A 60,948-nucleotide genomic window follows, 5' to 3' on the forward strand; every position below is an offset into this window, starting at 1 on the left:
CAACGACTGACAATCATAAAGGATTTAAAAAAGGGTTTTTAGAGTTTTAAATTTGTTTACAAATATAATTTTAAATTATTTTATAATAAATTTTTTAAATATATATAAACATAACATGTGCTATATTTTGAACGGTTTATATTTATTTATTAACGATTATTATAATGTAGCACTAGAAAGAATAAAAAAATATTAAACATCTACCTTAAATGAAAAACTTTAAAATATAATACTATAAACTATGAAAATTGGCTTGCATGTGGTAAGAGGCAGCTCTTCGGTGCATGGTGTAAACACACTTTTTCCTCCCACTAGGATTTAAACTCCTAAAAATATTATAAAATTTTGTTAGGATTTAAACTCTTAAAAATAGGATAGAGTTCTACTATGATTTAAACTCCTAAAGATATGATCCACAAGCACTATAAATAGACATTGTAACTCACTATTGTAGGACACGATTTACAGACAAAAATACAGAGGAAAACACGGAAAATACAAAGACAAAGCTATTGTAAACGATTCGAAGTACTAAAGGTGAAAGCTTTTTTTATATTTCGTTTGTTTCTCTTTACTCTTCACTTGCATGCGTTGTTAATCGTGTTTTCTTTGGAGAACCCTAAAGACAAATGTTTTAGCCGATGACCCAGAGGGAGTTTTTTCGAAACTTTGATTTCATATCTACGCTCCCTAGAGGCTATTTCGCAAAAACAAATTACATTTTTGGAATAAGAGTACAAAAATATATCAAAAAATGAAAACTTTTTTTATTTTTGCCGGTTTTAATCTTCAATGTTCTTTGACATTTACCCACTTGATTTACATTCCTTTCATTTTAATCCCTTAATTAGTTTTATATATATATATATATATACATACTTGCTAATTTTATTTTTAATTTATCAGTTTTTTAATTTTTATCTATTTATATACGTTATTACTCATATATATATATTTATTTTCTTTGCATTTTTATTATTACTATTATATTTATTATTATTTTTAATATTATATTTTTCTTTTATTCTACTTATTTATATTATATATGTATATTTTTTATATTTTATTATTATTATTATATTTTTTTACTTTCTCTTTCTTTTTATTATTCTTGTATTATTACTTGTATTATTTTTATATTATTTATTTTGTTATATATATATATATGCGTATGTTCTTTTTAAATATTTTAGTTTTTATACCTATTATTAATATATATTTGGTTTTTTTATTTTAAGTGATATTTTTAATATTACATATATTTTTCTATTAATTTTCTATATTTTTATTATCATTATATTATATTTATTTTCTTTTTTATTGATATTATTGTTGTTATATATACATTTTACTATTATATATATATATATATATATATATATATATTCTACACAAGTTAATTATATCTACCTACTTTGTCCCCGCCCATCATCATTTTTTTCTTTCTGTCAATTATACTTCACCAAACCTTACTTTCTTTTTTTCCCTTTTCGGTGTGATTGTCTTTTTTAACTACTTATTATCATTATTAGTATTGTTACTATATATATATATATATATATATATATATATATATATTGTAATTATCTTTATTTGGTTTTTTTTACCATTATATGTGTATATGTTCTTTTCGTCATTTAATTTATTAATTTATATATATTTACTTTTTTATTTATTTTATATATATATATTATTCGTATTTTGTTATTATTATTTTATTTATTTGTTTTATTTATTTTCTTTTTCTTTTTCTTTTTTATATATATTTTATTATTTATTTTTTACTTACTATTTTATCTTTGTTTTCTTCATTTTATCATTTTACTTAATTTATTTTCTTTTCATTTTAATTTAATTAATTAATTTCTTACCATTTTATCTAACATGGCTTTTTTACTTTCTTAAGGGTACATTTTCAATCAATCAAATGTAAGTTTTGGATCGTTATTTTACGTTTAAATTTAAACTTTCAACTTTCTTAATTAAAGACAACTGGAAATTACATAGTACCGAAAGGGCGGTTCAAGGGTGCTAATCCTTCCTTGACCGTAACCAACTCCCGGATTCGGCATATCACTGGTAAGACACAGATCAGGTAAGAAATATGGTATCCGATCAACTCACTTTTCGTAAAGTATATGATCGGTGGCGACACCCAATCCATTTTTCACGTCGAATCCCAATTCCGGGGCACAACCGATAGACGGTTGCGACAGCTTGGCGACTCCGCTGGGGACACAGGTAAGTGAGTCAGGCTAAGGTAATTTCCAGTTGTCTTTTTAACGAAAAGGGTAAGTTTAAATTTTAAGGTAATATTTCGATCCTTTTTATTTACTTTTGATTATATTTTCGAGTAAATAGTTGGACTAATCGTATTCTCATGATTTCAGCCTTTAAAGTTTTTTTTTCATCTAAGGCTCTATACCCGAGCCCCAAACCCTATTTTAAGTGGGGGTGAAAGCGAAGCCTTCGTGTGAATTTATTCACCGTGCGGGCCTAGCAAGTAGCCTTCGGGATTCATATACCTTATGTCTTCTTGTGAATTTATTCACCATGCAGGCATAAGGGAATGTGTCCTCTCGAGTTTAACTTAGTCCACACAAGCCTGTGATGGGTTTAGGACTAAGGGTCTGGCAAGCCCAAGGGGGCACCAGCAAGGAGAACTCGAATACCTTTTTTTAGAACCTAAACCCGGAGACTACAAGGAATTAGGGCCTACCCCAAAACCACATTTTCGAAACCTAGGATATTTTTACCTTAACCATGTCTTTTTTCGTCACTTATTTATTTATTTATTTATTTTACTAACATTTTTACCTTTGTGTTTATTTTTTTAGCATTTGCATCATAACAAGAGGCTATTGATCTTTAAAAAGTGTTTGTTACACACAAAATAATCTAAATTAATGGACAAAAGTGTTGTAATACAAGAGATTAAGAACGTCGAGGCACGACTATGGTCCGAGATGACTCAGAAAGAGAAGGGAGACAGTCTTCAGGGGAACTACCTGTCAGAGCTGGTTAGCTATGCCTCTGTCAGCCTGAAACAGAATGATGTCCAAGAGTTGCGGAACATTTGGGACAGTTGGAAGAATGACAGAAAGCAGAAGTTCAGCCAACGATATGGTGATATTACCCTCTTACTTCATGTCAAGACTGATGAGCCCCTGCTCCGAGCACTGATTCAATTCTGGAACCCGGGATATAGTTGCTTCACCTTTAACCGGGAGGACATGGTGCCCACTATCGAAGAGTATACCACACTACTGCACTACGAAAGCATCAGACTAGAGAATGCATATATCAAATATATCAAGGGTCAACCTTTAAAGAACGGACTAGCCAAGATTACAGGGGTTGATGAAAAGTGGGTGACTGATCGACTCCGACACAAAGGTAACGGGGAAGGAATCGAGTGGATCCATATAAAGCAACTAATGAAGAACCACCCTGATGAATGGAAGACTATAGATCTTTTTTGCATTGGGTCTGTACGGTTTGATTATCTTTTCGAAGACTTTGGGGTGCATCGACGCAGCCGTAGTAGAACTATTTGAACAACTTCCAAGGCGAGTCAACCCAGCGCTGACTATCTTAGTCGAGACCTTTCGGTCTCTTAATCATTGCAGAAGAACTGGTGGAGGAAGGTTCATTGGATGTGTTCAACTCCTTCAAGTCTGGATTCACAGCCACTTCTGGAATACTAACGGGGTAGCCTACCGCCGATTCAGCACTACCTATTCACTGTTGGGAGAGTTCATCACTATAAAATGGCATGAGGGCGCTTCGAAGGAAAAATGGATGAAGGTCTTCACTCATCTTCAGGAGCGGGATATTACCTGGAGAGCCCCTTGGTTGTTCCTCAGTGACGTTCTTTTTCGATGTGGGGATTCCGAAACTATGACCGTACTTGGACTTTGGGGTACAGTTGGGTATATACCGTTATTGGCACTTAGACAGTATGGGGCACGTCAGTTTATCCCAGCAACATACGGATTATCTACATCAGAGTTTGTGTATCACGGTGATAATTATAAGAAGAATATCAAAGAGATAGCCGAGTCATGGAAGAAAGTATCTCGGATGGATGTTGTGGCTGCTAAAGACATGCTCACTCCAGACTATTTAGAGTGGCGAAGATTGTGAAAAAACGACAATACCCGGGTGCCAGACTGTGAGGACACACGGACCATGGAGGAACGTCTCAAACCTACCCCTTCTGAACTTGAGATAGCCAAGTCAGAGTTTGAAGCTGTGAATAATGAACTGAAGCAGAAGATAAAGGAACTTGAAGCTGAACGTTATCAATGGAAACTCGAGGCCGACTCACAGAAAGATAAAGCAGACAAACTAGAAAGAGAACATAAAAGAGTCCGTTTTGAGCTTGAAGACTTGAGAAAGGGGTATCAAGATACAGTCAATGATAACTCCAAGTTGAAGGTGTCTTATGAGTACTGGAAAGATGAAACTCACAGCTTGAAAAGAAAGTTCGAGGGGCCTGATGAGAGAGCCTGGAAAGAACAGATAAAAACTGCCCAGAGACGCTTAGTAGACAACCAACATCAAAACTAACGCTTGAAAATCCAGATGGTTGATCTGGAGAAACAACATGAGAGAGATGGCAAAACAATAGCTGAGTTAGAAACTATTGTAGATGGGTTCAAAAAGCAAGCGAGCGAGCTTCAGATAGTACCATTCGACGGGGGTTTGCAGTGGCGTTTTCGTTGGGAGCAAGCACAACAAAGGGTAAAGGCCAAAGACGCAGTTATCCGAGACTTCCTGGATAAAGTACAGAAGGCAGTTCGCCATCTACACGACCTGGCAAGGGAAGCTGGAGTAGTTCGACAAGGCATTCAACCAGTAACAGATGAAGACAGAAGACTTGTCAACCTACTAGAAGCTGTTCGGGGTTTAGAGGATTTAGTCCGAATATACCTTTGATTGTTTTTATGTCTCTTACAAGATAAAACATTTTTGTCTAAATAAAGATTATTTATAATAATGAACACTTTTCTGGATCAGTGCCTCTAAATCGCATACATCATGCATTGTATACTTTGCATTTTATATTTCATGTTTATTTTTATATTTCCATGTTTTTACATTCATATTAACTAACAGAACATGTCTCAGAAAGGGAAAGAGCAAACACCAAGCTTACCACCGCAAATATTAAATACGCATCACCCGCACAATACCCGAGCAAAGAAAAGACAAATCCTGATAATTATCTGGAGTCCATCAAGAAAAACCAGGAATCCTTGGTCGACCAAATAGTGGCCAAGTTATCAGGTTTACAGCAAGCTAGTGCGGTAGGGGGAATTCCCTCCGAAGGGGTAACCATATCACCAACCTCATAGGTGGTTATGTCACCCGAGATCTTACCCAGACCACAAGAAAATTCTTCTGTTGTCAAAGGAAAAGCACCATCTGCTGTAAAGGTGCAAACTTCCAAAACTAATCCTGATAATCATCCAGATGATTACAGTATCCCGGATTTCAATGAAGATGACAAAGCGAAAAAGATAGAAGAGAAGATCAGGATGTTAGAAGATCGAATGAAGATGGTCCAAGGGGACCATGATTATTATGGAGTGGACGCAAGGGAGCTGAGCATGGTTCCAGATTTGGTGCTTCCACCAAAGTTTAAAGTTCCTGAGTTTGAGAAGTTCGATAGGAATAGCTGCCCATCAGCCCATATCACTATGTTCTGTCGGAAGATGACAGGATATGGAGGGAATGATCAACTCCTGATCCACTGCTTTTAGGAGAGCCTATCTGGTTCAGTTATCCGTTGGTACAATCAGCTCAGCCAAACTCACATCAAGATATGGAAAGACTTAGCCAAGTCTTTCCTAGAACAATATAAACATATCAACGATATGATACCAGACCAGGTTATGTTGCAAAGCCTGAAAAAGAAGCACAATGAGAGTTTACGACAATATGCGCAGCGATGGAGGGATTTATCTGTGCAGGTTCATCCACCCTTGGATGAAAAAAAGACTAGAAAGTTGTTTATACAAACCCTGAAGGCACCTTACTTCAGACACCTGGTGGCAATTACATATGGAGGTTTCTCAGATTTAGTCATGGCCGGTGAAATGATTGAGTTGGCCATTAAACAAGAAAAAATCGAGGGAGGAGACTCCAGTAAGAAACCTCCCATGAAAAGTAAAGACCGAGAGATCAACAATGTCAACACTTATTGTAACATCCGCATTACCGGGTTAGTGACCAAATTGTAAAGTTTCAGAATTTGGTGACTAAAGTAGGATAATTGAATAGTTCAATGACTTATTGGAAATATGATGAAGGTTATTCAGTAATTATTAAAAGAAATAAAGGGTAAAATGGTCATTTGATCATTTAAGAAAAAAAAAGGGAATTATATACACGTGGAGAGGGAGAGAATTCTCCAGAATTCTCTTCTCCTTTCTTCTTCTTCACGTGGAAGCCAAGAGCAAAGGTAAGTTTGATTTAGCTTATGATTTCTTGAAAGTTTTAAGTTAGATTTGAGTCTTTGAGGGTTATATAAGCTTAAGGAAAGCTTATATAAGCTTAAAACACCAAAGAGATAGAATTAGAAAGGAATTTCTATTAAGGGTTTATAAATGAACTTTTGTTATAGAAAGGTTTTTGAAGTTCTAAAGTTGGATTTGACTTGTCATCAACTTAATTAAGAAGTATTAAGTGTTAGAATTGGATTTAGAACATATAGAAAATTTGGTATGATTCTTGAATCTCATAAAGAAGATAGGATTTTGAGGTTAAAGATGATTTACATGGATATAAGTTGGTTCAAGTTATAGTAGTTGAGTTTAATGTCAAAATAGGGGCTTAAAATAGAAGAATTAAGGGAAGAGTTGATGATTTACGTGCTAAAATGTCAGTTCTGGGCAATGTGCATCGATGCACATTCATTGTGCACCGATGCATCGATGATAAATACCAGAAATTGTTTAAGGTGCATCGATGCACATTCAGTGCATCGATGCATGAATTTAAATAGAAAACATCGAATAGGATTTATGCATCGATGCATAAGGAGTGCATCGATGCATCCCCATTAAATACAAACATCGAATAAGATTTATGCATCGATGCATGGTGTAGTGCATCGATGCATACCTTCATTAAAAGATGAAATTGGCTTTTCTTTGAGACTAAGGAGTGATAGTTTCGAATATATCAATCAGTATACTGATAAGTATTAATGTATTATTATGTAGATATAGAATGAAAGCTTGTTCCGGAACAAACTAAGGATTAGGATTGATTCAAACAACAAGGCCCAGGTGAGTGCATATTCAATAGTATATGACGTGCGATGGGAATAAGACTTGCGATGAGTCTATTTCCTGAAGTGTTACACATGAATGCATGATTAAAGGCATGAATTGAATATGTATGTATGCTTGATTATATGGATTGATCTGTTCTTTAATGTGTTAGGTGAGAAAGTATAAGTAATTACATAAGAAAGGTTATGAATTATATGAGATATAAACTATGTGATCATAGTAAAATATAATTATTATTATATGATAAGTGAAATAAGCTGGATAATATTGATCTATAGGATGAAGTGAGAATAGTACACTAACTAAGAGATTTGAACATAAATGATAAGATGAACATATAAGATAAGCTAGATGGGAAAGATTCATATGTTTAAATAAAACTATAACACATGGGTTGTATGATAGAAATTTATGAAGTTATATGAGAAGATTATAGGAGTTATATGAAATTGAATTAAGTAAACAGATTAGAATATATATATATATAAAGAAATAATAGAAGTGAGATGTGTTTATAAGTCTGCCCTAGATGAATATGAATATGAATATGAATTATAAGAGTGCTATATGATTTATATTAGGATAAATTTTGAGAATATATATTTATATAGATGGATATGAAATGAAATGAGTTATATGAATACATAATGATGTGATGAAATGGTGGACTACCTGAACATGTGAATATATATATATATGTCTAAGAGAAGGCATAAGATTAAGATATAAGCAATGTGACTATAAGTATATATGTGCTCTAAGTGATATGACTTATAGGTATTTCTATTATAATGTTACATAATATGTTATGTTGTTAAATGAATTATGTGAGGGTATAAGAAATGATATGAAATATATATGTGAAAACAAGTATATGTTATGAGATAAGACCTATGACTATAAGCTACGTGAAAGTGTTCTAGGTGTTTCGATATATTATATGAAGTATATGACCTTATGTGAACAAGATATGATAAGTATGTTTACATGAATAAAGGTGATTGGGTGAGAAATGATAGAAATTATATGAAAACATGACATATGTGACATGTGAATTATATGGAAATGATCTACGTGTAAGTGAACTACGTGACTATGTGATAATATGAAAAGAAGCTATGTGATACGTGATATGTGAAAGTGAATTACACGTTTATGTGAATATTGAAATGAAATAAATGATAACGCCCATGTTATGTGTCATGAGAGCTAGGGGTATAGTTGGCATGCCAAGAGTCGAGGGTCTACGCGGTCTTTCGGGATATATATATATTCTTTGGAACATGTGTGAAGTCTGGTGAGACACATATATGATCCCTAGCATATGTATATGATTCTTAAGGAATTCTATGTGGTCCTTATGGACATCATTATATGGCACTACGGTGCAATTCTACGCGGTCCTTCGGGATATATATATATTCTGTGGAACATGTGTGAAGTCTTGAAAGACACATACTTGATCCCTAGCATATGTATATGATTCTTAAGGAATTCTATGTAGTCCTTATGGACATCATTATATGGCACTACGGTGCAATTCTACGCGGTCCTTCGGGATATATATATATTCTGTGGAACATGTGTGAAGTCTTGAAAGACACATACTTGATCCCTAGCATATGTATATGATTCTTAAGGAATTCTATGTGGTCCTTATGGACATTATTATATGGCACTACGGTGCAATTCTACGCGGCACTTCGGTGCAATTATACGAGCTGTGGTGACAACATTAGTGCACAACCTCTATAGACTCACATATCGATAGTTCTCACATACGTACATGGGCTAATCCAGAGATATGAACAAATATAAGTCAGTAGTATGATAAATGCTATAGAAATGATATGATGTTGTGTGGGTATAGTGTTTGATTGAAAAAGTATGTGATTATATGATAAACTGTTAATGATGAATTATGTGTATGTATGTATTTATTGCAATTAATCTGATATGATTTTATACGATATGAAAAATGCATGGAATTGCTATAACATGATAGAACAGAACATGCATGTATCGATATATGTTTTAAAGTGCATTATAAGTTGTTATGCCTCACTAAGTCTTCGACTTAGCGTGTGATTGTTTCACACGTAGGTTTCGAGAAGAGTAAAGAGTGATGCGGAGCAAGACATGTCAGTTTTCCTTACCAAAAGATCAGATCAGAAATATTTGACAAAGTATGTATTTGGTTATGTATAAAGTGTTGGCATGTAATAAGTCATTAAGTACGAGCACTCTGATAAAGTCTGTATATGTTTTAAATAAAGTTTTAAATTTCCCGGGATTTTTCTTAAGAGTCAAGGTTTGAAAAGTCAATGTGACACTTCGGACTCGTATCCCGGTCGGATACGGGTTGGGGGTGTTACATTTAATGGTATCAGAGCTATGGTTTAGCCGATTCTCGGCATAAACCGAAGTCCAAAGTGTCATAAAAGGTGTACATGCCAACATAGATTGAAAAAAAAAATTCTGATCTGATAGTGTAAGGAATATGTTGTCTTGCTAATAGAATAAGAATAATTTAATACAGTAGAAATCTGATCGTGATAATTTTGAAGTAAGTGAAAGGTGATATTCCTGATTGTGATAGCTATTCACCTGCCCTGGCCAGGCAGGATGAAGAGCGGACACCTCAGGAAATGCCTAGTAAGATCAAAAGTTGATTTCAGAAAGCTGAAATTATATCTGAATAATGATAGAAAGTTTTCATCGTTTGGAATCGGAAAAAACGATATAGAGTAGTTTTGCTATTATGTGGATAAGATAGAATATGGTGAACAGGTGTCACCATACGAATGTTAAAAAGATCTAATGACGTGATGAGTACGTATAGAAGAACTCAAGGATAAGTGCATCAGTGACAAGTGTATAAGATGTATAAGTCAGAGCTTATGAGTTCGAATTGAAGGGATAACATTGTGTATAAGCCAGAGCGTTTATATGATAAGGGTTTGCAGTTAAGACGGAAAAGCTAGCATTGGCTAACTAGAGTATGTGATAAAAATGTACTGGAATTATAAGATTATAAGATATTGTCAGGATATGATAACCAGATCTGCAATGGATCTGGATATAGTTGCATATTTGGATCATAGTAATGTGGTATAGTAAAGGAAAAGGAAGTAAGAATTTGTATATTTAAGTAAAGCTGAGGATTGATAAGAAGAGTTTGAGAATGTGTATATCGATGATCAGATTATAAGACACATGAAGTCAGAATGTTGAGTTTGAGCAAAAGAAATTTCAGGATGTATGAGAATAGAGGTGAAATTGATAAGTTGAGTAAGCGAATTTTAAGATAATTTCGATTTGAAAGGATGTATGTGTTTGGTTAATTAGGGTTTGTACCCTAGATTGAACATATGTTATTGACTAGCTGTCAGAGTAAAGGTGCTAGAGTGATAAGATTGGAGGAAAGATAAAGTGGAATTAATTGATTAGGATGTGAATTTGAATATGGTTGTATATTCTGAGCAGATAGCTATGATGTAGAAATAGAGATAAGTATTTACATGGAATCTACAGGAAGGAAAATACAAGTATAAGAAATGATAAAGAAATGAAAATGATTGATTTAAAAGATCAGATACGATAAGTATGGAAGTACAGATGACAATTTTGATATAGAAATAAGACAAGTGTGCAAGGTGATGTGAAAAAGATTCTTTAAAGTGTAGGTTGAATCATATTTAAGAAGATTTAAGGTCGGATTCTTGGTTAAATGATGATGGAAAATGAATTTGGTTATTATAAAGTATTTAAAGATGAATTTATGATGTTAAGTGATGAAAATTGATGTTACCGTCTATGTGATTAGTAACCTTATATGAAATTTCAGAAATAGTCAAAGGAAAATGCATAAAGGAAGGAGAGAGAAGCCATAAATGGATTAAAGTTACTAGTTACTGTTTATATGATAAGTGTCAGTACATGAGTGTATAAAGGAAAAAGGCAACTGAAGAAATAAAGGAATGAGAGATTAAGTGAAAGAGGTAGTATGAGAACATTAGAAGATATGTTCTTTTTTATTTGTTCAGTGAAAATTTGAGGACGAATTTTTGTTAAAAAGGAGGGGAGATTTGTAACATCCGCATTACCGGGTTAGTGACCAAATTGTAAAGTTTCAGAATTTGGTGACTAAAGTAGGATAATTGAATAGTTCAATGACTTATTGGAAATATGATGAAGGTTATTCAGTAATTATTAAAAGAAATAAAGGGTAAAATGGTCATTTGATCATTTAAGAAAAAAAAGGGAATTATATACACGTGGAGAGGGAGAGAATTCTCCAGAATTCTCTTCTCCTTTCTTCTTCTTCTCGTGAAAGCCAAGAGCAAAGGTAAGTTTGATTTAGCTTATGATTTCTTGAAAGTTTTAAGTTAGATTTGAGTCTTTGAGGGTTATATAAGCTTAAGGAAAGCTTATATAAGCTTAAAACACCAAAGAGATAGAATTAGAAAGGAATTTCTATTAAGGGTTTATAAATGAACTTTTGTTATAGAAAGGTTTTTGAAGTTCTAAAGTTGGATTTGACTTGTCATCAGCTTAATTAAGAAGTATTAAGTGTTAGAATTGGATTTAGAACATATAGAAAATTTGGTATGATTCTTGAATCTCATAAAGAAGATAGGATTTTGAGGTTAAAGATGATTTACATGGATATAAGTTGGTTCAAGTTATAGTAGTTGAGTTTAATGTCAAAATAGGGGCTTAAAATAGAAGAATTAAGGGAAGAGTTGATGATTTACGTGCTAAAATGTCAGTTCTGGGCAATGTGCATCGATGCACATTCATTGGCACCGATGCATCGATGATAAATACCAGAAATTGTTTAAGGTGCATCGATGCACATTCAGTGCATCGATGCATGAATTTAAATAGAAAACATCGAATAGGATTTATGCATCGATGCATAAGGAGTGCATCGATGCATCCCCATTAAATACAAACATCGAATAGGATTTATGCATCGATGCATGGTGTAGTGCATCGATGCATACCTTCATTAAAAGATGAAATTGGCTTTTCTTTGAGACTAAGGAGTGATAGTTTCGAATATATCAATCAGTATACTGATAAGTATTAATGTATTATTATGTAGATATAGAATGAAAGCTTGTTCCGGAACAAACTAAGGATTAGGATTGATTCAAACAACAAGGCCCAGGTGAGTGCATATTCAATAGTATATGACGTGCGATGGGAATAAGACTTGCGATGAGTCTATTTCCTGAAGTGTTACACATGAATGCATGATTAAAGGCATGAATTGAATATGTATGTATGTATGCTTGATTATATGGATTGATCTGTTCTTTTATGTGTTAGGTGAGAAAATATAAGTAATTACATAAGAAAGGTTATGAATTATATGAGATATAAACTATGTGATCATAGTAAAATATAATTATTATTATATGATAAGTGAAATAAGCTGGATAATATTGATCTATAGGATGAAGTGAGAATAGTACACTAACTAGGAGATTTGAACATAAATGATAAGATGAACATATAAGATAAGCTAGATGGGAAAGATTCATATGTTTAAATAAAACTATAACACATGGGTTGTATGATAGAAATTTATGAAGTTATATGAGAAGATTATAGGAGTTATATGAAATTGAATTAAGTAAACAGATTAGAATATATATATATATAAAGAAATAATAGAAGTGAGATGTGTTTATAAGTCTGCCCTAGATGAATATGAATATGAATTATAAGAGTGCTATATGATTTATATTAGGATAAATTTTGAGAATATATTTATATAGATATGAAATGAAATGAGTTATATGAATACATAATGATGTGATGAAATGGTGGACTACCTGAACATGTGAATATATATATATATGTCTAAGAGAAGGCATAAGATTAAGATATAAGCAATGTGACTATAAGTATATATGTGCTCTAAGTGATATGACTTATAGGTATTTCTATTATAATGTTACATAATATGTTATGTATGTTAAATGAATTATGTGAGGGTATAAGAAATGATATAAAATATATATGTGAAAACAAGTATATGTTATGAGATAAGACTTATGACTATAAGCTACGTGAAAGTGTTCTAGGTGTTTCGATATATTATATGAAGTATATGACCTTATGTGAACAAGATATGATAAGTATGTTTACATGAATAAAGGTGATTGGGTGAGAAATGATAGAAATTATATGAAAACATGACATATGTGACATGTGAATTATATGGAAATGATCTACGTGTAAGTGAACTACGTGACTATGTGATAATATGAAAAGAAGCTATGTGATACGTGATATGTGAAAGTGAATTACACGTTTATGTGAATATTGAAATGAAATAAATGATAACGCCCATGTTATGTGTCATGAGAGCTAGGGGTATAGTTGGCATGCCAAGAGTCGAGGGTCTACGCAGTCCTTCGGGATATATATATATTCTTTGGAACATGTGTGAAGTCTGGTGAGACACATATATGATCCCTAGCATATGTATATGATTCTTAAGGAATTCTATGTGGTCCTTATGGACATCATATGGCACTACGGTGCAATTCTACGCGGTCCTTCGGGATATATATATTCTGTGGAACATGTGTGAAGTCTTGAAAGACACATACTTGATCCCTAGCATATGTATATGATTCTTAAGGAATTCTATGTGGTCCTTATGGACATCATTATATGGCACTACGGTGCAATTCTACGCGGTCCTTCGGGATATATATATATTATGTGGAACATGTGTGAAGTCTTGAAAGACACATACTTGATCCCTAGCATATGTATATGATTCTTAAGGAATTCTATGTGGTCCTTATGGACATTATTATATGGCACTACGGTGCAATTCTACGCGGCACTTCGGTGCAATTATACGAGCTGTGGTGACAGCATTAGTGCACAACCTCTATAGACTCACATATCGATAGTTCTCACATACGTACATGGGCTAATCCAGAGATATGAACAAATATAAGTCAGTAGTATGATAAATGCTATAGAAATGATATGATGTTGTGTGGGTATAGTGTTTGATTGAAAAAGTATGTGATTATATGATAAACTGTTAATGATGAATTATGTGTATGTATGTATTTATTGCAATTAATCTGATATGATTTTATACGATATGAAAAATGCATGGAATTGCTATAACATGATAGAACAGAACATGCATGTATCGATATATGTTTCAAAGTGCATTATAAGTTGTTATGCCTCACTAAGTCTTCGACTTAGCGTGTGATTGTTTCACACGTAGGTTTCGAGAAGAGTAAAGAGTGATGCGGAGCAAGACAGGTCAGTTTTCCTTACCAAAAGATCATATCAGAAATATTTGACAAAGTATGTATTTGGTTATGTATAAAGTGTTGGCATGTAATAAGTCATTAAGTACGAGCACTCTGATAAAGTCTGTATTTTGTTTTAAATAAATTTTTAAATTTCCTGGGATTTTTCTTAAGAGTCAAGGTTTGAAAAGTCAATGTGACACTTCGGACTCGTATCCGGGTCGGATACGGGTTGGGGGTGTTACACTTATAACGTCAACAAGGGTGTAACGGTCTCAAGCTCAAAAATCACTACAACTGTACCATTTAGTACTTCTACCCAAACTCAAAGGGAACCAAGGAGGGAAAGGGAAATGGAGCAGTTCGATCCTATTCCCATGACATATAAAGAGTTATATCAACAACTCCTCGACACTCACGCAGTTTAACCTTACCCAATGGATCCGATAAATCCCCCATATTCGAGATGGTATGACGAGAACGCGAACTGTGAATATCATAGTGGTGTGCAGGGGCATTCGATTGAAGGTTGTCTCGCATTCAAGAGGCTTGTACAACGAATGCGGAACAAAAATTGGATCACCTTCAACTCTGAAACACCAAACGTCGCCCAGAATCCCTTGCCTAATCATCCGGAGACCGAAATTAATGCAGTTATCACCAAAGACGACAGGAGAATCAAAACCAATGTTTCAGAAATCAAAGCTCCTTTGGCTTGGGTATGGAGCCAAATGGTAAAGGTAGGGCTTCTTGTATCCCAGTCATATGCAATAAAAAATGAAGGTGGTAGCTACTGTTGTTACCACAACGAAAAGGGGCATAAAGTGCAAGAATGCCCCGAATTCAAAGCATTAGTCCACCTCATGATGGACCAGAAAGAGTTGGAGTTTTATGAAGAAGTTCAGGATTCCCCAGATGCAGACATTTGCGCTACCGGAGAATCATCAGAAAAAAGACTCGGCAGGGGTAGTCCTTTAATCATCACCCCTAAGGCAAAGACGACAACGACAACTCCACAAGCAAAGGTGGTGATTACAACACCTCGACCTTTTCAGTACAAGGACAATCGGCAAGTGCCATGGAAGTACGGATGCCAGATGAGTACTTCCAAAGGATGTGACAACAATGTGGGGCAAAGACAACTAGAACCCTTCAAGGAAGATGTATTGGCTATCAATGAGCCTATAAAGGAGGAAGAAGCTAAAGAATTCCTCAAATTTCTGAAGCATAGTGAGTACAATGTTATAGAACAGCTCCACAACTTGCCAACACGCTCTTCAATGTTGGCACTCTTATTAAACTCAGAAGCACATCGGGAGGCACTGTTGAAGGTCCTGAATCAGACATTCGTGCCACAATACATACCAGTCAGCAAGATAGATCGACTGGTAAATAATATTCAAGCTGATAATCTCATCTCATTTTCAGATGATGAGATTCCATCCGAAGGAAGAGGCCGAACGAAGGCATTGCACATCACTACCTACTGCAAGGGGCATGCTCTGCCAAGTGTATTGATCGACAACAGATCAGCCTTAAACGTGATGCCTCTAGTAACATTGAAAAAGATGCCAATAGATACCTCGCATATGAAAGCCTGCCAAAACGTGGTCTGAGCATTTGATGGGACCAAAAGAGAGGTTATTGGTAAGATAGAGGTGACACTGACTATCGGACCTGTCACCTATGATGTCGAGTTTCTGGTAATGGATATCATGCCTTCCTACAACTGTCTTCTGGGAAGGCCATGGATTCATCAAGCTGGTGCAGTACCATCCACACTGCACCAGAAGGTTAAATTTGTTATTGACGGGGCCTTAGTAATTGTCGATGCTGAGGAAGATATTATGGCAAGTGTGACCACGGAGGCCCCATACATCGAGGTGGATGAGGAAGCGGTGGAGTGTTCATTCCACTCCTTGGATTTTGTGAATGCCACCTTTGTGGCAGAAGGAATAATGATTCCTAGACCCTGACTTTCCAAGTGTACCAAAATGGAGATCATACAAACATTGGGACGAGGTGCCAAGACTGGAAGAGGCTTTGGAAAGTTTCTGCAGGGGAGGATTGATCCAGTTCTTCTTATTTCAAAGCCAGACCGGTTTGGGCTCGGCTTTCAGCCCAGTTACCATGAGAAGAGAAAAGAAGTTCAGAAGAACTGAGAGAGAAGACTAGTCAGGTTGACTGAAAGTGAACTTTAATGGGAGCCCATGACATTCCCGCCTCTTTGCCACACATTCAATTCAAGTGGTTATGCGTTTGAGACCACATTGTAAGACTTAGAAGCGGATTTTGAAGATTTGAGCATCAATGTTTTATCCACTGGAAATGCTGATGACGTAGTTAGATCTGAGATATGCCCTCTGCCACTTGGGTTCGTGCCTAGCCATTGGTCAGTCGAAGAACTACCTGTGGTTTACAAGAATCTTTTAGAGTAATATTCGAACTATCCCTATTCACCTATACCCAGGGCAATAGGTGATCTTTTGTAAGGGTTAATAAACATTATGTTTGAGTTCAATAAAAGATGCATTTTTTTCTTTTCTCATGGCAAACAAATTTTCCTTTGTTCCTTTTTGAATTCATTGTCTATCTTCTTCATTTCGATACTTCATTTCCATTTTCCCTCAAATTTAATTCTTGATTATTTCGTGTGGGATATTTTCCTCTCACACATGCACATTTTCCCTTCTTTCAGATTCCCAGATAACAATAATGTAGACACTAATGATCCTGATCCGGAGGTGGATTTTGAATCGGCCATTTGCCTCGGGGAATTTGATGAGTGAGACACTGAAGAGGAGTACAACTTGCTACTGAATTGTTGAGAATGGTAGAAAGAGAAGATAAACAAATACTGCCCCATAAAGAGACAATCGAAATCTTGAATTTGGGTACTGAGGAAGATCGAAAGGAGGTTAAAATCGGCACGACTCTTTCGACAGATGTAAGACACAACCTGATAGTCTTACTTCCAGAGTACAGAGAGGTGTTCGCCTGGTCGTATCAAGACATGCCTGGATTAGACACGGATATGGTAGTCCACAAACTGCCAATTAAACCAGAATGCAAACCAGTGCAGCAGAAACTGAGAAGGATGCGACCAGAAATGCTCCTTAAGATCAAGGAAGAAGTCATGAAGCAATTTGATGCTGGTTTTCTTCAAGTGGCCAAATATCCGGAGTGGTGGCCAATATAGTGCCAGTGCCGAAAAAGGACGGGAAAGTAGGCATGTGTGTCGATTACCGGGACCTTAACAAGGCAAGTCTCAAGGACAACTTTCCCCTGCCACACATAGACACTCTGGTGGATAATACAACCGGGAACAACTACTTTTTATTCATGGATGGATTTTCGGGGTACAATCAGATCAAAATGCATCCCGAAGATATGGAGAATACCACTTTTGTCACGATGTGGGGAACTTTTTGTTACAAAGTGATGCCTTTCGGATTAAAGAATGCTGGGGCAACATATCAGAGAGCTATGGTGACTCTGTTCCACGATATGATGCACAAAGAAATCGAGGTTTATGTCGACGACATGATTGTCAAGGCACATACCGAAAATGAACACGTCGAGCATTTGAGAAAGCTCTTCCAAAGATTGAGGAAGTTCCAGCTTCGTCTGAACCCTAACAAGTGTACTTTTGGGGTAACATCCGGGAAACTATTAGGCTTCGTGATCAGCAAAAAAGGCATTGAGGTTGATCCTGACAAAGTTAAGGCCATCCAGAATCTACCTCTACCTCGAACATAAAAGGAGGTCCGAGGTTTTCTGGGCATATTAAATTACATAGCTCGGTTCATATCTCAGTTAACCGATAAGTGTGATCCAATCTTTCGACTTCTCCGAAAAAACAGCCCTGGGGCATGGGATGAAAACTGTCAGATTGCATTCGAAAAAGTGAAAGAGTACATGTCTCATACTCCTATCTTGATGTCCCCCATCCCAGGCAAACCTCTGTTCTTATACCTATCCATATTCGAGAACTCAATGAGGTGTGTCCTGGGTCAACATGACGAGTCTGGAAGAAAAGAAAGAGCCATCTACTATATGAGTAAGAAGTTCACCGATTGCGAGGTCAGATATCCTCCTCGAGAAAGTTTGTTGTGCTTTAGTCTGGGCTACAAAAAGACTCAGACAATACATGTTGTATTACACCACGTGGTTGATTTCCAAATTAGATCCTTTAAAATACATGATGGGTGTACCTGCTTTATCTGGAAGGTTAGCCCGATGGCAGATGTTATTGTCTGAATTCGACATGGAGTACGTGAGCCAGAAAGCCATAAAAGGAAGTGCCATATCGGATTTCTTAGCAAGCAGAACCAATGAGAATTATGAGCCATTAGACTTTGATTTCCCAGACGAAGACTTGATGGCTTTATCCTTAGAAGAAACATGTACTTCAACAGACAGTTCCTGGAGAATGTACTTCGATGGGGAATCCAATGCATTAGGACATGGCATCGGGGCCATCCTGATCTCTCCAGAAGGGATTCACTACCCATTTACCAGCAGACTAAACTTTGATTGTACCAATACATGGCAGAGTATGAGGCCTGTGTCTTGGGAATTCGAGATGCACTAGGGCAAAATGTAAAAACCTTACGAATATATGGAGATTCAACATTAGTAATCTATCAGCTCCGTGGAGAATGGGAAACCAAAGATAGAAAACTGGTAGGATACCGGAAGCTAATACTGGATCTGCTCGAAGATTTCGATGAAGTCACTTTCCACTATGTGCTAAGAGAAGAGAATCACATGGCTGATGCTTTGGCTTTCTTAGCAGCCGCATTCAAAGTTGGCAAGGAGTCTGAGATGATGCCAATTGACATGTAGTCGTATGAGTACCCGGCTCATTGCTACCAGATTGAAGAAGTAAAAGACACTAAGCCTTGGTACAACGATATTTTACAGTATATCAAGCATCGAAGCTATCCAGAGGAGGCCACTGAAACTGATAAAAGAACCATTAGAAGGATGGCAGCTGGATACGTCCTTGACGGAGAAATCTTGTAAACCATAATCAAGTTTTGTTAAGGTGCGTCGATACTGAAGATGCAAAAATGATAGTGGAAGAAGTACATGACGGAGTTTATGGATCACATGCAAATGAACATATGATGTCAAGACAGATAATGAGATGCGGATATTTCTGGTATATATTAGAAAGTGATTGCATCAACTATGCTAGAAAGTGTCATAAATGTCAGATTTACGGAGATAAAATAAATGTTCCACCACATCCGCTTCATGTAATGACGTCACTATGGCCTTTCTCTATGTGGGGCATGGATGTAATTGGGAAAATCCATCCAAAGGCTTCGAATGGTCATCGTTTCATCCTTGTAGCTATTGATTATTTCACTAAGTGGGTAGAGGCTGCTTCCTATGTCAGTGTCACTCAATTTGTTATCTGTAAGTTTTTGAAGAAAGAGATCATATGTCGGTATGGTTTACCTGAAAAGATCATTACCGATAATGCTACAAACTTGAACAATAAAATGATGAAAGCTGCTTGTGAGTAATTCAATATAAAACATCACAATTCTACTACCTACAGACCAAAGATGAATGGTGCAGTAGAAGCAGCAAACAAAAACATTAAAAAGATAGTGGAGAAAATGACCGAGACCTACAAGGACTGGCATGAGAAGTTACCTTTCGCTTTGTTCGCTTATCAAACCTCAGTACGAACCTCAACCGGGGTAACTCTAATTTCACTAGCTTATGGAATGGAAGCAGTACTGCCAATTGAAGTAGAAATTCCGTCACTACGGGTCTTAACAGAAATCAAACTAGATGACGCAGAATGGGTGCAATCCAGATATGATCAGCTTAATCTGATAGATGAAAAGAGACTGAAAGCCATTCACCATGGTCAAATCTATCAGAAACGAATGATTCGAGCACATGACAAGAAGGTACGCCCAAGAATATTCCATGAAGGAGATCTGGTGCTAAAGAGAATTTTGCCAGTTCAGAAAGATTTCCGAGGAAAATGGACGCCAAATTGGAAAGGACCCTATGTTGTGAAAAAAGGCTTTTTCCGGAGGGGCCATTGTCCTGGCTGAAATGGATGGACCTGACCTGCCACATCCCATCAACTCAGATGCAGTTAAGAAATACTACGTATAGGATAAAAACCCGAAAGGGCGTCCTAAGTAAAAAAAACGTTTAGGGTGAAAACCCGAAAGGGCACCCTAGATAGAAAAAAGAGAGAAAAAAAAAAGAAAAAGATCAAAAGGGTGGGTTCAAGGTGAAAATCCGCAAAGGGCGTATTGCAACCAAGGATGGATCCAAGTTGAAAACCCGAAAGGGCGATTTGGATAATTAAAGAAACCCATACATTTGAAATTCCCAGGCATTAGAATTTCCGCAGACTCAACGAGTCAGAGAAAGGTTGCACTCTCCTGAAGATTGTCGCATTTTTCAAAGATCCTTTGGTAAAGGCTGCATTCAAGGTCACCTAACGGCTTTTCAGCTCAGAAGTTCTCACATTATTGAAATCTAAGACATTCATTTATACCTCATCATATCTTCATCTTCCAAAATGTTTGTCATGTATTTCTTTTTCCCTCATGAATAAAAGACAATCCTTTTCTCTACACCAATTCTTTTTGAGCATCTTAGATTGAGCTTAAACTTAATCAGGGCTTCCGAGTACCTGCATTTTTGATCAGGGCTCATGCATATACTTGAGATGGTCGAGAGGCATTTCTCGGATCAAGGATATAAAAACAAACATCATACTTGAACATTTGAAGAATTCAAGACCAAGGGTCGAAATCTTTGAAATTCCATACAGACAATCGAAGATCGATATTTCTCTCCACATTCCCATAACTTTTTCAAGTTTTAACCAGAGTCAATTTCAACTTCACATCGAAGGATATTGGACTCCAGACAACGCAAATTCAACTTCACGACGAAGGGACCGGTGGTTGTCAATAAACAATTTCCCAATTTCAGATCCAATTTCAACTTCACAGCGAAGGATATTGGACTCCAGACAACACAAGTTCAACTTCACGACGAAGGGACCGCTGGTTGTCAATAAACAACTTTCCAATTTCAGAGCCAATTTCAACTTCACAGCGAAGGATATTGGACTCCAGACAACGCAAGTTCAACTTCACGATGAAGGGACCGCTGGTTGTCAACAAACAACTTCTCAATTTCAGAGCCAATTTCAACTTCACAACGAATGATATTGGACTCCAGACAACTCAAGTTCAACTTCACGACGAAGGGACCGCTGGTTGTTAATAAACAACTTCCCAATTTCAGAGCCAATTTCAACTTCACAGTGAAGGATATTGGACTCCAGACAACGCAAGTTCAACTTCACAACGAAGGGACCGCTGGTTGTCAACAAACAACTTCTCAATTTCAGAGCCAATTTCAACTTCACAACGAATGATATTGGACTCCAGACAACGCAAGTTCAACTCCACGACGAAGGGACCGCTGGTTGTCAACAAACAACTTCTCAATTTCAGAGCCAATTTCAACTTCACAACGAAGGATATTGGACTCCAGACAACGCAAGTTCAACTTCACGACGAAGGGACCGCTGGTTGTCAACAAACAATTTCCCAATTTCAGAGCCAATTTCAACTTCACAGCGAAGGATATTGGACTCAAGACAATGCAAGTTCAACTTCACGACGAAGGGACCGCTGGTTGTCAATAAACAACTTCCCAATTTCAGAGCCAATTTCAACTTCACAACGAAGGATATTGGACTCCAGACAACGCAAGTTTAACTTCACGACGAAGGGACCGCTGGTTGTCAACAAACAACTTCTCAATTTTAGAGCCAATTTCAACTTCACAACGAAGGATATTGGACTCCAGACAACGCAAGTTCAACTTCACGACGAAGGGATTGCTGGTTGTCAATAAACAATTTCTCAATTTCATATCTAATTTCAACTTCACAGCGTAGGATATTGGACTCAAGACAACGCAAGTTCAACTTCACGACGAAGGGACCGCTGGTTGTTAATAAACAACTTCCCAATTTCAGAGCCAATTTCAATTTCTCAGCGAAGGATCTTGAACCCAAGGTAACACAAGCTCAACTTCACGACGAAGAGGCGGCTGATTGTCAATAAAATTTCATTCAGAGTCAATTTCAACTTCACAGCGAAGGATATTGGACTCGAGACAACTCAATTTCAACTTCACAACGAAGGGACGTCTGGTTGTCAACAAATAATTTCCCAGTTCCAGAGCCAATTTCAATTTCACGACAGAGTATATTGGACTCAGAACAATGCTACTTACTTGGATTTCAACTTCACGACGAAAGATATCCAATTTCAGGCTCAACTTCATGACGAAGGGGCCACCCGCGGTTTCAACTTCACGACGAAGGGAATCGTGCACACAAGCATCATCCATCTTTAGATTGGATTTCAACTTCACGACGAAGGATATCCAACTCAAAGAATGAGTATCTGTCGACAAAGACCTTCGAGTTCGACTACGCTCAGCTCCAAGGCACATCATTTACAGCATAACTCAAGGCTAGAAGGGTTATCTGCCATCAAAATTGTCGAGTTCGATTCCATTCAGCTCGATGACACATCAATCGCACTACTTTCCGGTTGCAGTCGAGGTTTTCAAGTCGAGAAGAAGACCTGGGTTAACCGTGCTTTAGTGACAAGCAACCATTTTCAAGCAAAAGCTATCTGTCAATGAAGATTTCTGAGTTCGATTCTGATCCAAGGTCTTTAAACCGAAAAGAAGACCGAAGGGCAACGAGAAGCCACGTGCTGATTCAAATTCCGAACTACGGCTTCAATTTCATATCATTTTAAGATGAACTCGGCTTCACGACGGAGGAGTCATCCGAAACTCAATTCGACAATGAGTTATTGAAACATCAGAGTCAATTTTCAACTCCACCGAACGAAAAGTGTGTCTTTTAATATTTGCCCTATCCTCGTTACACGACTATGGGCAAAGAGGGGCAGCTGTCAACACACCTTTTCGTCCTACTAGGATTCAAACTCCTAAAAATATGATAGAATTTTGCTATGATTTAAACTCTTAAAAACAGGATAGAGTTCTACTATGATTTAAACTCCTAAAGATATGATCCACAAGCACTATAAATAGCCATTGTAACTCACTATTGTAGGACACGATTTACAGACAAAAATATAGAGGAAAACACGGAAAATACAAAGACAAAGCTATTGTAAACGATTCAAAGTAATAAAGGTGAAAGCTTTTTTTTATCTTTCGTTTGTTTCTCTTTACTCTTCACTTGCATGCGTTGTTAATCGTGTTTTCTTTGGAGAACCTGAAAGACAAATATTTTAGCCGATGACCCAGAGGGAGTTTTTTCGAAACTTTGATTTCAGATCTACGCTCCCTAGAGGCTATTTCGCAAAAACAAATTACATTTTTGGAATGAGAGTACGAAAATCTATCAAAAAATGAAAACTTTTTTATTTTTGCCGGTTTTAATCTTCAATGTTCTTTGACATTTACCCACTTAATTTACATTCCTTTCATTTTAATCCCTTAATTAGTTTATATATATATATATATACTTGCTAATTTTATTTTTAATTTATTAGTTTTTTAATTTTTCTCTATTTATATACGTTATTACCCATATATATATATTTATTTTCTTTGCATTTATTATTACTATTATATTTATTTTTATTTTACTATTATATTTTCTTTTATTCTACTTATTTATATTATATATGTATATTTTTATATTTTATTATATTTTTTTACTTTCTCTTTCTTTTATTATTCTTGTATTATTACTTGTATTATTTATTATTTATTTTTTATATATATATATGCGTATGTTCTTTTTAATATTTTAGTTTTTATACCTATTATTAATATATATTTGGTTTTTTTATTTTAAGTGCTATATTTTATAATATTATACATATATTTTTTCTATTAATTTTCTATATTTTTTTTATCATTATATTATATTTATTTTCTTTTTTATTGATATTATTGTTGTTATATACATTTTACTATTATATATATATATTCTACACAAGTTAATTATATCTACCTACTTTGTTCTCACCCCTCATCATTTTTTTCTTCCTGTCAATTATACTTCACCAAACCTTATTTTCTTTTCTTCTCTTTTCAGTGTGATTATCTTTTTTAACTACTTATTATCATTATTAGTATTGTTACTATATATATATATATATTGTAATTATCTTTATTTGGTTTTTTTTTACCATTATATGTGTATATGTTCTTTCGTCATTTAATTTTAATTTATATATATTTACTTTTTATTTTATTTATATATATATTATTCGTACTTTGTTATTATTATTTTGTTTATTTGTTTTATTTATTTTCTTTTTCTTTTTTATATATATTTTTTATTTATTTTTTTACTTACTATTTTATCTTTGTTTTCTTCATTTTATCATTTTACTTAATTTATTTTCTTTTCATTTTAATTTAATTAATTAATTTCTTACCATTTTATCTAACATTGCTTTTTTACTTTCTTAAGGGTATATTTTCAATCAATCAAATGTAAGTTTTGGATCGTTATTTTATCTTTCAATTTAAACTTTCAACTTTCTTAATTAAAGACAACTGGAAATTACATAGTACCGAAAGGGCGGTTCAATGGTGCTAATCCTTCCTTGACCGTAACCGACTCCCGGATCCGATATATCACTGGTAAGACGCAGATCAGGTAAGAAATAAGGTATCCGATCAACTCACTTTTCGTAAAGTAAATGATCGGTGGCGACTCCCAATCCATTTTTCACGTCGAAGCCCAATTCCGGGGCACAACCGAAAGACGGTTGCGACACATGACTTTAGTATACGTCTAAAATAAGGTGTTATCGATTTTGTTATTATTTTAAATAATAAAATTAGTAAAAAATGACCAAAAATATTATTATTTTTACAGGTTCTAATTACTTATATAGGTAAACGCGGTAGAAAAAATCTGATTAAAAAATAATATTTTTGATAAAACATTACTTAAAATATTATTTTTTGACCATTTTTTATACTTTATTTATCTATATATATAATTATAACCGATACAAATAATAGTATTTTTAATTATTTTTTATCAATTTTATTATTTAAAATAATAATAAAATTAATAACATTTTATTTTAACCATATACTAAAATTCCGTTTCTCATGTAGTAAACGTAAACCCCTAGCCTTCTCAACTGACTTGATGCCAGTGGATGTCCAATCGGCTCAGCTCTCTCTGGCTCTTACCAGTAACAATGGAGCCGCTCTATGGGGATAAGGCGATAAGCTATGGAGAAATGTTCATGACCCTTTTCTAAGTGGATCCCACCGGACAGGAGAACGAAAACCGAGGCAAATGGCAATGATGTGGTTCAGCGTGGCACGATCAGATTCCAAAGCTGTATAATAAAATATAAGGCCACTTTTGGTTCACACGAATGTATTAGAATTCGGGGAATTCGAATCTAATTTCTTCATTTTTTTTTTTCATGTTTAGTTCAAATTTTTAAAGGGAATTAAAATCTTAAGGGATTGTAAATTTCATCGAATGAGAAAAAGTAAATTACATTCATTTTATGAGAGAATTGAAATCCTTTGGAGGAAGGAATGTGAAATTTGATCATATTATCCTCATCAATCTTTTAGTAACTTATTAACATATTTTGATCGAGTTGGGTCAGGTCGGGTTTTTTAAGTGTGATATTCGGGTCGGGTCGAATTTTTTTAAGTGTGATATTCGAGTTGAATTTTTTTAAGTGTGATATTCTGGTCGGGTTTAGGGTGAAAAATACCCGACCCGAAAAAATATATAATTTTATCTTATATATTTAGGAATAATTACAATAATACCTCTCTATATATAATTTTTTTCAATTAAGTCATTGTTTTTATTGAATAAAAATAATTTTTTTATTATTTCAGGTCGGGTCGGGTGAAACTTTATTTTGGTCGGGTCGGGTCTCGGGGGTGGAGGTTCTCCTGTTCTCGGGTCGGGTCGGGTGGACCAAAAACCTGACCCATGTATAATTTTAACTTATAATGTTTATTAGTATGATTTTTATAATTTATTGAAATGAATAATCAATCAATAAAATAAAATTTTAATATTTTTAAACTTTTTATAATACATTGCTACATGTAAGTTATAAAACAAACTAAAATTAAGTAAAAAACAAGAATGACAATTTTATCATTTTACATTACTGAAATCAAATTCATCTAATATGTCTGCAAACCAAATTGAATATAGAATTGGATTCTAATTCAATTTCCTGCCAACCAAACATATTTTAGATTCAGATTCCAATTTCTTCACAGATTCCAATTCCCTCAGAAACATTCTAACGAACCAAACTTCACCTAAAAGTATATTTCCATTTTTTCTCTCGCATAATTTAGTTTTTTTTTTATCATGAATGTAATCAATATTTATAGATATAATTAATATTTTTAACTATTCATATTTATTTTAAATCAAATATTATAAAATTTTATTGTATTTTTAAAAAAAAATTATTTTATTTATAATATTAAAATTAAAATTCCTAATTTTATTAAAATTTATCTTACTCTACTAAGTCAACTAATAATTTAAATAAAATAATTAATAAATTAATTTTACAAATGTATATAAATAATTGTTAAATTCATTTTATAGATATATATATATATAAATGGTTAATATTTTTAAAAATATCTCAACAAGATAATAAATCAAATTAGGGATCTCATTATCCATCGTAAGACACGGTAAATCCAAGTACCCTCCGGCCACCGGTCATTTGAGCGTGGCTGACAAGAAGATGGGTCCAAGACACTGACGGAAGTCAGGTGCGCGTGAAGCGCCGCAAGTACAGCTCAGATACGTGAACTATATTTTTTATCCAAGTTCATCTCATGCTCCACAACCAGATCTCGTTATTTAAAAAGTATTACACTAATAACATTGCTAATGTAACTGAAATAACAATAAAAAAATATCTGTTTATTTGAATTTTATCGGTTCCAAGTCCTTGGAGTTATCTTTGGAAAAAATCGTCGTAACTATCATAATTAACTTGTGTTCAGCTTATTAGAGATAAATATAAATTGTATGTTAATATATTATTTCATTTTATTTAAGTCCAAGTCTTGATATTTGTCTTGAAAACTTCATATTTTTATTTAATTAAAAATAATAATTTTTTTTATAATCTATTTCATTACCCAAGAAAGCAAGAAGCATGCTATAAAGAACCAATTTAATACATTAATCGCAAGTTAGCCTCTAATTATACTATAAGTCCATAGAAGCAGGAAACATGAAGCATCAAAACTCACAATATGCCCCAGCTTACACAAAGAGCAGCATTTCTCGAGTCTACTCAATTGAAAGACCAGCCATTCAATCGAATCAGGATGGTATCTCTAATATCCTCCAGTATATCACCCATCAATCTAGGCTTACCTCCAAAGAGTGTATTGCTCCTCTCCTTCCAGACGCTATACGCATACCCAGCCAGCGCAAGCTTAAACACTCGCACGATGAGCGATTTACCTTTAAAACAGCGGATAGCCCAAGCCAGCTCCCCGTTCTAGCTGCTCACACTGCGGTTGACACCATATAGATAAAGAATAACCCCCCATAAAGTTTTAGCCTGACCACACTCGAAGTAGACATTTATCGTTTTCGATGGCTACTCCCATCCGCATGAGTCTAGCTCGAGTAGGCAGCCTATCCAAGACAACCATCCATAAGATAATGCTTATATATATAATATAAAAATACACCATTTTAAAAAATATTTTGATACTCTTTAAAAAGAAATTTATCTAACCTCTTTTAAATTTGTTTAACTTCTGAATTTGACACCTTAAATTAAATATTTTAGTTACGTCATTCCATTAAACTGTACATATTTTTAAAATAAAAATTACATTAAATTATTATAATTATTTTTAATTATAATATATTCGTATAATTAATACGATAATAATTTATAGAAACTAAATCAAATTAAAATTTTATGCATATAATCACATAAAAATAAAGTACACGTGCAATGTTTCACATGCAACAAAAATCAATGTACGATTTTAAGATTTATTTTTTTCTTATAAGAACTAATTATATTACACGTCTTTAAATTATAATTTTATATATAAATTAATGTTAAACTCTTGAATATTTTAATTTTACCATCAAATTATAATATCATTTTAAATTAATTTTAAATTAATTCTCAAACTATCAATACATGTTAATTATATTTATGTTACTAAAATAGTTTAAAATTTGTTAATTATTACATAAAAAATTATGCGTATTATTAGTAATATGATACGACATATTATTGCACATCTTTCAAAATTATTATTTTAAATAAAATTGATAGATTCTTTAATTTTTATTTTATGTTGTCTCAATTTATTTATAATTTTTATAGGTTTAAAATTTAAATTATTATTTTATTTTAATACAAAATCAATTATCGTTTATATTATTACATAATACATTTCAATATTTACATGATATTTTATAATTTTTATAAAAATTTTATTGAAGGAAAAATCTTCATCTTATTCACCTAAAATAAAAAAAATAGGCGACCATTAATATAATTTATCTTTTATTTATTTATTGTTCATCATAAAAGTCCATTAAAGAGGAAAAAGAGGGTAGAATGTAGACGGGGTCCGATTGGCCTGATACAGATAGAACGATAAAAACAAAGGCCACAGCCCAGGCCATGCTCAGAATAACCCAAGGCTCAAGGCAAATTCCCAGCCAAGCAACAAAGTAGCCAGCTTGGAAGAGGAGCCGCCGCTCACCTTCACCGGAATCGCACGCCTCCGTTACTGAGGCCGTTTATTCAAACATGAATCATTGGAAACCAAATGAAAGTAAGACACCAATTTTATTCAAACAAGAATTAGTTTATTACAAACTCAAAAACCTGCGACAGAACACATCTTACATCGTTTTATAAGGAAAACACTGGGAAAGATGTCACACACAAACAACCATTTGCTTATTTTTCTTCCTTTGAAATGTTTGAAATAGTGATATATTAGCCAGAAATTTCAATGGTCTTGACCTCAGGTTTCTTCTCCTCTTCCTTGGGGACAGTCACGGTTAAGACCCCATTTTCCATGCTAGCCTGAACCTGATCCATGTTGGCATTCTCAGGCAACCTGAACCTCCTCAGGAATTTGCCACTGCTACGCTCAATACGATGCCATTTGTCATTCTTTTCTTCTCGCTCTCTGCTTCTTTCTCCACTTATCTGCAGAACCCTCCCTTCTTCAATCTCCACTTTCACTTCCTCTTTCTTCAGCCCTGGAAGGTCAGCTTTGAAAACGTGAGCTTGGGGTGTTTCTTTCCAGTCAACCCTTGCATTAACCAAGGCTGATGATGCCACATTGTTACCCAAGGCAGAGTTGAGGAAGAACCCGTCCAAAGGATCCCATATGTCTAGAGAAAATGGATCGAAAACATTGCTTCTTCGACCACCGAAAAGACTAGGAATGAGTTGGGACATGCTGCAAAACTGTGAACAAGAAATCAACACAAAAATGATTTTTTTTTATAAATTGCCAAGGAAGGTTTTTGAATCTTCTTCACGATGGAATTTGGTTGAGATCAAAATGCTATATATACAAGTGATCCACGTTGAAATAGGCTTCTAGTTTTTGATAAAGATAAACTAATTACTCATAGTTTATTAGTTGCAGGAGTTTTGGTAGTTTCATGGCCTTTCTCCCACCATATTTGAATCATTCAAATAAGAGAAAATAACTTCAGTGACCAAAAATGCCTTATAATATACATTTTTAACCAATTTTTTTTTGGATTTACCAAAATGACCAACTAAATCGCAATGCGATCGATAATTCGCAACGCGATCTCCGGTATCGCAAATCAGTTTCCAGATTCGCAACGCGAACATCGACTATCGCAATGCGATTTTCCAAATTCGTTGTGATAGTCCAAGTTCGCGTTGCGATTTATTCCAAATTCGTTGCGATAGTCCAAGTTCGTTGCGATAGTCGAAGTTCGCGTTGCGATTTATTCCAAGTTCGCGTTGCGATTTGTTCCAAGTTCGTTGCGATAGTCGAAGTTCGCGTTGCGATAGTCCAAAATCGCAACAACTGGTGGTATTGGATTTGTTTCTTAAGAATTTTCTCTAAAAAGATAGTATTCACGCGGACGTGTCGAAGACACGTATTACAACGACCACGACCACGAGACGAGACGGCGGCGGTGCGCGAGAGTCCCCCTTGTTCTCTATCACTCAACAAGGAAGTGGGAAAGCCAAGCCTTAAATACCATTCTCAATAGTGTTTCCAATACTATGTGGGATTGAACATTACCAACACTTGTTCCCAATACTATGTGGGATTGAGCCTTAAATAGTGATATTATTTGTGAATTATAGTTAATGACTTTAGTATTTGTGTGAAAAGTATTTGTGGTTCTTTTAGTTTTCATGCAATTCTAATTTATTTTCAGTTGATTGTAATTGCACGATAATAAATTTTTTTATTCTCGCGAGTGATGCAATTTTTTTTGAATGTTTTGCTTAAAATTGCAATAATCGCGATTGATTGTAGATTGACTTTTAATTATGACATATTTAATCGTATAATACTAATGTAATTGGTTGCTGATTCAGTTGTTTTAAGGTGCATGATTGTTAATTGTTTCCTGAATAATCACATAGTATTAGAAACAAATGTTGGTAATGCTCAATCCCACATAGTATTGGAAATACTATTGGGAATGGTATTTAAGGTTTGGCTTTCCCACTTCCTTGTTGAGTAATAGAGAACAAGGGGACTCTCGAGCGCCGCCGCCGCCGTCCGTCTCGTGGTCGTGGTCGTGGTAATACGTGTCTTCGACACGTCCGCGCGGATACTATCTTTTTAGAGAAAATTCTTAAGAAACAAATGCAATACCACCAGTCGTTGCGATTTTGTAATAAATCGCAATGCGAACTTGGACTATCGTAATGCGAATATGTAAATCGCAATGCGATAGTCGAAGTTCACGTTGCGAATCTGGAAACTGATTTGCGATATCGGAGATCGCGTTGCGAATTATCGATCGTATTGCGATTTAGTTGATCATTTTGGCAAATCCAAAAAAATTTAGTTAAAATCGTATATTATAAGGCATTTTTGATCACTGAAATTATTTTATCTTCAAATAAATGTTCTTTAATTGGATAATATAATATATATATTTTTTATGATATTCTACAAGCTTCACTAGCAGTACTCAAGAAAATATATTTTATAGTCCAGATTCTGACGTGGAAAATTGAGTAATCTTGAGACTATTGCTTGAACGTTGAAATGTGAAACTGAACATTTTTAAGAAAAATATTTGTACAGTGGCAGTGGCCCTATAAAATAACAAATAAGATGTGGTGGAAGGTGATTCAGTTAGAATTCAGGCCTTAGATCATTCTAGGTTTTCAGGCATAAAGCCCAAATTTTCACCTTCTCTTATATATAGATAATAGATTATTATTTGATAAATTAATAATTAATAAATTTATCTTTTTAATAAATTAAATGATGAAAAGTTAAATTATATATATTTAGTACATACATGAAAAACCATTGCATTAGAATTTTTTTTATACAGATGATTTTTTTAGTAGCACGGTTTGATTTTATTAATTTTGAGCGAGGTTTGTGTTTTGAAGCTTCGTCCCTGTCATCATGCATAAGAGATGATGAAAATAGCTTGTATTTTTTGATCCTCCTAAACATAAAGAATGATTTTGGTTGCTGTTATTTTCAAAGCAAAGCTGTTGCCATAATATATATACATCTGTACTGGAAAACATAACAGAAAAATACGACGGTAGTCAAAACCAAACACTCGTGATATGGTGAAACAAGTTAAAAATTAATATTAAAATTCAGCCAAAGTACGCTTATTCCTTTACCAAACAAAGTTCAAAACATGATTAATCAGGTGGCAAAACCAACTATATAAATCAAACTGTTACTAGAGCTGAATGCGAGAACTAATCATCGGCTTCTGAGTTCTGACCCGCTCTCTTGATTATGTTAATTTAGGACACGACAACCTTTGCAACTTGTTATATGTAAGCGTACAAGTTGCAGCTAGCGACTTGTTAATTTTCCTAAATCTATCTTTGTCAGTAGTCTTCTCCGTGGAAAAGAAAAAAAAACTAAATATAAACAACAAAACCGTTTGCTTGAAGACACCATTCATATGGAATGACTCAATTGGAAACGAAAGTCAAATCAGTAGTTAGGTGTTGCAAACTCTTAAAAAATAGAGCTTGGAGAAGTAAAATATCTACAGATATTAATAATTCTATTTTCTATTCATAGATAGTAGTTTGAATTCATTAGGGTTTTGCCGGTGTAGCTTTCAACACATGATCTGATTGGAAAAACAAAAGGATAATTATGAAACCTGGATAACGAGCTGCTGTAATCTTACATTAAAATTCATAGATAATAAAAGATATTTAGAATAATATATATTTGAATAGGTAAAGCTCTAAAGTATTAAATGTAAAAAGTTGAGCAGCTAGCCGATGACAGCCCTTGGCACGACATGTTTAATTATATTAATAGGATGACGTGAATACATTTATGGTAGGGAGCATGAAATTTCTACATTCAGGAGTTAATTAATTTGTATTATACTCCAAGTTTAAGTCGGAAGGTCTCTTTGTCTAATTAACACACATACGTATTAGATGCACACCGGTATTAGGTCAATTATATTATTCTCTTTGTTTGGGTGCATATGGAAAAAAGTTCAATTAAATGTGTTTTGTCTTATCTTCGTCAATGGTAGGCAAAAGGTCAACATCCCGTGTCCAAACTCAGATATCGGATTTGATTAGATTTAAAATTCCGGATAGCCTAAAATAGTAATTCGTATTCGATTCAAAAAGTTAATATATGGAATTGAATATAAAATTTAATTTGGCAAAAAAAAACTTTAAAATTTTATATGTTGTGACTTAATGAAACTCATTCAATACATATATTATATTTGTTATATATATTTAATTATTCGCACACAATAAATAATTAAATATCATAATTTTTATTGGGCTAGAGTTTTAATGGTTAGTGAGTTACTCACTTATTGGACTAAAGATTTTCTTAAATCTAAAAGTCCATTTTTTTCTGGATTTTCGGATAATCCAAAATTAGAATTAATTCGAAATCAAAATTTATTTGATCTATATTCGATCTTATTATCTGTTTTTTGGATATTTAAATTATCCGATGGACAAAACAAATATTAGATATATGATTTTTTGGATCAGATCAACAGATTGATTCAATCGGATCGGATCTTTTTGCACACCCTACCCTTTCTATCCTTGTGCTCAAGCCCAAAAGATTTATTTTTTGTATTTAAAACATTAATTTTATTTACCAGCATTTATATTTTAAAAACAACAATATTAAAAAAGTTAAATGCTAATAATCCCTCAATAGAAAGTTTTTTATTGAATCATAGATTATGAAAAATTAAAAATGATCATCTAATTAATAAAGAGTAACAAATTGATCCTTTTATTTTAAAAAACAGATGACATGATAACATATCTAGCTCTTAACTTTTATATTTAATTTTAATTCATCCTAATTATCTTGACCATATTACACCCTTTTGAGATTAGTCCCAAATGCCTTGACATAAACTCTACAGTTCTAAATGTTTGCTTAAATTAAACATGTTCGATTGATCTATTTCAAGAATTACAAACACAAATTTTTTAAATACATACATAAAATCATAGATTTTTTTCATAAAAATCAGGGTTAAAATATGGTGCATTATTATTATTATCATCGTGTTTCTCATTTTATAATTTGATTGATATCATTTAAATAGTTAAATGGTTCAATTGATAAAATTGAAAGAGCAATGATCAAATTATAATATCCTCATAATTAAGTGATCAAGGTGAAGTTTATCCAAAAATCAAACCCCTTCCTTGGAATGATTTCTTTAGACTGCTCTTGCTTATTAATAAAAAAAAAATGGTTGGACCACAAAAAATATTAATGTTTTTAAAATAGGATCGGACATTGAATCGGTGAAGGTACTAGTTCATCGGTTCACTGGTTCAACCGCGGTTGAACCTGATTTTATATAAAATATTTTTTTTTTAATTTTACATAATATTCAAAGCAATATTAATATATATGTAACACTCTTTTTAAGTTTACAATATTAAAAGGTATAAAAATATCACAAGTCATAACATATATAAATTAAAAATCATAAAATCAAGTGAAATAAATTGATTCAAATCAACTATAACATAATATTTAAGGTAAAACATATTAAATAATAAATATAATTATATAACTATAATCAAAAAAATAAAATTGGAGCTTAAAAATCATAACAAATGATGTCATTTGGTTTATTTTTTTTTAAAAAATCTCACATGGCTAAGAAACATAGAAGAACATCCCAAAAGTTTAAAGAGTAAAAATATGAGAACAAAACAATCCCACATAGCTAAGAAACATAGAAGAGCATTCCAACTTACTTCTATAAATAATAGAGGTAATTTGACATTCAAAATTATGGAGCCTTTTGGTGAGCACAGAGCGAACTATTTTTTCGCTTCAATTGAGCTCAAAGTTTAGGCTTCAATCGAACTTCTAATTTTTTTTTGAGTTCGAGCATTTTTGAGTTCAAGTTTTAATATTATATTTTGAGTTCAAGTTGAACTTGGTAATTTTTAGCTCATGAGTTTTTGAGTCGAGTTGAGCTTACTTTTAAAGTTTTCGAATTCGAGTCGAGCTCAGCAATACTCGAATTTGACTTGGCTCTTTGAACAAATGACGTCGTTTGGTTTAATTATTTTAAAAGAAAAAAAGTGAACCGACGGTTCAAACCGGTTTTACCGATTTTCAGCCGGTTCACCTCGATTTTATCGATTTTCAGCCGGTTCATTGCCAGACTGATTTTGTGAGGTAACCGGACCGGACATGTCACTGATTCACGATTCAACCGATTGAACCGACCGATTCGATCCGATTTTGATAACCATGCAAAATATACATTCCTTTTAAATAAATTATCTTTACACCAAAATCGATATTCAAACTTCAATTTACTGTACACGGATTTACATTTTTTTTCTAAAAACAATCAAGTAATGAAGTTTCTTTCGAGAGGTAAAACGTCGTCGTCACTGTAGTCTTTAGACACTGTCTCTTTGGTAAAAAAAAAAAAGATAATTGGAGGAAACTGACTCGATTTTGACCAGTAGATCAAGGTGACAGTGAATACAAATAAAAATATAAAATTTACGAAAAGGGTATTTTAGGTAAGACAACCATAACCCTGAATTACACGCTGCAATTTTATTGGCTAGACGTTTAACTTTTGTTGATCAACGATTCATCCTCTCCATTTTAAGCTTACAATCGTACGGCTAATGGCCACTGACAAACGTAATCCATGGCTGTGGTCTTCCATTTGGATTTTCTATACAAGAATCTAATTTGCCCCGAAAAGCAAATGTTTTATCTGATAACTGCCCGACAACTGCGTCCCGGTAGCTGACACGGGCAGCTAAATATTCCAACATTTTAATAAATAAGGGTAAACTATATGTTTAGTATTTAAATTATTATTTTTATTCTATTTTGGTAGTTAATTTTTAAAAAACTATAATTAATGTTTAGTTTATGTTTCATTTTGATATCAGTCGTTAAAATTTTAACAGAACTACTATTGTGAAACTTTCAATTTTCAATGATGGCGTGACATTATCATAGTTAAGTTTTTAGCGATAGGTACCAAAATGAAACATAAATTAAATGTTAAGTATGTTTTGAAAAAATAAAGTTTGAGTATGAAAACAAAAAAAAATAGTTTAAAAAAATAAAAATAGAAGGGTAAATTACATCAATAATACTATAACTTGTCACTTGATTTTAAAATATTACAAACAAGTCACTCAATAGACAAATTGTTACAAACATCATTCTATTGTTAAATATTAGAATGCTTTTTAACATGAAACATTCTATTTATATTAAAATGTTAGATTTTAGAGAGTTGCAATCAAGTCAATAAATTAATTGATTATAAAAATTAAGTTATTCAATTAATTGATTGTAACAATCATGTCGTATGCCATTACATTGATTACTGTCGATTGTTGTATACGATGGTCTATAAACCTCAAATTTCATCATAAAATTCACCTTAATCTCCTTGTTCAATTCATCAAATTATATTCTTTAGAATTTTTAAAAGGATTAATAAATCACCCTAGAACGTTTAAACTTTTTGAACTTGAATCAACGTCATCCACCATTTGATGAATTGATATATATTCTTCATCTTACCAACAACAATCTCTTCATCGTTCGGTTTTCAATGGGCTTCTGAAATGTGTTTTTTCGATTCATTGAATGATTCGTCTGTAATTTTATGAATTTAGTTGACTATTTTTAATTTTCACTAACAATTGAGTGATCTCTGATGTAATTTATCAAAATCCAAAATCACTCGCTTTTAGCCTTTAAAGACGACTGCACAATGTGAATATTTTTTTTGCTAAATTAAGAGAAAGGCCAGACAACCACCCACCACCACAATCACGGAGGTAGTCGCCGACGACGGTGGTGAAAGGGTAGAAGAAACTGCAAGGCCCTTTTCTGTATCTTTAAAGATGGGTCAAGGGCTGAGTTGTGGAGCGAGTCAAGAGAATGTATTGTTTAGTGCAGTTCAAGTTGGAGACCTTGAAACTGTGGAAGCTTTATTAAAGAGAGAACCAAAAGTTTTATATCATAGAACAGTTTATGATCGCCACTCTGCTCTTCATATAGCTGCTGCTTATGACCAGATCGAGGTGGGCGATCATTTTGCAAGTTTTTGAAGATAGCCTTTCGGATTAAGTTCTCTTCTTTTTAAACCTCATTTACCTTGGTTTTGAGCTGTTGGATCCATACTTGGTTTCATTCGCTTGATGCGAAAATGATTTTTTTTAATCTTCTTTGGGTAGATTTTGGCTGTGCTTTTGGAGAAATCCGTGAACCCGGATGTAGTGAATCGTCAAAAGCAGGTCATTTTTTTTCTAAAGCTTTGATTTTTTGGGGGGGGTATATATTTTTAATTCTCTGTACAGTTTTTAATCCTTTTGAATGTTTTCATACTCCACTTATGTTGGCTGCAATGCGTGGGAAGATCTCCTGCGTAAAGAAGCTCATTGAAGCTGGGGCAAATGTGAGCCATTTTTCTTCTTCTTTAATCATTTTTAAAGTTACGATTTAATGCATTATGCGTATTGGAAATATAAATTTGATTTGAATGATCTGTTATATGCTTTTCAGATCTTAAAATTTGACTCCATTCATGGAAGAACTTGCTTGCACTATGCAGCCTATTATGGTCACTCCGACTGCCTTCAAGCGATCCTCCCTGCCGCTCAATCCAGCCCTGTTGCTGTTTCATGGTGTGTGCGTGTGTTTCTTCTCTTAATCAAGATTATTTAAATATTTCTTTCCAATCTATTTTGAATTAATTTAGGCCATTGATCTCAGTTTTTAGTTAATCTTGTATGTTTGTATCGGCTTTGATATCAGGGGATATGCACGTTTTGTGAATATTAGAGACGCCAAGGGAGCTACTCCCTTGCACTTAGCAACTCGTCAAAGGCGGCCTGAATGCGTACATATTCTGTTAGACAACGGCGCTCTCGTTTGCGCTTCAACCGGTGGATATGTGTAATAATTCCTGCACAGTTCTTGATTATTATTGTTTTTGTTATTGTTTTTCTCAGTCTTCTAAAGATGGAAATGATTGGTTTTTTCTTTCTGCAGTTGTCCTGGAAGCACACCTCTTCATTTAGCTGCCAGAGGGGGATCTCTCGATTGCGTCCGCAAGTTGTTGGCATGGGGCGACGATCGTCTTCAAAGAGATGCATCCGGGTATGGTCTGATTTCATTTTATGTATATAGATATCTGATTTATTACCTTATCAAAGATTTTTTTTTTCTTGATGTTTTGGGAAATGGCAAGAGATTCCCGACTTTTTCTCATTATATTTCCCCTGAATTTCAATTTTCGTATGTTTACAGGAGAATACCCTATGTAGTTGCTTTAAAGTACAGACATGGAGCATGTGCAGCTCTGCTAAATCCTTCATCAGCAGAACCTATTGTCTGGCCGGCACCGTTAAAGTTCATCAGCGAGCTTAACGAGGAGGCAAAAACACTATTAGAACAAGCCTTAACAGAGGCAAACCGGGAAAGGGAAAAGAGCATCCTCAAGGGAACAGCTTACTTACTTCCTTCACCCTCATATTCCGACTCCGGGTTAGACGATAGCATTTCAGAGGTAAAATGTTGGATGCATTCCTTAAAATGTTTTCTCTGCCTTTTCTTTCACATTTCTAACTTCAACCGAATCTAGTTCACGATAGTCCGGTTTTTGTTCAAAGTTAGTTTTCCTTAGATATCCATATCATTTAAATTGGTTCGAATCAATGGCTTTGATTCCTGATCTTGGCAGCCTAGTTTTCTTTATGATTATATCTATAGACTTGCCCTTGAGCCTAAGTTTCAGCTGTGGTCCTCGCATACCAGTAGTTCGGTCCCCATCGAGTTGAGATGCTATAGAAAGTCTTGAATTTCATGGTCTAGCAATTCACAGCATATTTTTCCTTCTGTATTTTCCTTTAGTACGTGAACTATCTATAACAATCAACGGTTGCTGTAATGGAACTGATAATATTTGCGACGAAATACTCGATGTAGGCTAGTGATACCGAAATATGCTGTATATGCTTTGAACAAATCTGCACAATTGAAGTTCAGGACTGTAGCCACCAGATGTGTGCACAATGCACACTGGCACTGTGCTGCCACAACAAGCCAAACCCCACAACTGCAAGTCTAACACCCCCGGTATGCCCCTTTTGCCGGAGCACCATTGTCCGGTTGGTGGTAGCCAAGATAAAGAATCACGATGAAGCGGATTACAACGTCGGAGATGTTAGTTCCTCAAAGATGAGAAAACCGAGGAAGTCTAGGAATTTCAGCGAAGGAAGCAGTGTTAAGGTTCATTAACATAGCTTAATGAACAGGAAACGAGAAAAGAGAGAAAAGAGAGAAAAGGCTCTCTAAACCTTGATTAAGAAGAAAAACAAGAAGATACGTTTCTTGTTACAATACAACTTACTTATAGCTTTATGAGCTAACAACTGAACTGAAAAACAGAAGCATAACAACTTGAAACAGAAAACTCAACTACCTATCACTAACAACTTGTAAGCTCATAGGAACCTATTACATTCACTCATCTTCTGCACTTCTATAACGCCAATCATTCCCAATGCTTTCTAACCTCCTAAGCAGCAGAGTGAGGATCAATGATCAATACTCCTTATGCTTGCCAACATTCGAGACAACAACTGCAATTTAGCATTTCCCATGCTCTTCCAATCTTTTAGGCACTCGAGTGACCAAGAGTTTTTGTCGATGCTTTACAAACATAGGTGCTGAGAGAGGCTTTGTCAAAACATCAGCAATTTGCTCATAAGCCGGAACCTCATGCACCTGCAATTTTCCAACGGCTACCATTTCACGCACAAAAAACAAATCAAGCTCAACATGCTTGAATTTTGAATGAAGAACAGGATTAGCACAAACAACCACGGCACTCCTATTATCACACCACAAGGTTGCTCGACCATGCACATCAACGTGAAGTTCCTCAAGCAAAGCCTTAATCCATACTAGATCAGCAGCAGCAGAGACAACGCTCCTATATTCAGCCTCAGCAGTAGATCGTGCAACGACTTGTTGCATACGAGAGCTCCATGTAACAAGATTCCCTCCAAAGTAAATACAAACCCCGAGGTAGACCTCCTATCATCAACATCAGAGGCCCACGTAGCATCAGCAAACCCGGTTAAAGACAATCGTAATGATGAAGTGAACCGTAGCCCATAGTCAGCAGTACCTCGAAGATACTGCAGGATCATCTTGACTGTTTGAAAGTGTATGTTACATGGTGCCTGCATGAATTGACATACCCGGTTTACTGAGTAAGCGATATCAGGACGAGTTACTACAACATATTGAAGGGCACCTACTATGCTTCGGTAATCAGTGCCATTCGTAATGAGTTCATCACAATTTGCTGAAAGCTTGTTTGTAGAAACCATAGGAGTAGGAAGTTCTTTAGCATCACTGAAGCCATACCGTTCTAACAACTCATAGATGTATTTCTTCTGGCTTAAAACTAATCCATCGTTATCATAGTATACTTCAATCCCCAAAAAATAATTAAGAGAGCCAAGGTCTTTCAAGGAAAACTGCTTGTTCAAGTCACTAATCAGCTCTTGAACTTCATCTACACTGCTCCCTGTTAGAATTATGTCATCGACATAAACTAACACATACACTATGCTAGCAGCTGATTTTCGAACAAACAATGAGGAGTCTGATCGTGCCAAAGCAAATCCCACCGGAATCAAGTACATTCGAAGACTATCAAACCAGGCACGAGGAGCTTGTTTCAGGCCATAGATAGCTTTGTTGAGTTTGCACACCAACCCTTCATTTCCTTGCTCGTATCCAGGCGGTTGCTTCATGTAAACTTCTTCAGTCAACACACCATTCAGAAAAGCATTATTGATGTCAATTTGACGGAGCTGTCATCCTTTGGACAAGGCAAATGAGATGATAACACGAACAGTGGTTGGCTTGACCACCGGGCTGAATCACCAGCCTGCTGAAGAAACCCTTTGGCTACAAGACGAGCCTTGTAGCGAGACACAGTCCCATCGGGATTTCTTTTTACCTTGAAGATCTATTTGCAGTGAACAGCCTATCGACCCTTGGGAAGAGGAACTAACGACCAAGTCCCATTCTTCATTAAAGCCTAATATTCTTCTTGCACGGCTTTAGCCTAGTGAGGACTACACATGGCTTCTTTGATGGAATAAGGTTCATTCTCTAGGCAGGCAACTTGAAGAGCCTTTGGTTTTCGAATGCCATTTTTCCCTCTCGTAAGCATGGGATGAGAATTACCTAAGGCAGAAATGTTACCCTCTGAAGCATGTACTAAACTTGAAACAAGTTCCACAACTGGATGAACAGGCTCAATGGCTGGATGAGCAATTGAAGGAATAGGCTCCTGTACATCAAATGAATGTTCTACATGATCAGAAAACATAGTACCTGCAAGAGAAATTTCATTAGTAGGTTCCACATATTCTGGAATCACAGAGAGCGTAGGAGACCTTGTAGTAGATGAACTATAGCCATTACAAAGTAGTACTCTTGTATTATTTGATAGAGTAACAACTTGCTGACTGTGACCAGTATCGAGGGCAGAGTTATTATTTGATGGAGCAACTGCTTGCTGACTGTGACCAGTATCGGGTGCAAAGTTATTAGCAATACTGGGAACAACTATTGGCAGCACACCAGTAGTTACAATAGTCTTATCTTGACTACATGTACAATCCACACAACTTATCTTTTTATAAGGGAACTCCTCGTTAAAGACAACATGTCGAGAAAGTATGACTTTGCCCGACTCATTCAAGCATCTGTAACCTTTATAAGAAGGACTGTAACCGAGAAACACACTTTTTTGAGAGCGAGCTTGTAATTTGTTCTGATTAAAGGAGCGTAAACAAGGAAAACACGCACTGCCAAACACACGAACAGAAGAATAATCTGGAAATTGTCCATAAAGAACTTCAAATGGAGATCAACCATTTAGAACACTGGTAGGAAGTCGATTTATTAGTAAACTGCTGACATGAATGCATAGCTCCAGAATTTAAGTGGCAGCGAGGCTTGAGACAACATGGCAAGACCCATCTCAACAATATGTCTATGCTTCCTCTCGGGCTTACCATTTTGTTCAGAGGTTCCAGGACAAGAAATACGATGCAGCACCCCATTCGTTCTGAACCAAGATCGTAAAGCCTGATACTCACCACCTCCATCAGATTGCAACATCTTGATTTTACGATCAAATTGAACTTCAATCATTTTAACAAAGTCAAGAAAACACTGCATGACTTCAGATTTGCGTTTGAGCAAATAAACCCACGTGTGTCGACTAAAAATATCAATGAACGAGACATAATAAGCAAAACCATCTGAAGAAACAACTGGTGCAGGTCCCCAAACATCAGACACAATCAATTTAAAAGGCTCATTGTATTCAGTCAAAGACTTACAAAAAGGCAATTTGTGTGCTTTGCCTTGCGTGCACGCAGTGCAAACATGATTGACTTTAGATTTATTTGAAGAGATATTACAAGCTTTCATAACCGATAAGACCACATCCATAGAGGGATGACCTAGCCTCCTATGCCACAACTCCAAAACATCCTGTGAACTAGAAACATTATGAGCTTGAAAACCTGTCTTCTGCTTATCATAAGACAGTTGATCATTATATGGCAACAACTGATATAGTCCCTCATTCGTGAGCTTCACTCGAAGAAGAAGCATTCTGGTATGAGCATCCTTCACAAAGCACTCAGAAGCATGAAACTCAAGGAAAACATTATTATCACGTGTAAATTGTGAGACAGATAATAGCTTCTTCTTAATATTAGGAACATGCAACATGTTTCGTAAAATTAAAGACCTCTGTTTCGTAGGCAAAAAACCTCGACCAATATGATCAATTTTGACCCCCTCACCGTTGCCCATGAGTAAGGTATTTACACCGGTGTAAACTATACCTGAGTCAAAAGCTTGTAGATCATTTGAGACATGATGTGTGACACATGTATCAGGATACCAGGCAGTCTCAGAAGGAATTGATGAACAAACTGAGTTAGCAGAAACAGAAGAATTGAACGCTGTAAGAGCCGCGGGAGTGAAGACTGGCTGTCCAGAAGATATGGAAATTGATAATACCCTGAGATATGCGGGACACCAGTCATCCCTGATGAACCAGGCCCAGCCGAATAGTACACTGGTGGATGAGGATAAGGAACAAAAGGATGAGAGAAGGGCTGAAACGTATGAGAAAACACTTGCCCTCCAGATTGCTGCTTGACTGAATTCATTCGAGCAAACTGTTTCTGGCCATCACTGGGCTGCTCGTCACCTCCAGTTACACCAGTAAAATCACGATCAAAGCGGTGATAACATTTTTGCACCACATGGCCAAACTTACCACACAATTGGCACTGAGGTCTGTTAGAACTCCGTCCTCGGCCTCGACCCCGATAACCGCCACCTTGATAGTCTCGATTCTGGCCTGAACATGTTTGTGCAGCATCGCTCTTTTTAACTTCCACTTCAACGTTATTTACCTCCTTAGGCAAAACGGTCAAGTTAGCCATTGCATCTTCATGTAGGAATACTTTCTGTCGGGCTTCACAATCTATTAACATATCAGTCAAAGTTTCTAAGGACAAACTATCACGAGATGCAATAGTGATGATCGACTCAAACTCCATTGAGAGACCCGCAAGAACAACGCTCACATGTTCTTGCTCAGTAACAATACTGCCAGAAGCGTTAAGTAAATCACATATTGACTTAATCTTTGCAAGATACTCACTAATAGTCAGTCCAGACTTCCTTTGAGTGTGTAAGCTATGCCTGAGAGATAAGATCTTGGCAGCAGACCGAGCACCAAACAATCGAGAGATAGCAGACCATATGGAAGAGCTTGTTGTAAGGCCAGTAAGATGAGGAAGAACCTCAGTCCCAATTGTGGTGAGCAGCCAAGAAGCTAGCAATTTATCTTGCTGCCTATGGATCAAGAAAGCTGGATTAACCTCAGTCTGGCCAGACACATTTGCAACATACTCATCCGGTAAAACTACATCATTGGAAAGAAAGCTTGTCAATCCATAGCCATCAATTATTAACGCTAACTGATGTTTCCAAAGCAGATAGGTGCTTTCGGTAAGCTTGACAGTATCATGCTTAGGGATATGCTGAATCCCATTGATTCCCAACTGAGCTGTCATTGAACTTACAGGAGAAGTATTCGGAGATACAGTTTCGGAATCTCGAATCAGATCTGTAGTTAGATCAACCATACTGAACAAGAAACGAGCTAGCAGCGGAAGAAACAACCAGGATTGGCGAATGATACCATGTTAAGGTTCATTAACATAGCTTAATGAACAGGAAACGAGAAAAGAGAGAAAAGGCTCTCTAAACCTTGATTAAGAAGAAAAACAAGAAGATATGTTTCTTGTTACAATACAACTTACTTATAGCTTTATGAGCTAACAACTGAACTGAAAAATAGAAGCATAACAGTTTAAACAGAAGCATAACAACTTGAAACAGAAGATCTACTGCTGAGGCTGAATATAGGAGCGTTGCCTCTGCTGCTACTGATCTAGTATTGATTAAGGCTTTGCTTAAGGAACTTCACGTTTATGTACATGGTGCCTGCATGAATTGACATACCCGGTTTACTGAGTAAGCGATATCAGGACGAGTTACTACAACATATTGAAGGGCACCTACTATGTTTCGGTAATCAGTGCCATTCGTAATGAGTTCATCACAATTTGCTGAAAGCTTGTTTGTATAAACCATAGGAGTAGGAAGTTCTTTAGCATCACTGAAGCCATACCGTTTTAACAACTCATAGATTTATTTCTTCTGGCTTAAAAAGCAGCAGCTTCAAGAGCCTATCTGCAGTTGGTTCATTTAGCAAGATCGGTGGTCGAGGCTCCTGAAGGATTGCTGCTGAAAATGAATGGATGGATAAGTCTTGAAAAAATATGGCACTTGGAAGTATCCCAAATGGGGTCAATCAAGGACATCTCCTTTCACATGATGGAAAAAAAAACCAAGTAATCATGGCCAGTTGTGGACCCATATTTGTTATATATATATTAGATGGAGGGGAGGTCCATTTGCTTATGTAGATTTTGAGGAAAAAATAAGTAAAAGAAATGAGTTGCAGGTTTAAGTTGATAAGTTTGATGAAAGCTTCATGGGGTCATATGTTTGTTTGCTCTTTAAAGTAGCATTGCTCTTCTTGAGAAAAAAAATATATACCAAAAATAAAACAATATTTTCCCCTTTTCTTCTTCTAGAAGGTGGCTTTCAACATATTTTCAATGGTTGCTTCCAATTCCCACTTGGAAAAGTCAAAGGTAGGTTGGATCTTGACCCTATCAAGATTTTAAACTTAATTTATGATCCATTAATGTATTTTGGATGGAAAATAAGAGAAGGTGAGATGTGGAAACTGAAGTAGATAATAACAGTAGGATAGCAGCGTCAATGAGTAAAGGGAAGGGGACAGACTCCTAATTAAGAGAAAGGGTCAATTTTGTTGTTGGTATTTTGGTGAATATTTTGTTTTTGTTCTTGTGTCTTCTATGGACAAGTACCAACTTGTTTATTATGGGCCATGGATGATGATCAATGGCCACAGTCAACCAACTCCATTCAGCTTTTTTTAATTACAAAAAAGAGGAAAACAAATCCCTTGATTTGTCTAGTTGGGATGGTTTGGGGGTTATATAATTGTTTTAAGAAAATGAGACTCATTTTTAATAAATAAAATTTTCAAAACACGTTTTAGGCTCCGATTTCGAACATAGAATCCAGACAGGAGGACATGAATTCGCTCAACCAATAATATTAGGGTACCCCTTCTTCATGAAATTAAAGATATATCATGATATAGTCGTATGATCCAACTTGAAGAGTTTGTGATACAATTCGTTTGGTAAATAAAAGAAATAGAGTGAAAAATAGAATATATTAAATCCGTATAAAATTGTATTTCTATATGCAAGTTTCCTTTAAATTCAAGTAATTATCTATATAAATAGATACTAGAGATAGAGATAGAGTTATGTGTGAAATAATTAACCCTAATCGTGTATAGTCAAAATTCTTTTATGACATTGAAAATTTCTCATCTTTGTTTATAGTTTTTTCTATTAAGTTTTTTATTATTTTCTTTCTTTTTTACTTTATGATCGTTTATACTCATCATTAATGTCATATATTATAACAAAACATCTCCAATATTTTTATTTTATTTAAAAAGAAGGATGATATATTAATCAAATGTCCTTCGGGTTACGTCTAACATCTATATGTTATAGCTAGTACTACTCAGTGTACCGAAAATGTACCGAATCCAAGCAAAAGATACTAATCAAACCTCTTGTAGTTACCATGGAGTCACTGACCTGTGTGTCTACATCTGAAGAGGAATCTGCGTAGACATGGTTTCTAGCCATTCCAAGTCTTACATTCAGCGTCTGCAATCCCAACGGTCATCCCTCTCCCTTCAATCAAATCAGAAATTTGATTCAGTACGCCCTCCAAAGCACATCATAGTCAATAAAAAAAATGAACTCTTCATAACTGCACTGTTATGAGAAACAAAAGGCAATCTGACAAACAAGAAGTGGCCACATTATAAGAAGAAAACAAAGTAATCCATAAGAGCTATTACAGAAAACCTGTTGAGCCATGTATCTACCAATCCAAAGTACTTTTGAAGTTGTGGTTTGTGTTTTTGATTGTTCTTAAGCAGAACCGGTAGTTGAGAGCAAATGAAGTAGGCCATTGATTGAAGAACAATGTCGGTTAAATGTTATGAAGTAGAGTTGAAGGTGAGATTAAAACCAAGCTGAAAATGGTCAAAAGAAGGGAAATTAATAAGTGAAGAGTCTTATCAAATTGAATTTTTTTTTTCTTTTTTACTTGTTTTCGATTTTCATTCACGTTGTTGTACTAAGAAAAGATAAACATAATCACTACGAGCTTTGAAAGGGGGAAGTAAACGGTCATTATACTATACTATTTTTTTCAGTAAAATTTCGAAAAATATAAAAAATGAATAATTTATTAAAATGTAATAAAATAATTATAAAATAATTATAATTTTTAATAAATATTAAAATTACTTCGATAAATTTAATGATAATTATAAACAGTAGTGTCATGCTGGGCTTATGAGTTGAAGGAACGCACTGAAGTGCCTGTCATGACCCAAAAGAAAGCCATATCTGGCGGTGTAATTAAAAACATAAATTATGATCCACCTGGGACTTTACTGCAAAAGTGGAGTGTTTTTAAGATTTTTACTTGGCATTAATGGAGTAGCAAATGAGATTTGTGTTCAATGAGTAGTATGATTTATTTTCTAGTGGGAATACCCAGTTCAGACCTCACAGAATTTTGTGTTCACGGGGATCTAGTGGTTGGTTTATACGGGGAGAATTCGATCGAGTCGATTTGAGTAAAAAATTTTGAGTTATTCAAGTCTACAAGTTGTATTTTATAACTTGAAGTTGACTTAAAATTTTTTGAGTGGAGTAAAGTTGTTCGAGTTTCTATACACATTTATTTATAATATTATGGTACGAATTGATTCCAATTTTTCAATTTTCTCTATTTATATATATATATATATATATATAATTCTTCATATTCTTTTTACACTATAATGTTATTTAGTATATCACATACAATGTAAAATTATAAATATATTTACAATATTATATTTTAAATAAGGTATTTTCAGGATAAAAGATTGTTGGAAGTACAAAATGAGTCAAAGAATTGATGTAAAGAAAGAATTTGTAAACAATTATAGTCAAAAGACTAAACTGAGTACATTGCAAAGTTAAGAGACTAAATTAAAAGGAAAAAAAGAGTACATTTTTAGTGAAGAAAATAGGAATTGAAGTTACATAGATATTCTATAGTGGTAGGGCAACATATGGTTTAAATTTGATCCAAAACGCACTTAACATAAAGGATGAATTGAAGAAATACATAAATCATATAATATTGAAGAACTAAATTGAAAAAATAGAAAATTTATTATCAAAAAGTGAAATTGAAAGTAATATGTATTCTATGATTGTTTAGGAGCATGTGGTTCAAATTTGATAAAAAATTGACTTAAAAATGAAGGAATAGGAAATCAAGGACCAATTTGTAAATCTATCAAAATACTCATTCAAATTTTTGGTTTTTTGAGTAACTCGAAATTTTGAAATTGAAAAAGAATGACTTTTCGATTTAAGTCGAGTCGAGTTTTGCTTACACTTGTTGGTTTGGTCGTAGATGAGATTCAAATTTCTTTTAAAGTAAATGTATTTTTTTATTTTATAATTTAAAATCAAATTTAAATATTATTTTAAAATAAAATCGGATTTGAATATTTGAATTCGTATCACATAATTAATATGAATATGAAAATAGATATCCAAAAGTGTATATATATGTATATGCTCTAAATCCATATCAGACACTAATTCTAACATTTGAATCTACAAATTTCCTGAATATGTAATATCTAAATCCACTAAAAAATTATTCACATATATCTACAATAATAATTCGAATTGTACTCCCTATTCCTGTCAAGCATACTCAATTTGTTTTTCACTCAGCTGAATTCGCCTTTAAACTCTATAGCTTAAGGTGCAACAGATAATTTGTACTCACTCATTCCTTTTGGTTGCTAGGCTCCAATCAGAAAATTTAATGAAAAATGGATGCTGTTATCACCGAAACTCCCAAATGAGGACGTATTCATTTGCTCTCCGATTCCAAAAAGAAGTTGGCAGTTACGAGAAATATGGGCGAATTTGTAGTGAAGTAGGGTCACCTGTAAACCTCATCTCCGGGGCTGTTATTTTGCAACGTCCATTGACACACATCACAAAGAAGGTGGTTGCAACATCCATTTTCATTTCCTTCAACTTTTGAAGAGGAATAGCCTCCTCTTTTAAGTTCTACTCGTATTTAATGGCTGTGTTTAAACCTGTCAATTTTAATCAATAAACAAGCGAAGAGGTTAAAGGCGTAAGAAAGATTTTTAACAGCTTTTGCTGCTAAGGCAACGTGGTCGAGGAAGCAGCTGTTTTCAGCTTTTGAGTTTGACCGGAAGATTGATCAATTTCAATCACTTCAGTTGGATTCTCCAGAATTGCTTCTAAGCTACCATTTAAAACCTTAAAAGTTGGGGCGAAAAAGCTAGTGGAAAGACGCGTATTTTTGTTCAGAAACAATCCCACATTCCCAACATTGTTTTGTTTACTAAAAGAATGAAGCAAAAAGGAGCCCAACTAGTGTTTGCCAACATCACCGGGCTTTTTAAATTAAATAAATTACAGAAAGTGATGGTGGGCGAACAAAACCCTTCCTTCAAAAAGAATTATTGCCACTTGTTACTAAAAAATTGCAATTTCTATGATAGTTTATATAATCAACATGAACACACCTTTATACACCCCCCTCACCACCCATTACATTTTCATAACTACGTTCCTCGAACCTTCGATGAACTTCATTGCTATGTTACACGGCTGATCGGGGGAAAAACTGCAAAAACGAAACGCCAGAGTTTCTTTTGCTGGTTTGCTATATCTTCTATCTGTATATATTTTTTTCTAACTTATACACAAGATCTCCATATTCTTCCCTCTAAAGAGATAACTATGATGGATACATCGTCATGGTACCTCCGTCTATCCCCTTGAGGTATTTCGAGTAACTCGTGAAAGTCCACGCCTGTAATAACCAACATCAAATATGTTAAATTTTGTTTCATTGAAAAATGTATAATGGGGAACAATGATGAGGGATAAGGACTGATATTCGAAATGGTACCAGCTTTCTTTGCAGCACGGAACAGAACTTCCTCGACAAGATGCTGAGCAGGGTCTCCTTCAGGTTGCATTGTGATGAAAAGTTCGACCTCTGATACGGCCTCCTCGTTTGTTAAGTATTGATAGAGCCCATCAGAAGATAATACCAAAAATCGGTCTTTGGGACCTAATCTGTGGTGGTGGAGAGATGGCACACAAGTGATATATGGAGAAGTTCCTTTGTAATCTATTCTGAACATCTCTAGAAGTGCATTGTTCCATTTAGGCTGCACAAGTTCGAAGAGAAACGAGGGTCAGCTACAGAATTTTCTAATGCAAACAAATTTCCAAAAGCCAATGCCAATCCATCCCTTCAAATTTGAAGTAGTTCGATTTAAACCAATCATACCATCCCTATTTATCAGGCAAATGATCTCAACCCTCATCGTTATTTCACAGAAAAGGAACAGAAAAGTATCTCTATTTCTATGTTTGTATGCTACTAATCATCTTATTGCAGAATGTCATTTGGCTCTTTTCTGATAAGCCACATTCTCTGTACCAGCTGCTGATGAATTTGCAGAACTATGAATATTAACAAATATTTCCCATGTGATCGTGGTCCCAAAAAATTCATTTATCAAACATAAACCTAATTGAGCATATTCATCTATATGGCTTAAGAAGCTAAAGAATAGTTACCTGTTTGAGAAATCCAGCCCCAAAAGCTCGAGTGACCTTCAAAGAACCTTTAACTCGATCATTCATCACAGCATAAGCATCATCAGGATGTTCATTTATTATTCTTTGAACTTCCTGGAATGAAATTAAGAACATCAATCTCAATCCATCGATTATCAAATACGGATATATAAATCATTTCATTTCGTACTAAAAGACTGGTGTATGAAATTTTACCTCTTCCACATTGGTGCTATGATCCACACTAAGCTGAAAAGCAGTTAAATCAGGAATTGAACAAAATTTATCTCCATCAAAACCTTCAAGATCATGCAATGTTTCTTCATTAATCCTCTCTAAATCCTGTTTAACCTTCCCCAACCAGTAATCGGGCTCTGGCTTTTGCGCCAAAACCGCCCTACTATCCCCGACATTCATCACATAAACATCTTCACCTTTCATCAACATGACAAGCACACAAGAACCCATCAAAGCCAACTCTGGATTCTCCATTAACATCTTATCAGCAATATCCAAATAAGACTCCTCTGTTTTCTTCAAAGCCTGAGACAGAGCTTTCAACACATCACCATGATTAATCATCGATCTTGATCCATCAGACATGTTTCTATTTAATTGCTCCTTTAATTTCCTATCAAGTTTTAATCTTTCCCTATCCCATTCGCATTTCCACTTCCTTTGATTCTCTTCCCACCTCTTCGCCGCACCCTTATACCTTGCCCTCGACGTCTTTAGCTTTTTCTTTTCCGAACTCAAATTAGAATTGAAATTAACTTCTTTATCATAGGGGTAGTTCTCCTTCTCGATACACTGGGAACAAGCATCACCGTAGCAACGGCTAGTCGGTTCGGGCTCCCTGCTCTGGTTTTCTTCTTCGGGGGAAGATGCAGGGACTTGTTCAAACCCATCATCCCATAACAAACCCTTGAGTTCTTTACGAACATTAGAGTAAAGATTTGATAACAAGAAATCAGGAGCATCAGGACCGTTGAATCCATCATAAATGCCAACAAAAACCCATCCACGTTCCTCTGAAACGACGACGTGTACGCGATCCTCACCAGCTTTCCCCTGTGCCCATTGAAGGATTTGACTTTCCATGAATTTATCATCATCTAAACTACCTTCGCTGCTCAGATTCAAACTACTGACCGTCAAATTCTCATTTTGGTTATTAATCAGGTTCTTATCAGGCCCAATTACCCATTCGGATTCTTTAACCGAAACGACGCCTTTAATTGGAGCGACAACGGACTTTTGGCCGCGGGAAACTTTTGATATTGCTCTGTGGAGGACCCGAATTAAAGATCCTTTTCTCGATCTGGATTTAAAAGCAAAAGTTCCATGAGAAAAGCTTCTAATAAACTGATCGGAAATACCTTTATGGAGTGGACCCGAGTATATCCCGCGATTACTAACATTATCGAGAGGACCCGACATGAACCCTCTCTCAATAGGACCCGACATGAATCCTCTTTCTAAAGGACCCGAACCCGGAGCGAGGCTACCCGATAATGGACCCGAAGAGCTTATCAGATTCTTTGGAATCGGTTGCAGCGGGATCGATGAAAACGAGGTAGTGCTCTCGAAAGCTGCAGCTCGGTCGAAGCAGCTGTTTTTGTAAGAGACGTACGGATCCACCAGCGCAGTCGAAAGCGGCGTGTATGTGTTGGCGCTAACGGAGGCTCCGGAGATCGTACCGAAAGTAGTGCTGGATTCGTCGGAATGGACCTTGGACGAATAAAGAAGGGTCGTTTCGGGTCTCACGTAGCAGAAAGAGTGGCCAAGTCCTTCATCGAGAGGATCCGATAATAACGAGGATATTTCTTTCCTACGACGAGCTTTTTCTCCGCCATATTCGCCGCCGCCGGTGAAACACACACTTAACTTGCCGCCCATAATTAAGAAAACATGAAAAAAATATGTATGAAAGAAACAATCTATGCTTTCTTTCTTCCCTTTTTTTCTCTACTTTTTCAGCTGTTATTTTTGCTTTAAAATTTCAGGGAATGATGAAGAGATGAAGGATGAAGGGGCGTTGACTTTTGTGAAGGGAAAGCGGAGGCTTCTCACAAGGTAGAAAAATCACACTTCTTTTGTTCCATTTTTACTTTTTATTTATTTATTTTTAGGTGAGCGGTGGCGGGAGCGTTGACTAGGAAGCGGGATTTAGTATATAAAAAAAAACTCGATTGGTCTTCACATAGTTCATATTAGCGGTGTTTTATTTATTTATTTATTTAATGAGATGGAGGCTAAAGCCAAATACATCAAGTTGGGATTAAACGTCCATTGGGGGCCATGAACGTCATTTTATACAAATAGGCAGGGGCAACAGCAAACACCGTTAAGTGGCCATTTGAGGACGAAAGATCTTTAAGAGCGTGGAAACACCTACCATATATAAAATGGATGAAATTTCAAAGTTGTAATATTTTTAAAATTTATTGATGTATAGTAAGTATGATGATAATTTATGGTGAAAAATAAGACGAGAATCATTGGTTAGAGTCTAAACTGAAAGTTAAAATAGATTACGAAGGTGTTTTAAAGAGGGATTCAAAATTTTATTCTTTTTTATAAGAAAATAATATTTATTTTTTATGTGTGAAATGATGTGTGATATAATGATGTTAGGAAATAATTTTTTATATACTTTTTTTATAAAATACGATAGTCTCTGATCTCTCTCTATATATGAATGATTAAGAAAATATTATATAATTATTTTCATTATAATTGTTAAATAAGAGTCGGATATTATATGAAATATGGTGAATGATTGCTCAGGGTCACTATTTTTTTTATAGAATTCTTAACTTTTAAATCATATATTTTATTTTTATAATTGATATATTTAATTTTTTAATTTAATTTTTTCTCTTTATAATTGAGGTTTCTAATTTCTGTAATCTCACTTTTTACCTTTATAATTGATGCTCCTAGTTTTTTTAATCTTACTTTTTATATTTATAATTGAGACCCCAACTTTTTTAATATCACTTTTTACCTTTATAGTTGAGGCCCTTTATTTTTTCAATCTCGCCTTCTACATTTATAATTGAAGCCCCTAATTTTTTTAATCTCATTGTTTACCTTTATAATTGATGTGTTGAATTTTTTCAATCCTAACTTTTTACCTTTATATTTGATACCCCTAGTTTTTTTCAATCTCACTTTCTAACTTTATAATTGAAGCCCTAATTTTTTTAGTTTCACTTTTTTACCTTTATAATTGAGACCTCTAATTTTCTCAATCCTACTTTTACTTTTATAATTGAATCTCCTAGTTTTTTTAATATCACTTTTTAAATTTATAATTTATGACCTTAATTTTTTTCAAACTTTTTTCCTTTATAATCGAAGCTCCTGGTTTTTTTAATTATCATTTTTACCTTTATAATTGAGGCCCCTAATTTTTTCAATCAATTTTTTGCTTTTATATTTTAGGCTCCTAATTTAATTATTTTTCTAATATTTATCAATATAATATTAAATTAATTGTTTAAAATAATAGAATATATACTTTCGTTTTATAGCCAGTCTGAGATGGCTCTATGTAAAATATATATAATTATTTATTTCATAAAAATGTACTAGTTGTATCGTTTCATTTTTAAATTCTTTATCAACATTGATTATGTAGATTAATTAATTGATTGCAACTTTACAAGAAAAAAAGAAAACGAGTAAAGCAATAAGGCTTACATTAAAGTGTTAACAACACGCGCCAATGAAGAGTTTGAACATAAAAGATGAATGTGAAAAAACTGAAAGAGGTGTATAAATTCAACATGGTTTCGAAATGTCAAAGTGCGACTACCTCTTACACAGTATTTTGGAAATTGGATCGAATCGTTCGATTTAACCGGTTCAACCAGAAATTACTATTTGGTCCGGTTCATTATAATCCGGTTAAACTACTATTATTGAATCGGACCGGACCGTTCGAACCGCTACCGTGAACCATTCAAACCGGACTGTGAACCGGTTGAACCACCAATTTTTTTTTTAAATTAAATCAAACGACGTCGTTTGTTAAATAAGACGATTCGAACTCGAGTATTGCTAAGCTCGACTCGAATTTGAAAACTTTAAAAGTAAGCTCGACTCAAACTCACGAGCTAAAAATTATCAAGTTCAACTCGATCTCGAAAATATAATATTGAAACTTGAACTCGAAAAGGCTCGAACTCAAAAAAAAATTAGAAGCTCGATTAAAGCCTAAAATTCGAGCTTGATTGAAGTGAAATAATAGTTCACTCTATGCTCACCAAAAGGCTCCATGATTTTAAATGTCAAATTACCTCTATTATTTATAGAAGTTAGTTGGGATGCTCTTCTATGTTTCTTAGCCATGTGGGATTGCATTTAAAAAATAAATAAACCAAACAATATCATTTTGTTGTGATTTTTTTAGCCCCAATTTTTTTATTATAGTTATATAATTATATTTATTATTTAATATATTTTACCTTAAATATTATGTTGTAGTTAATTTGAATCATTTTGTTTTACTTGATTTTATGGTTTTTAATTTATATATGTTATGACTTACTTTAAATATGACTTGTGATATAAAAAATTATTTTTTATTAAATATTTTTGGTATTTTTATTTAATTTTTAAAATAATTATGATGTTGTCCGGTTCTTCCGACCGATCAAACTGATTTAACCGATTTAACCCGTGAACAGATAATATGACCAGTTCGCTAACCGATCAGATTCTGAAAACATGCTGATCCTACATGAAAAACGCTCCTCAAATAGTCCTTCGAAACAGTGCCACCTTCACCGTTGGATCAAGCACAGAGGATTGATACAAGCAACTGTCCACTGTAATCTGGCAACTCGTTATTGACAATCATAAACTCATTTGTCAACGCCCATTTCCGAGTACAATGCGCGTCTCAGCTTTTGACTTTTTATGTGTCGCTTTATTTTCCACGTTTATTTATAAACAAGATTAATTTCACCGAGTGCCTGCTAAGAAACGACGAATATATATTGAATAAAATTCAATAATCTATGAATATTAATGTATTTTATTCCTATCACATTGACTTTATTATTTTTTCAAAGAGTAAATTGTATCATAGGTTCTCAAATTATATTTTTTAAAATTGATCCCTAAACTTCTAAATATTTTAATTTTATCCATAAACTATGACTATCAATCTAAATTTGTCTTCAAACTATTGAACATTTTAGTTTCATCCCCGATTATATCATTCTTTTTAAATTGGTTCCTAAACTTTTTTAACATTTTAATTTAATCCCAAATTTATGTATATATGAATCACATTCCATGTTAATAAAACCATTAGGCCAATCTATAATATTACATGTTTGAAAAAAATTAAAGTTTAGGTTAAACTATGGTTAAAAGTAATTACATATTTGGATGAAATTGGAACATTTAAAAGTTTGGAACCAATTTAGAATGAGAGTCATAGTTTGAGAATGAAATCAAAATGTTCAAAAGTATAATGAGTAATTTAGAATGAGTATTATAGTTTGAGGATAAAATTATAATATTCAAAAGTTTAAGGACCGATTTAAAATGAAGGTCATAGTTAAGGGACATATAATGCAATTAACTCTTTTAAAAATAAAAATAAAAATATTTTCATCTTACATGTAGCTTTATTTTATATAAATTATATTACTTAGAGGGTGAAAAAATATATGTATGGAATAAATCTATTAATTTAAGTATAATTGTAACATCTCAAATTACGGGCTAGTGACTAAATTATAAAATTTTAGAATTTGATGATTAAAGTGGAAAAGTTGAATAGTTCAATGACTTATTTAAAAATAATTCTTGAAGGGTTATTAGTAATTATTAAAAGAATGAGAGGGCAAAATGGTCATTTGATAGGAAATATATTTTTTCCTATATATGAATGAATCACGTAGGGAAATGGGGAAGTTATCTTCTTCTTCTTCATTTCTTCTTCTCCATCGTGAGCAAGAGAGCAAAGGTAAGATTTCTTAATTTTTGATTATTAGCTGAATTTTAAGTTGGGTTTTGATCATTAGATGATAACTAAGCTTAAGGAGAGCTTAAGTTGTCTTATAATCAAAAGATGAAGAAGTTATAAGAGATTAAAGAAAATGGGTTTTTAATTGAATTTATGGAAAAGAGTTGATAAGTTGAATTTGAAGTTAAATTTGACTTGTCATCATGATAATTAAGGAATATGAAGTGTTAGAATTGTATTTAAAACATATTGAAATTTGAGTATGATTCTTGAATTACATATGAGGGATAGGATTTTGAGGTTAAAGATGGTTTTCATGGATATAAATTGGTTTAAGTAATGGTGGTTGGGTTTAATGACATGATAGGGGTTTAAAATATAAGAATTGAGTGAAGAATTGATGTTTTTTGGGCTTAAAATACAATTTCTAGGCATAGGGAATCGGTACCCTATGAAGGGGTATCGATACCCCCTCTTGAACAAAAATTCCAGTATGTGCAGGGGGAACAGATTCCCCCCTGGGGGGTATCGATTCCCCCTAAATGAAAAATGGAATTTTGGTTCATTGAACCGGCTTAAGTTATTAACATCAAGTTTAAGGTTTAGGCTTCTGATAGTTACTTTGAAATGTTATATTTATGTAGATATTGATCATAAACAAGTTCTGGAATAATCAAAGGATTAGGATTGAATCAAAGCAATGCTAAGTTGAGTGCAATTTAATTGTACTTATGCTATCGAAAAACATTGGCTTGCGATGAGCCAGTGACGGAGTTACTATAGTAAGAAGTGACTCCTAAAATGTTATATGATTGATATGATTCTTATGAGTGCATTTTAGTTTATAGGATTATAAGGAATTGGACTTTTGATAAGTCTATTTCCAATAGTTATAGTGTATGGAGTATTGGTTATAAGGATGTGAATGACATGAAATGTATGTATACTTGATTATATGAACTGATATGTGCTATGTGATTTATGTGATATGCCATATGTGAAAATAAAATATGAACTATAGGAAAGGATTATATGATGTATATATAAACATATATGAACAAAATAGGACATGCATATTTACATGAACACATGAGAAATAATATAAGTTATATGATACGATTTATATGATTACATGCACATGTAATATATGTTATATGATATGGATCTATGTGACTACGTGAGAAAGAATATATGTCTATGAGAAGACATAAGAACAAGGTATAAGCTATGTGACATGTGAACATGAATCATATGAAAATGTTCTACGTCTAAGTGAACTATGTGTCGATATGAATAAGTGTTAAATATGAAAAATAATGCCCATGTTATGTGTCATGAGATCTAGAGGTATAGTTGGCATGCCAAGAGTCGAGGGTCTACGTGGTCCTTCGGGATAATTTTACGTGGTCCTTCGGGACATATGTGTATTCTTTGGAACATGTATGAGGTCTTTTGAGACACCTACTTGATCCTTGGTATATGTATATGATTCTTAAGGAATTTATATGTGGTCCTTAGGGACAAATCTTAAATGGCACTACGGTGCATTTCTACGTGGCACTTCGGTGCAATTCTACGCGGTCCTTCGGGACAAATTCTACGTGGCACTTCGGTGCAATTTATATGAGCTGTGGTGACAACATTTGTGCACAAACTCAATGTACTCAAATACCTTAAGTTCTCAGTAATGTACATGGGCTAATAAAGAGACAATAACAAATACAATACCTATGATGTGTATGCTTATGGCGATATGAAATATGTTACATGAATTGTATGATGTTATGTGTGTTATACGATATACAGAAATGATAAGTACAAAGTCATATGATAAATAGAGAGTATGATGATGATGGTATATGTATGCATTTTATTATATGAAATGTTCTATAGTTTTATTACATGTTTTATATGCCTCACTAAGTCTATGACTTAGCGTGTGATTGTTTCACACGTAGGTTTCGAGAAGAGGAAGATTGATAAAAGTTATGCAAGACAGGTCAGTTTCTCCTTTCCAAAGATCATATCAGAAAAGAAGTTAATAGTATGTATTTTGTAATACTTATAGGGGTTGGCATGTAAACAAAGATTTGAATCCGATATGTTTTAATCGGTTTTGTAAAATCATATGATTGAATTTTCTAATGTTTTAAATGTGTATATGTAAATGAAAATTTTATACGGATGAAACCTTAGATTTTTATGAATTTATACATATTTTACGGAAGTACTGTAGCAATACTGTAGCAGGGTATCGATTCGTTGTAGCAGGGGAATCGGTTTCCCTCTGACAATCTGGAAAATTTTAACATTTTGGCCACTGTTCATAATATTGTTCACATTACTGTTTATTAATGTTCATACGTTACTGTTCATACCATATTTTACTGTTTATAAATATGTTTTTTCCTCAAAATTTTATAACAAACACAATTCAACAATATATGATCGTATTTTCTTTAAAAGAGTTCAAATGTTCTGATATTTTATAAGAATAAAGGTTTTAAAAGTTAATGTGACATCTCAGACTCGTATCCGGATCGGGTACGGGTTGGGGTGTTACAATAATCATCCTTATAATGTTTAGCTAGTGTTATTGTTTTGAAGATGTATTAATATTTTGTTTCATACAAATATTACTAATTAAAACATTATATATGAATAAAATTCTCAAATTTCGTATATTTTATGTATGTTGAAATCATTGTCAATGAATTAATTAAATGGGTTAAAGATGAAGAATGGAAGAAACTTGATTTCCACCTCCATCACCATTATATCCCAATCCCAAACAATTCAAAGCAATCACTCATTATTATTCAATATTTGAAAGTGGAGCAAAACTTGCTGAATATGCCACCATCTTGCTTGACCCACCCCACTTCTTATTTTTACTCCAATAGAATTATATTATTCACACGTATCAAAATATTCTAACCTTGTGCTTGAAATCGTTAACTTCTTAAGAGTGAAAATTCTTACACCAATAAATTCAATAATAATATAAGTGCCAATAAATTAAAGGTCAATGTCAACGTGCCAACAAAAAGGTCCATTAGTCCCCAACTGAATGTTGACATTGGTCCATTGAGTACCATTTATCCTATCAGTATGCATGTGATATTAAATACATGCATTCCGTGGTCGCAGTAGCAAAACAATGTAATTTATTTTAAAAGTTTATAATTCAAATAAATACGTTTGTATAATATATATATATATATATGTTGTCAATAACTATAAATAATTATAAATACATATATTATTTTATAATCACTCGTATTATTAAAAAAATACATGTGTTCAGCTTATTTAAAGCAAAACATATCCAAGGAAAACGAATTTCCAATAAATGAAATCTATCTAAGAACAAAACAAATAGAAGGTATTCGGGTTTATTTTGCGGGCCTACGAACTTGTAAGATTGGCCTGAAGCCTGATTATGAGATGTGATCAGGCAGTGGTTGTTTAGTCGATTAAAGCGTCTTGTGTGGGCCAGAGGCTGCCGAATATCATGCTTCAAGGTTCCGAATACTAATAAAGATGAGTATCCAAATAAGAAAATGCGGCAAAGCTTGATTAATCGGTAAACATTTTGGTATAAAAATCTTTTTAATTTAACTGATGTTAATATTTAATCACTCAAACTTTATTTATTTAAAGATATTCATTTCATCTATTTTTTTAAAATTTATTTAATAAAAAAGCTTTTAACCTATTTAAATAAGTTTTTGTATTTTTTTACCTAAATAAAGTCGTTGATTTTGGTTTTTAATTAACTGAAAATTTTTAATTTTTTCGAACAAATAAAATTTTATTTTGAAATACATTACAAGTTTATTAGTTAGAAATTTATATATATATATATATATATATAGATATCTAGTCATACAACCAAGTGTATTTTATTAAAACTATTTTAATTTAATAAATATGTGATAGAGCAGCACATTGCTTCTTCGTCTACTGAAATTCAGCTGAATTCACAGATTATACTGATTGGCTATGCATGCCCCACT

General features: G+C 34.2%; 3 protein-coding genes across 5 annotated transcripts; 1 reads left to right on the forward strand and 2 right to left on the reverse strand.

Annotated features, from left to right (window-relative positions):
• Window positions 1-29,682: 29,682 nt before the first annotated feature.
• LOC120180344 (18.2 kDa class I heat shock protein-like) lies at window positions 29,683-30,153 on the reverse strand. The gene has a single exon (XM_039185690.1). The coding sequence runs from the start codon at window positions 30,151-30,153 to the stop codon at window positions 29,683-29,685; it is 471 nt and encodes a 156-aa protein (XP_039041621.1).
• A 7,028-nt stretch (window positions 30,154-37,181) lies between these two features.
• Window positions 37,182-46,832, forward strand: LOC120180342 (putative E3 ubiquitin-protein ligase XBAT31). Of its 3 annotated transcripts, XM_039185688.1 has the most exons (10): window positions 37,182-37,506; window positions 37,660-37,719; window positions 37,809-37,880; window positions 37,988-38,109; window positions 38,240-38,380; window positions 38,477-38,584; window positions 38,735-38,993; window positions 39,413-39,707; window positions 45,278-45,389; window positions 45,428-45,621. In XM_039185688.1, exons 1-9 carry the CDS (start codon window positions 37,327-37,329, stop codon window positions 45,340-45,342), a joined length of 1,302 nt encoding a protein of 433 aa, XP_039041619.1. In that variant the 5' UTR covers window positions 37,182-37,326; the 3' UTR covers window positions 45,343-45,389; window positions 45,428-45,621. The 3 variants fall into 3 exon arrangements, with proteins under 3 accessions (XP_039041619.1, XP_039041618.1, XP_039041620.1); XM_039185687.1 differs by having other exon boundaries at window positions 45,278-45,621; XM_039185689.1 differs by lacking the exons at window positions 39,413-39,707; window positions 45,278-45,389; window positions 45,428-45,621 and adding an exon at window positions 46,800-46,832.
• A 2,990-nt stretch (window positions 46,833-49,822) lies between these two features.
• Window positions 49,823-53,064, reverse strand: LOC120180248 (probable protein phosphatase 2C 4). The gene is made up of 4 exons (XM_039185624.1): window positions 51,157-53,064; window positions 50,941-51,054; window positions 50,261-50,525; window positions 49,823-50,161 (listed from the first exon to the last, which is right to left on the reverse strand). Exons 1-4 carry the CDS (start codon window positions 52,837-52,839, stop codon window positions 50,046-50,048), a joined length of 2,178 nt encoding a protein of 725 aa, XP_039041555.1. The 5' UTR covers window positions 52,840-53,064; the 3' UTR covers window positions 49,823-50,045.
• Between the last annotated feature and the right edge of the window lie 7,884 nt (window positions 53,065-60,948).

This window comes from Hibiscus syriacus, unplaced genomic scaffold, assembly GCF_006381635.1.
Source record: "Hibiscus syriacus cultivar Baekdansim isolate YM2019G1 unplaced genomic scaffold, ASM638163v2 tig00112491_pilon, whole genome shotgun sequence".
NCBI classification, from domain to species: Eukaryota; Viridiplantae; Streptophyta; class Magnoliopsida; order Malvales; family Malvaceae; genus Hibiscus; species Hibiscus syriacus.

What these genes read in the sequence shown, in the direction of transcription:
- LOC120180342 (XM_039185687.1), top strand. Translation starts at nt 37,327, where the DNA reads ATGGGTCAAGGGCTGAGTTGTGGAGCGAGTCAAGAGAATGTATTGTTT. An exon ending in GCTTCAACCGGTGGATATGT is followed by an intron (nt 38,381 to 38,476) that starts GTAATAATTCCT and finishes TTCTTTCTGCAG; the next exon opens with TTGTCCTGGAAGCACACCTC. An exon ending in CTTCAAAGAGATGCATCCGG is followed by an intron (nt 38,585 to 38,734) that starts GTATGGTCTGAT and finishes GTATGTTTACAG; the next exon opens with GAGAATACCCTATGTAGTTG.
- LOC120180344 (XM_039185690.1), bottom strand. Translation starts at nt 30,153, where the DNA reads ATGTCCCAACTCATTCCTAGTCTTTTCGGTGGTCGAAGAAGCAATGTT.
- LOC120180248 (XM_039185624.1), bottom strand. Translation starts at nt 52,839, where the DNA reads ATGGGCGGCAAGTTAAGTGTGTGTTTCACCGGCGGCGGCGAATATGGC. An exon ending in GGGCTGGATTTCTCAAACAG is followed by an intron (nt 50,526 to 50,940) that starts GTAACTATTCTT and finishes GAACTTGTGCAG; the next exon opens with CCTAAATGGAACAATGCACT. An exon ending in CCGTGCTGCAAAGAAAGCTG is followed by an intron (nt 50,162 to 50,260) that starts GTACCATTTCGA and finishes TGGTTATTACAG; the next exon opens with GCGTGGACTTTCACGAGTTA.